The 72,089-nt window shown below is 42.3% G+C and overlaps 2 protein-coding genes and 2 pseudogenes across 7 annotated transcripts; 1 reads left to right on the top strand and 3 right to left on the bottom strand.

The window, feature by feature from the left end:
* The first annotated feature begins 6,164 nt into the window (after positions 1–6,164).
* Positions 6,165–13,409, top strand: LOC116529601 (annotated as a pseudogene).
* Positions 13,410–39,156: 25,747 nt separating this feature from the next.
* Positions 39,157–45,523, bottom strand: ZNF691 (zinc finger protein 691). Its single transcript, XM_032247203.1, has 2 exons — positions 45,437–45,523; positions 39,157–40,691 (listed from the first exon to the last, which is right to left on the bottom strand). Exon 2 carries the CDS (start codon positions 40,680–40,682, stop codon positions 39,828–39,830), a length of 855 nt encoding a protein of 284 aa, XP_032103094.1. The 5' UTR covers positions 40,683–40,691; positions 45,437–45,523; the 3' UTR covers positions 39,157–39,827.
* An 878-nt stretch (positions 45,524–46,401) lies between these two features.
* On the bottom strand, positions 46,402–48,105 carry LOC116529390 (annotated as a pseudogene).
* Positions 48,106–49,278: 1,173 nt separating this feature from the next.
* Positions 49,279–69,061, bottom strand: ERMAP (erythroblast membrane associated protein (Scianna blood group)). 6 transcript variants are annotated; one of them, XM_032247199.1, is made up of 11 exons: positions 66,720–69,061; positions 63,867–64,241; positions 63,286–63,633; positions 59,367–59,483; positions 58,758–58,790; positions 57,384–57,416; positions 55,648–55,668; positions 54,511–54,531; positions 54,386–54,412; positions 53,969–53,995; positions 49,279–51,713 (listed from the first exon to the last, which is right to left on the bottom strand). In XM_032247199.1, exons 2-11 carry the CDS (start codon positions 63,949–63,951, stop codon positions 50,998–51,000), a joined length of 1,428 nt encoding a protein of 475 aa, XP_032103090.1. In that variant the 5' UTR covers positions 63,952–64,241; positions 66,720–69,061; the 3' UTR covers positions 49,279–50,997. The 6 variants fall into 6 exon arrangements, with proteins under 6 accessions (XP_032103090.1, XP_032103091.1, XP_032103086.1 ...); XM_032247200.1 differs by having other exon boundaries at positions 63,867–63,956; XM_032247195.1 differs by lacking the exon at positions 66,720–69,061 and having other exon boundaries at positions 63,867–63,956; positions 64,099–64,395.
* Positions 69,062–72,089: the final 3,028 nt, after the last annotated feature.

Genomic DNA, 72,089 nt, shown 5'->3' with positions numbered 1-72,089 from the left:
ACAGGCAATGAATAGCATGATAAATGGAATGGTACCTCACATCTCAATACTAATATTGAATGTAAATGGCCTAAATGCCCCACTTAAAAGATACAGAACTACAGAATGGATAAGAATTTACCAATCAACTATCTGCTGCCTTCAAGAGACTCATCTAACACCTAAGTACTCACATAAGTTTAAAGTAAAAGGGTGGAAAAGGGATTTAATGCAAATGGACACCAAAAGTGAATAGGGATAGTTATTCTTATGTCAGAAAAAAACAAACTTTAAAGCAACAGCATTTTAAAAAAGACAAAGAGAGACATTATAAAATAGTAAAAAGCCTTATCCAACAGGAAAATATCACAATCCTAAACATATATGCACCTAACATTGGAGCTCCAAAATTTATGAAACAATTACTAAAATACCTAAGAAATGAGATAGACAGCAATACAATAATAGTGGGAGACTTCAATACACCACTGACAGCACTAGACAGGTTATCAAGACAGAAAGTCAACAAAGAAACAATGGATTTAAACTATACCTTGGGACAAATGGACTTAAAGATACGTAGAGAACATTCCATCCAACAACCACAGAATACACATTTTATTCAATAGTGCATGGAACTTTCTCCAAGATAGACACAAAATGAAATTCAGTAAATTTAAGAAAATTGAAATTATATTAAGTACTCTCTCAGACCACAGTGAAATAAAACTGGAAATCATCTCTTAAGGGAACCTTCAAAACCATGCAAATACATGGAAATTAAATAAACTGTTCCTGAATTATCACTGAGTCAAAAATGAAATCAAGATGGAAAGCAAAAAATTATTTGAACTGAACAACGATAATTATACAACCTATTAAAACCTCTGGGATACAGCAAAGGCAGTGCTAACAGGAAAATTCATAGCCCTAAACACCCACATCAAAAAGACTGAAAGAGCACGAACTGACATTCTAAGGTCACACCTCAAGGAACTAGAGAAACAAGAACAAACCAAGCCCAAATCCAGCAGAAGAAAGGAAATAACCAAGATTAGAGCAGAACTAAATGAAATTGAAACAAAAAAAAATAAAAGATAAATGAAACAAAAAGCTGTTCTTTGAAAAGATAAATAAAACTGATAGACCATTAGCAAGATTAACCAAGATAAGAAGAGAGAAAATCCGAATAACCTCAATAAGAAATAAAACAGGAGATATTACAACTGACACCACAGAAATACAAAAGATCATTCAAGGCTACTCTGAACACCTTTATATACATAAACTAGAAAACCTAGAAGAGATGGATAAATTCCTGGAAAAACACAACCTTCCTAGCTTAAATCAGGAAAAATTTGATACCCCAAACAGACCAATAAGAAGCAGCAAGATTAAAATGGTAATTAGAAAGTTGCCAACAAAAAAATGTCCAGGACCAGATAGACTCACAACAGAAGCCTACTAGATATTCAAAGAAAAATTGGTACCAATCCTTTTGACACTATTCTACAAGATAAAGAGGGATCCTCCCTAATCCATTCTATAAAACCAGCATCACCCTAATGCCAAAACCAGGAAATGACATAACCGACAAGGAAAACAACATCCCTGGTTAACATAGATGCTAAACTCCTTAACAAAATACTAGCTAAATGAATCCAACAATATATCGAAAAGATAATCCACCATGATCAGATGGGTTACATACCAGGAACGCAGGGATGGCTTAACATAGGCAAGTCAATAAATGTGATACACCACATAAACAGAATTAAAACAAAAATCATGTGATCATCTCAATAGATGCAGAAAAAGCATTTGACAAAATCCAGCATCCGTTTATGATGAAAACTCTCAGCAAAATCGGCATAAAAGGGACATACCTCAATGTAGTAAAAATCATCTATGACAAACCCACAGCCAACATAATACTAAATGGGGAAAAGTTGAAAGCATTCCCTCTGAGAACTGGAACAAGACAAGGATGCTCACTCTCACCACTCATCTTCAATATAGTATTGGAAGTCCTATCCAAAACAATCAGACAAGGGAAAGAAATAAAGGGCTTCCAAATTAGTAAGGAGGAAGTCAAACTGTCACTGTTTGCTGATATCGTATGCCTCAAAAACCCTAAAGACCCCTCCAGAAAGCTCCTTGAACTGATCAAAGAATTCATCAAAGTTTCTGGATACAAGATTAATGTACACAAATCAGTAGCTCTTCTATACATCAACAGTGACCAAACAGAGAATCAAATAAAGAACTCAACCCCTTTTAAAATAGTTGCAAAAGTAAGTAAATAAATCAATAAATAAAATACTTAGGAATATACCAAACCAAGGAAGTGAAAAACCTCTACAAGGAAAACTGTAAACACTGCTGAAAGAAATCATAGATGACACAAATAACTGGAAACACATCCCATGCTTATAGATGGGTAGAATCAATATTGTGAAAATGACTATACTGCCAAAAGCAATCTACAAATTCAATGCAATTTCCACCAAAATATCACCATCATTCTGCACAGAATTACGAAAAAAATTCTAAAATTAATATAGCTCTTTTTGAAAAAGAGCCCACATAGCCACAGTAAAACTAAGCAAACAGAACAAATTGGGAGGCATCATGCTACCTGATTTCAAACTATGCTATGAGGCCATAGTCACCAAAACAGCATAGTGGCATAAAAAATAGGCATATAGACCAATGGAACTGAATAGAGAACCCAGAAATGAACCCAAGTACTTACAGCCAACTAATCTTTGACAAAGCAAACAAAAACATAAAGTGGGGAAAGGACACCCCTTCCTTCCTTCCTTCCTTCCTTCCTTCCTTCCTTCCTTCCTTCCTTCCTTCCCTCCTTCCTTCCTTCCTCCCTTCCTTCCCTTCTTTCTCTTTCTTTCTTTCCTTCCTTTCCTTTCCCTTCCTTTCTTCCTTTCTTCCCTTCCTTCCTTCCTTCCTTTCTCCTTCCTTCCTTTCTTTCTTTCTTTCTTTCTTTCTTTCTTTCTTTCTTTCTTTCTTTTCTTTCTTTTCTTTCTTTCTTTCTCTCTCTCTCTCTTTCTTTCTTTCTGAGATGAAGTCTCTCTCACAGGCTGGAGTGCAATGGCACAGTCTCAACTCACTGCAACCTCCGCCTCCTGGGTTACCTCAGCCTCCCCAGTACTTGGGATTATAGGCACCTGCCACCACACCCGGCTAATTTTTGTAGTTTTAGTAGAGACGAGGTTTCACCATGTTGGCCAGGCTAGTCTCGAACTCCTGACCTCGTGATCCACTCACCTTGTCCTCCCAAAGTGCTGGGATTACAAGAATAAGCCACTGCGCCTGGCCAAGACACCCTTTTCAACACATGATTCTGGGATAATTGGCTAGCCACATGTAGGAGAATGAAACTGGATCCTCATCTCTCACGTTATACAAAAATCAACTCAAGATGGATTAAGAACTTAAAAATAAGATCTGAAACTAGAAAAATTCTAGAAGATAACATTGGAAAAATCCTTCTAGATGTTGGCTTAGTCAAGGATTTCATGACCAAGAACCCAAAAGTAAAAGCAATAAAAACAAAGATAAATAGCTGGGACTTAATTAAACTAACAAGCTTTTGCATGGCAAAAGGAACAGTCAGCAAAGTAAACAGACAACCCACAGAGTGGAAGAAAATCTTCACAATATAGGCATCTGACAAAAGACTAATATCCAGAATCTACAACAAACTCAAACAAATCAGCAAGAAAAAGCTAAACAATCCCATCAAAAATTGGGCTAAGGACATGAGTAGACAATACTCAAAAGATATACAAATGGCCAACAAACATATGAAAAATGCTCGACATCACTAATGATCAGGGAAATGCAAATCAAAACCACAATGCGATACCACCTTACTCCTGCAAGAATGACCATAATCAAAAAATCAAAACACAGTAGATGTTGGCATGGGTGAGATGATCAGGGAACACTTCTACACTGCTGGTGGGAATGTAAACTAGTACAACCACTATGGAAAACAGTGTGGAGATTCCTTAAAGAACTAAAAATAGAACTATCATTTGATCCAGCAATCCCGCTACTGGGTATCTACCCAGAGGAAGAGTTCATTATACGAAAAAGATACTTGCACACACGTTTATAGCAGCACAATTCGCAATCGCAAAATTGTGGAATCAACCCAAATGCCCATCAATCAATGAGTAAATAAAGAAACTGTGGCATATATATGCAATGGAATACTACTCACCCATAAAAAGGAATGAATTAACAGCATTTGCAGTGACCTGGATGAGACTGGAGACTATTATTCTAAGTGCTATAACTCAGGAATGGAAAACCAAACATCGTATGTTCTCACTGATATGTGGGAGCTAAGCTATGAGGATGCAAAGGCATAAGAATGACACAATGGACTTTGAGGACTTAGGGAGAAGGGTGGAAGGGGGCAAGGGATAAAATACTACAAATAGGGTGCATGTATACTGCTCAGGTGATGGGTGCACCAAAATCTCCCAAATCACCGCTAAAGAACTTACTCATGTAACCAAACACCACCTGTATCCCAATAACCTATAGGAAATTTTAAAAAATAAATAAATAAATTTTTAAAAAACTCAAAAAGTCCCACCTCCAATAAGCAAATCCTTCCCAAGTACTCAACTAAAAGTTATTATGTATATTAAACACGTAAATCTATTAGGTCTAATTGTCAAATATTCCAATACTACTTATAAGCCTAATTAAACTTTCATACACCTCACAGGTCTAATTGATCAAATTAAGCTAATTATTGGATCCTTCAATATGCCACATTATATTAAAATTACACTTTAAGCACCATACCCCCACACACACATGAACTTATTAAAAACAAAATTAACATAATAGGTTTGATTTATTTAGCATCTCTGTTTTTAATTCTAAGCCTTTTCATGTTCGAAAAGCCACTCACTCACTGAATTCTAGCATCTCCAGGGAGTTTGGATTACTAGGTCGAGAATTTACAACCATGATAGAGTTACCATCTCAGGAGGCCGAGATGAGGTGACTGACTCAACAGCTCATGGCTGTGAGATAGCTATCTTGTCAGGAAGGCAGAGGTTGACATCCTAAACAAGTTGAAGCTATAGAGTTGACCATTTATTAACACAATAAGGTCATCATCAGTCAGGGATTTGACACTGGGGAGCAGGATCTGAGCTTTGCAGGCTTCCAGAATGATTCTACCTGAGCTACATGTGGATATACTGAGTCCTTTTTGTAGTCACCATGACAACAGGGGACTTCTAGTCCATATCCTTCTTCTGGGTTCAAGTTACACCCTTCTGTAATTCATCTGGTCAAAGTTTGCAACCTCACTCAGGTTGCAGGAATAGAAACTTCTACCACAGTTTGAGTAGATACCTGAGCCTCTTAAGATTTTTTTTTTGAGATGAAGTATCACTCTGTCACCAGGCTGGAATGCTGTTGGCTCAGGGCAACCTCCACCTCCTTGGTTCAAGTGACTCTCCTGCCTCATTCCCCCGAGTAGCCGGGATTGCAGGTGCATGTCACCACCCAGCTAATTTTTGTATTTTTAGTAGAGACCGGGTTTCACCATGTTGGCCAGGCTGGTCTTGATCTCCTGACCTCCGGTGATCCACCAGCTATGGTCTCCCAAAGTGCTGGGATTACAGGCGTGAGCCACAGCCCCCAGCCATCTTAAGATATTTTAATGTAGTTGTTTTTAACAACTATGTGGGTGGCCTTTCCACCCATCTTCCAAAATTCTGCTGTAATTGGCCTGGGTACAGTCTAGGTATCAGGATTTTTCAAACCTCCTCTGGTGGTTCTAATATACAGCCAAGGTTGAGAATCACTGATATGGCTTCACCTTCGGCTCTAAAGACATATTAATTTTATTCCATCAGAGCTTGAATACTTTTCATACCTTGTTTTGTCTACCACGAAATTGCGTTGATGACGGTAAGTTATAATATAGGCTAGTGGTTGAAATTTCAGGCCCTAGAAACAAACTGTTTAGGTTTGATCTTGAGTGAATTTCTTGCCTTCTCTGTGCCTTAGCGTCACTAATTGTAAAATAGGAATAATAATTGTCACTATCATAAACAGTAATGGCAGAGGCTGCAGTTCCCAAACAACAGCCACATCAGGAGCAGGAGCAGCAGTGAATACAGTGGCAGTGGCTGGACTAAACAGGTCACCTGCAGGTATTATATTCATGGGGTTTAAGGAAGGAGATAACTGTCACTACTTGCATGACCTCTCTGAGAGTCCGCATGGTGTAGAGTGCATGTATTTTCAGCGAGGGTACTGTATTTATGGAGACCGCTGCAAATATGAACATAGCAAGCCATTGAAACAGGAAGAAGGAACTGCTGCAGAGCTAACTACAAAGTCATCCCTTGCTGCTTCCTCAAGTCTCTCATTGATAGTTGGATCACTTGTTGAAATGAATACAGGCAAACCTGAGTCAAGAAATTCAAACTTTGCAACTGTAGGAGCAGGCTCAGAGGACTGGGTGAATGCTACTGAGTTTGTTCTTGGGGAACCCTATTGCGGCCGTACTGGGCCTTCCTGCACTGAAGCACGCCTGCAGGGCTCAGTGACAAAGGAAGACTCAGAAAAAAAAAAAAAAAAAAAAAAAAAAACTGCCATGGAAACAAAGCAGCAGCTGTGCCCCTATGCTGTAATGGGAGAGTGCTGATATTAGAACTGTGTGTTATCTCCATGGAGATTCATGTGACATGTGTGGGCTGCAGGTCCTGCATCCGATGGATGCTACCGAGAGATCACAGCATGTAAAATTGTGCATTGAGAAGGACACGGAGCTCTCATTCGCTGTGCAGCGCAGCAAGGACATGGTGTGTAGGATCTGCATGGAGGTAGGTGGTCTCCCAGGAAAGCCAACCCCAGAGAGCACTGCTTCAGGATCCTCTCCAACTGCAATCACACCTACTGTCTCAAGTGCATTCGCAAGTGGAGGAGTGCTAAGCAATTTGAGAGCAAAATCATAAAGCCCTGCCCAGAATGCCGTATCACATATAACTTTGTCATTCCAAATGAGTGCTGGGTGGAGGAGAAAGAAGAGAAGCAGAAACTGATTCAGAAATACAAGGAAGCAATGAGAAATAAGGCATGAAGGTATTTTGATGAAGCACATGGTAGCTGTCCATTTGGAGGGAACTGTTTTTACAGGAATGTGTACCCTGATGGCCATAGAGAGGAGCGCAGAGACAGAAAGCGGGAACATCAAGCAGATACTGGGCCCAACGAACAAACCACTTCTGGAAACTCATTGAGGAAAGGGGTGTGGGTGTATGATAAGTTTCTCAACCCTGCATAGATGTAGTATTCTTAGCCTTAGTAGAAAAACTTGGTTTCGTGGTTTAAGCCTTGTGCGGCAGGTAGATCTTAAAGGACAAAGCAGTATTATGGGTAGTTGTCAATATAGCAGTTCTAGCTCTGTTTATATAAACAGTGAAACGAGGTTAGCCATAGAGGTTAAAACTACCTGGTTATCCCATATGTTAACACAAACTGAGTCTTGGATGCACAGTTGTATTTAATGTTTTACGGTCTAGCCTTTCCAGTACAGGCACTGTCTGAGAATTCTTTGTCCTCATTTGGGGCACTTTGTTGTTGGGTTTTTGTGCTTGTTTTTGTGGGTATTTGTGTCATTTCATCCCTGAGCTTTCACATAGACAGATATGATTCAAAACTCTGCTCTAAGGTGTTTATTGTAGTGGAGTAATGGATTTGCAGTAATAAGTCATACTTTTGGGAATCCCTAAGACTAGCTAAAATTAGGTTGTTTGAAGAATTCCTTGATTGGAAATTTTACCTTTGTATTTTGTCGCTCTGTTTCCTGAAAATAACTCGGGGTTGCCCCTGGTTTTTCCACCTACTGCTTGGATTCCTTGGATCCCACCCATTCTTTCACTTTTTGAAAATACAAATAATTGTTGCAGAGCTCTCTATATTTTGCAGCTGCCCTTTTGTAAGAAGCACTTTTCCCAAATAAAGCAATTCAAATAATAATAATAATTGTCACTATCTGTAAGATGTGAGCAATACTTGCTCCTATCTTCTAGATTTTTTTTGAAGTAGGACTAAATGGCATTATTTAATTATACATTAAAGGCATTATACATGTAATGCTTACTGCACAGAATTTGCACATATTAGGTGCTCAATAAATTTTAGCTATTCTTGGCTGGGTGTGAGTGGCTCAGGCTTGTAGTCTCAGCACTTTGAGAGGCCAAGGCTGGTGGATTGCTTGAGTCTGGGAGTTCCAGACCAACCTGGGCAACATGGCAAAACTCCATCTCTATAAAAAATACAAAACAGGCCGGGCACAGTGGCTCACACCTGTAGTCCTAGCACTTTGGGAGGCTGGGGCAGGTGAATCACAAGGTCAGGAGTTCAAGGCCACCCTGGCCAAGATGGCGAAACCCCAACTCTACTTAAAATACAAAAATTAGCTGGGCGTGGTGGCACTTGCCTAGAGTCCCAGCTACTCAGGAGGCTGAGTCAGGGAAATCGCTTGAACCCAGGAGGCAGGAGGCAGAGGTTGCAGTGAGCCGAGATCATGCCACTGCACTCCAACCTGGGCAACAGAGCAAGACTCCATCTCAAAAAAAAAAAAAAAATTAGCTGGGGGTGGTGGCACATGCCTGTGATCCCAGCTTCTCGGGAAGGTGAGGTGGGAGGATCACTTGAGCCTGTGGGAGGGCAGGGGCAGAGGTTGCAGTGAGCTGAGATTGTGCCACTGCACTCCAGCCTGGGCAACAGAGCAAGATCCTATCTCAAAAAAAAAAATTTAGCTATTCTTATCATTATTTTCTATGTGAATTATCATGAATAAATCTGCGAATAAATCTCTTCCTCTCCAATCTTTATACTCCTTCTTTCTTTTTCTGGTCTTATTGTATTGATCAAGACCTGTAATATCATGGTGAGCATTGACAGTGACAGAGTACCCCCATTTTACTGGCCTATTTAGTTACCAGTGTTAAAAAAAAAAGCTTCCAAAGTTTAGAAGAATTCCTCATACATTAAACCATGAGATTTGGTGGAAGTTTTATTATAGGTACCCTCTTTCATATTAAGGAGGTTCTCTTCTTATTTCTAAAGAGGAAGTGAATTTTATTGCTTGATTTTCTAGCATTAAGAGAGATGATCATACAATGTTCCTCCTTTGATTTATTTTTTTATTTTATTTATTTATTTATTTATATTTTTTATTGCACTTTAGGTTCTAGGGTACATGTGAAGAACATGCAGGATTGTTGCATAGGTACATACGTGGCAATGTGGTTTGCTGCCTCCATCCCCATCATCTATATCTGGCATTTCTCCCATTATCCCTCCCCAGCTCCCCCCCCCCCACTGTCCCTACCCTATTTCCCCCCCAACAGGCCCCAGTGTGTGATGCTTCCCTCCCTGTGTCCATGTGTTCTCATTGTTCAACATCGACCTATGAGTGAGAACATGCAGTGTTTGATTTTCCGTTCTTGTGTCAGTTTGCTGAGAATGATGGTTTCCAGGTTCATCCATGTCCCTACAAAGGACAAAAACTCATCATTTTTTATGACTGCATAGTATTCCACAGTGTATATGTGCTACATTTTCCCTGTCCAGTCTATCATTGATGGGCATTTGGGTTGGTTCTAGGTCTTTGCTATTGCAAACAGTGCCTCAATGAACATACGTGTGCATGTGTCTTTATAATAGAACAATTTATAATCCTTTGGATATATACCTAGTAATGGGATTCCTGGGTCAAATGGAATTTCTATTTCTAGGTCCTTGAGGAATCACCACAGTCTTCCACAATGGTTAAACTAATTTACATTCCATGAGCATGGAATGTTTTCCCGTCTGTTTGTGTCCTCTCTTATTTCCTTGAGCAGTGGTTTGTAGTTCTCATTGAAGACGTCATTTATATCCTTTGTTAGTTGTATTCCTAGGTATTTTATTCTCTTTGTAGCAATTGCAAATGACAGCTTGTTCTTGATTTGGCTCCCTTTAAGTCTGTTATTGGTGTATAGGAATGCTTGTGATTTCTGCACATTGATTTTGTATCCTAAGACTTTGCTGAAGTTGCTTATCAGTTTAAGGAGATTTTGGGCTGAGACGATGGGGTCTTCTAAATATACAATCATGTCATCTGCAAATAGAGACAGTTTGACTTCCTCCCTTCCTAATTGAATACGCTTTATTTCTTTTCTTCCCTGATTGCTCTGGCTAGAACTTCCAATACTATATTGAATAGGAGTGGTGAGAGAGGGCATCCTGGTATAGTGCCAGATTTCAAAGGGAATGCTTCCTCCATTCAGTACGATATTGGCTGTGGGTTTGTCATAAATATCTTTTATTATTTTGAGATATGTTCCGTTGATACATAGTTTATTGAGAGTTTTTAGCGTAAAGGGCTGTTGAATTTTGTCAAAGGCCTTCTCTGCATCTATTGAGATAATCGTGGTTTTTGTCTTTGGTTCTGTTTATGTGGTGAATTACGTTTATAGACTTGTGTATGTTGAACCAGCCTTGCATCCCCGGGATGAAGCCTACTTGATTGTGATGGATAAGCTTTTTGATGTGCTGTTGCAATCAGTTTGCCAGTATTTTATTGAAGATTTTCGCATCTATGTTCATCATGTATACTGGCCTGAAGTTTTCTTTTCTTGTTGAGTCTCTGCCGCGTTTTGGTATCAGGACGATGTCGGTCTCATAAAATCATTTGGGAAGGATTCCCTCCCTCCTTTGATTTATTAATGTGAATTCCACTTGTTGAAAAGACTTTGGCCAGGCGTGGTGGCTCATGTTTGTAATCCCAGCACTTTGGGAGGCTGAGACAGGTGGATCACGAGGTGAAGAGATCGAGATTATCCTGGCCAATATCAGAAACCTTGTCTCTACTAAAAATATAAAAATTAGCTGGGCGTGGTGGTGCATGCCGGTAGTCCCAGCCACTCGGGAGGCTGAGGCAGGATAATGGCTTGAACCCTTGGAGGCAGAGGTTACAGTGAGCCAATATCGTGCCCCTGTACTCCAGCCTGGCAACAGAGTGAGACTCCGTCAAAAAAAGAAAGAAAAGACATCATTCCCTCCTCCCTGGCGCCTCCAAGTCAGGAGCCCAGCCCCTACGATGAGAGGATGACAGTGACATGCACAGCGACTCCTTCCACCAGCTCATCCAAGAGCAGAACTGCTGGGAGGCCCAGGAGGGGCTGGAGCTGCAGCAGAGGGAGAGGGGGACCACAGCGAGTGGCCAGCAGACACTCTTGGGGCCCGAGGGTACCCACAGCACAGCCACACTCTGCATCCTGGCCAGCACGCCCAACCGCACCATTGCCCGGCCCTGCTGGGGGACTTGGTGTGCTCCGCCCGGCCCAGCCTCCACCTGTACAACCTGGAGCTGGACTCCACAGCCGGGAGGAGGAGACGGAGGAGGAGCGGAGCCTCCCGGTGAAGGAGCTCTAGGGCCTGGCGGTGGCGCAGTGGGACCACGTGCTTTGAGGGTTGCCCTTAAGCCTGGCTGAGAAACGCGGGCTGCGAGAGAAGAGCCGGAACACTAGGGGGAAGTGGAAGGGCCAGAGGGGCCATGGCGAGATCTGCTCCTGCTGCGGCTGGCTCAGATATGCCTTGCACAGCCTAGCGCTGGCACTGCTCTCGGGCCTTCAGGTCCTGACGCTGTGGCGCTACGCCCTGAAACATATCAGGGGCCAGTTAGGCTCCAGCGTGATCTACTGTCTCTTCCTCAAAACCCTGCTGGCCTTCAACGCCCTCCTGCTGCTGCCACTGGTGGCCTTCATCGTGGGCCCGCAGGCCGCCTTCCGCCCGGGACCTGCTGCCATCTGCACATGCCTGGAGCTCCTCCTCACAGGCATAAGCTGCTTCACCCACACAGTCATGTATTACGGCCACTACAGTAATGCCACACTGGATCAGCCGTGTGGCAGCCCCCTGGGTGGCGGCCGACACACACCCAGGGCGGGTAGCCTGCCCTGCAACATGCCCCTGGCCTATCTTTTCACTGTGGGCGTGGGCTTCTTCATTTCCTGTGTCACCCTGGTGTACAGCATGGCTCACTCTTTTGGAGAGAGCTACCGGGTGGGCAGCACCTCTGACATCCATTCCATCACCACCTTCTGCTCCTGGGACTGCAAGGTGATGCAGAAGCAGGCCTTCCGCCTCCAGCAAGACAACAGACAACATTGGCACCCGGACAAGGAGCTGCCAGCTGAGTGGCCGCTGCGGCAGAGCCCCAGGAGCGTCTGTGGGAGGCTGCGGCAGGCGGCCGTGCTGGGACTCGTGTGGCTGCTGTACCTGGGGACCGCGCTGGGCTGCGCTGTGGCCATCCACATCTCGGAGTTCATGATGCAGAATCTGGAGGCTGCTGGCCAGGAGGCCGCGCTGCTGGTCCTGCCCCTGGTGGTGGGCCTCCTCAACCTGGGGCCCCCTACCTGTGCCGTGGCCTGGCCGCCCTGGAGCCGCATGACTCCCCGGTGCTGGAGTTGTACGCGGCCATCTGCAGGAACCGCATCCTCAGGCTGGCCATCCTGGGGACACTGTGCTGCCCCTGGCTGGGCCGCAGGGTGGGCGGGGAAGGCCAGTGCTGGGAGGACTTCGCGGGCCAGGAGCGGTACCGGTTCCTGGTGATGAACTTTGTTTTCACGCGCTGCTGGACACGCTTTTCGGGAAATTGACGTGGAGGATGATCTCCCAGAAGAAGCTGAAGAGGAGGCGGAAGCCTGAGTATGACATTGCCCGGAACGTTCTGGAGCTGATTTAGGGGCAGACTCTGACCTGGCTGGGGGTGCTCTTCTCTTCCCTCCTCCCCGCTGTGCAGATCATCAAGCTGCTGCTCGTCTTCTACTCAAGGGGACCAGCCTTCTGGCCAACTGCCAGGCGCCGCTCCGGCCCTGGCCGGCCTCGCATGTGAGCACCGCCTTCCTCACGCTGCCCTGCTTCCTCGCTGTCCTGGGCGCCGCCGTCTTCCTCTGCTACGCCGGCCGGCTGGCAGGTGAAGCCCTCAAGCATCCGCAGGCCCTTCCGGACCCTGGACAGCGTGTCCGAGGCCGGCAGGTGTGGGTGCGCCATCTGGAGGCTGCGGGCCCAGGGTCTCCTGGAGACCCTGGGTGCACCGGTACCTGGTGGAAAATACCTTCTTCGTCTTCCTGGTGTTGGCCCTACCGCTGGCGGTGATCTACCTCACCACCCAGGTGGTACGGGACCCGCGGAAGGTCTTCCGCCTGCTCAAGGAGCAGATCAGCAACGAGGGGGAGGACAAAATCTTAATCAACAAGCTTCACTCCGTCTACCAGAGGAAGGACAGGGAAGAAAGAAGCAGGGTTGGGACAACCGAGGAGGCTGCGGCACCCCCTTCCCTGCTCACAGACGAATGGAATGCCTAGGGAGCCGGCGATGGGACTCGCAGGACCACACTAGTCCCTCCCAGTGACCCCGCTGGGACACCAGGACCAGGAAGAGACTGCTGCTTCTCTTGAAAGCTGTAGCCCCGCTTAGGCTGGAGCCGAAAGGGTGGGTGAATCCGGCTTGGGCACCCCCAGTGAACTCTGCCTTGCCTGGGACTCTATTTATTCTGCGGGGGGGGGGGGAGCAGGGGGGGAAGGTGGGGAGAAAGAAAAGACATAATTAAGAAGATGAATTTATCATGTAAGAAGAGTGAAAGTTATCAAGATTAGCTAAAAGAAATAAAATTAGTAAAGTCAGCAAATTCAGGAGAAACTATACAGATCAGCTAGGTCTTAGGAAGGGAGAAGAGAGAAACAAGGAAAAGTTATGGAATGTTTCCATTCTTGTGACCATCACTGTGTTTCAAAAGCACAGTGAGTGGTTAACTAGGTAAGATTAACATCTCTGAAATTGCTGCACTGCATATATTCTTTCTACCTTTTACTGCTCTTGCCTTTGTCCAATTACAATAAGATTCCTATTTTATTTTGTTAATTTTTTTCAAATGAATGACGTCAGAAAAGGGGTGCATGTTTTTCTGTTTTCAGTTTTGTTTTTTGCAAATTTTTATTTTGAAAAATAATCTCAGTCGGGCGCAGTGGCTCACACCTGTAATCCTAGCACTTTGGGAAGCCAAGGCGGGTGGATCACCTGGGTCAGGAGTTCAAGACTAGCCTGGCCAACATTGCAAAACCCTGTCTCTATTAAAAATACAAAGATTAGCCAGACATTATGGCAGGTGTCTATAATCCCAGCGACTCAGAAGGCTGAGGCAGGAGAATTGCTTGAAACCCCGGGGGAGCGGGTGGAGGTTGTAGTGAGCCAAGATTGCACCACTTCACTTCAGCCTGGGAGAAAGAGTGAAACTCTGTCTCATAAAATAAATAAATAAATAATAAAAATAAAATAAAAATAAAAAAAGTAGCCAGACATAGTGGCTGGTGCCTGTAATCCAGCAACTAGGGAGGCTGAGGCAGGGGAATTGCGTGAACCTGGGAGGTAGAGGTTGCAGTGAGCCAAGATTGAGTCATTGCACTCCAGCCTGGGTGACAGAGCAAGACTGTCTCAAAATAAAATCTCCACAAAAGGTGAAATTATAGTATAGTGAATTAATAGTTTCTCCACCACCTAAATTCACTGATTGTTAACATTTTGCCACATTTTATTTATCTATCATCTATATAATTTTTTCTTTTTTGTTGAACCATTTGAAAGTTGCAGACATCATGGCATTTTAAACTGAAATGCTTCAGCATGCCTCTCTTTAAGAACAAAAACATTCTCCTATATATCCACGATACCATTATCACATCCAATAAATTTAACATTAATATAATTATATCTAAATATAATACATATTAAAATTTCATCAATTCTCCCCATAATTTCCTTTCTAACTTTTTTCTTATTTAATCTAGGATCTAATTAGGAATGCCACATTGCATATGGTTATCAGGCCTTATAAAGATATTTAGTATCCTTTAATTTTTTTTTTTTCCATATTGGAAAAATAAAGACAAGTTCTCACTAGCCCAGGCTGGTCAAGAACTCCTGAGCTCCAGTAATCCTCCTGTCCTGGCCTTCCAAAGTACTGGGATTATAGGCATGAACCACCATGCCTCACCCTTCAATCTTAATCTTTAATCTGGAATAACACACACACACAAATGCATGTATGCAGATAACACACACACACATACACACATAGTTTTTCATAACACTAATATTTTTTAAGAGTCCAAAGAAGTTGCCATGTTGAATGTTCTGCAAACTGGATTTATCTCACTCTTCTCCCACAATTAGATTCATGTTAATCATTTTGGCAAAAATACCACATATGTGATGCTGCATACTTCCAATTACTTCACATCAAGAGGCACCTAATGTCGGTTTATCTCATTATGACACTGATGGTAAGTTTGACCACCTGGTTAAGGTAATGTCCATCAGATCTCTGTTACAAACGTATGTTTTCCTGTTTATAATTAATCACATAACCTATAAGGTATACTTTGAAACTGTGTGAACATCATCTTTTGCAACAATCTTTCACCCAATGATTTTAGCATCCATTGACGATTCTTGCTTGAATCTGTTTATTACATTCATAATCAAAATAGTGATTTTCTAAGGAAATAACACCACATGCAAATGCTATTAGAGAAGTTAGCTTACCTTAGGAGAAGGACTGGGGAGGCATTTACAGGAGATTCAAGCAGAAGACAAAGAGATAATGTCATAAAAGAAAAGATCACCTTGAGTTTCTACAGTCAAGAAAGTTTCTAGGTTTTAGACCCATAATTGTTTCTTCTGTCAATTTTAGCCAAGTCAGTTTAGGTTAATAAATCATTCAGTTGGGCTGGGCATGGTGGCTCACACCTGTACTCCCAGCACTTTGGGAGGCTGAGGCAGGTGGATCACCTAAGGTCAGGAGTTCAATACCAGCCTGGCCAACATGGCGAAGCCCCATCGCTACTAAAAATACAAAACCATTAGCCAGGCATGGTGGCTTGTGTTTGTAATCCCAGCTACTCAGGAGGCTGTGGCAGGAGAATTGCTTGAACCCAGGAGGCAGAGGTTGCAGTGAGCTGAGATCACGCCACTGCATTTCAGCCCATGTGACAGAGTGGGACTCTGTCTCAAAAATAAATAAATAAATAAATAAATAAATAAAATTGTGCAGTTACACATCTATTTTATCTCTGTGTTGAAATCATTAGCCTTGTTGTCTGGAATGAACCAAAATATTCATCCCCCTAGTCCTCTGTATAATTTGGCCTGGATCAGAGTAATTGTAGTGGCTGATTGCTTACATTGTTCTTGTTGCCTTTGCTATTGCCTCAGATGAAGTAGTGAGACTAGGCTGGGAAGCCAAAACACTGATGGAGTTTCTAATTTTGGAAAATCCTTACATTCCTGGAATAAGCTATACTTTGATTGTGAATGCATTATTTTTAAATTTAATACTGGACTTAAAAATTAATATTTTATTTAGATTTTTTGCATCCATGTTCATAAATAAGACTGCCCTTTCTATTGCCCTCAAATGTTTTTTGTTATCAAGATTATTTCAACCTCTTGATATAAGTTGAAATTTTTTTCTGCTTGGAGCAACATGTATAAGAATCATCAGTTCCTTTGAAAGTTTAGTAAAAGCTCACTAGTAAAATGGTCTGGCTTTACTGCCTTTAATGAGAATAAATAATTTGCAGCATTCCATTAAAAAGAATACAGTAAAGTTCATACTCTATAAAATTATAGAGCAGTAAAAATCAAAGAATACATGTGATAACATAGAAAAATCTTAAAACTATAATATTAGACATTTCCATTTTTTCCAGTTACTTTTGTTATTTTTGTTTGTTTTGCTATTATGGACAATGCCACTATACATAGTCTTCTCCATGTTTCTTGGTACCCATATGTAAGAGTTTCTTTAGGGAATATACCTTATAGTAGAATTGCTAGATTGTAGGGTACATGCATGTTCAACTTTTTAAGGTAATGCTACACAATTTTCCTATGGGAATTTTCTGATTTATATCAATATTAGAAACATACGAAAGTTCGTATTATGCCATATTCTAGTTAAAATTTGATATTATCTAACTTGTGAAATTGGATTTTACTGTGGTCTCAACATATATTTCCCTGTGTATTTGACTTTGAATGAACCTGAACATTTAAAAATATGCCTGCATATTATTTATACTTTTTCTTGAGTGGAAATACTATTTATTTCTTTGTCCATTTTGCTAATTAAATTGTCTCTTCTTATTGACTTAGAGAAATTATTTACATATTCTACAGATCAAATCTTACTCAGCTTTCTGTGCTGCAATTATTCTCTCATTTTGTAGCTTATCTTTTCACTTTTTTTTTTTTTTTAAGACAGAGTCTTACTCTGTTGCCCAGGCTGAAATGCAATGGTGTGATCTCACTGCAACCTCCACCTCCCAGGTTCAAGTGATTCTCCTGCCTCAGCCTCCCAAGTAGCTGGGATTACAGGCGTGTGCCACCATGCCTAATTTTTGTATTTTTAGTAGAGCTGGCGTTTCACCATGTTGGCCAGGCTGGTCTCGAACTCCTGACCTCAGGTGATCCACCCGCCTTGGCCTCCCAAACTGCTAGGATTACAGGCATGAGCCACTGCACCTGGCCCTTTTCCCTCTTTTTATGTAAAATGTTTAATGTTAATGTAGTCAAATTTATTGATTTTCCTTCTTTTAGTTTGTCCATTTTTGACCAAATTAAGAAATATTTGCCTATCCAGCAGTCAAAAAGATAATCTTCTAATATTGCCTTGTATAATAATTTTTCTGTTTATATATAGGTCTCAAATACTCTAGGTATTGACTTTTGTGTATATAGTAAGATAGGGATCTATTTTATTTTTCCCCTTATAGATAATCAATCATCCAAACACCATTTTCTTTAGAAGGTCTGTGAATTGTCTCCTTTAAAATCTTTAATTTTGAAATAATTTTAGATTCACAGGTAGCTGCAAAGATAGTACAAAAAGTCCCTGTGTACCCTTCACCCAGTTTTCCCCAATGATTGTATCTGACATAATTAAGGTACACTATCAAAAACCAGGAATAACACATAAATACAATGTATGTGTATAGTTCTTTTTTTTTTTTTTTTTTTTTTTTGAGACGGAGTTTCGCTCTTGTTACCCAGGCTGGAGCGCAATGGCGCGATCTCGGCTCACCGCAACCTCCGCCTCCTGGGTTCAGGCAATTCTCCTGCCTCAGCCTCCTGAGTAGCTGGGATTACAGGCACGCGCCACCATGCCCAGCTAATTTTTTGTATTTTTAGTAGAGACGGGGTTTCACCATGTTGACCAGGATGGTCTCGATCTCTTGACCTCATGATCCACCCACCTCGGCCTCCCAAAGTGCTGGGATTACAGGCGTGAGCCACCGCGCCCAGCCTTGTGTATAGTTCTATATCATTTTATCACATGTGTATATTTGTGCAACTACCACAACAATCAAGATACGGAATGATCACATTATCACAAAGATCTTCCTGTAGTACTCTTTATATTCACACATACACCATTGTCTTTTTATTCTGTTAAAAGTGACTTTCAAAGACCAGAAGTTTTGAATTGAAAAAGAAAACAACCAATCCAATAAAAAAACAGAAAAAATATGTAAACAGACACGTCACCAAATAAGATATATGGATGCAAATAAGCACGTAAAAATATTTTCAATTGGCCACTAGGGAAACAAACATGAAAACCACAATGGTATACTTTTGAAAACAGTTTGGCAGTTTCTTAAAAAGGTAAGCATATACCTACCGCTTGAGCCAGCCATTTCTAGTTATTTATTTACCCAAGAGAAGTGAAAGCATATTGATGACAGCTGCAGCCCATCTAGAGTGGCTGCTGCAAAGTCACTGGCTTTGCATCGAAGGAGGCCCAGCTGGAACTGCATGCCACATAGAGCTGGGAGCTGGAAACAGGCAAGAGTCCCACCTTTTCCTGAGTTGGGAGGGTGGGAGCCCTGCCATCCCAGGCACAGCTGCAGCCAGCCAGCTGTGGCTGTGGAGCCAGGCATCCTTGCACTCTCAGGGGCCCAGGAAGGTCCCCTGCCCCTGCAGGCTTGGAAGTACCTGCTCCCCCTGCCTGGCCTTTCCCTGCACCCAGCACCTGCTCTGATTATGGAACAAAGTTGAGGCCAAGCCTGGGCACTGTCACAACCCAGCAGGGTGTGCGAGCACACTCAGGGTAGGGTTGACACACCAGCCCTCTGCTGCCTTGGCCCCCTCCAGACTTCGGGAGCCAGTTAACACAGGAGGGAGGTTGAGGGGTTTCTGAGGGGGTCTAGCCAAGGGCCTGCAGGCACACCTCAGCACAAACAGCCTGGTCACTGTGGATGACATGATTGATGGTGACGGGAGGCTGACAGGCTCTAGGCAGGTTCCCAGTAAGGCCCCAACTTCATGCCAGAAATGCCCTAAAACATGGGAACTGAGCTGTCAGTTCTGGGTGGAGTCTGCAGCCTGGAGTGAGAACTTATGGTGCTTTTTCTGGGTCCACCCATGGACTAATAAGCACACATTTCCTCCCTTCTGAAGCCCATAAAAAACCAGACTCAGCCAGACTCAGACTCGCGGAGCTGTCAGGACAACCTGCCTATAGATAGGAGCTACCCATTCTGGGTTTCCTCTCCTCTGAAGGCTGCAGACTTGACAGGATGACCTGCCTGCAGATAGGAGCTACCCACTTTGGGTCTCCTGAGAGCTGTGCTGTTGCTCAGTAAAGCATCTTTTCATCTTGCACACCCTCCAGTTGTCCGCACACCTCATTCTTTCTGGATGCAGGACAAGAATTTGGGACCTCCAAATGATGGGGCTGAAAGACCTGTAACACAATCAGGGCTGAAACATGCTGCCTCTTGCCCCCTTGCACCCTACCTCCAGCTTGCCACGTTGCAAGTGATGAGAAGGAGAGAAGAGCTATGGTCCTTCAGGGAGCCCAGACCTAAGGGCTCCAAGCCAGAGCTGTGACACCCTCTTTAGGGATCTGTGGTTCCTGACACCTCCAAGCTTCCTGGTGCCACTGCATTCCCTGGAACCCATAGTGGAAGCCCTTTCAGTATGCCTGGTCCAGCCACAGCCTTACATGGAACCAGCACCTATGCCAGCGCCTGGATCTGCCCACCCACAGCAGCTGGCATGTCTGCTCCATTGGAATGTTGTGTGGCCAGCAGTCTGGGAATACCTCAGCCTCTCCAATGTAACAGTTCCTAACCTTGAGGGACCAGAAAACAAAGCCAGGGGCTCAGTACCATCTCCCCAGAGTTAGAGTACAAAGCCCAGGAGTGTTGAGCTGAGCACTGGCCTCCTGAAATCTTCTAAAAACAAAGCCAGTCAACTAACAACCTTTACCATGATCAGACCCCCAAGGGCACCAAAGAATATAAAAGCAAAACACCTCATCAAAAGGACAACAAATTCAAAGATTAAAGGAACAGCAGCTCACATATGAGAAAGAATCAGCACACAAACCCTGGCAAGAGTGTCTTCTTACTTCCAGATGACCACATTAGTTCCTCAGCAATGGTTCTTAAACAGGCTGAAATGGGTGAAATGACAAACATAGAATTTAGAATATAAATAGGAACAAAGATCAGGATTCAAGAGAAAGTTAAACCCAATCCAAAGAATCTAAAGAATACAATAAAATGATACAAGAGCTGAAAGATGAAATGGACATTTAAAGAAAAAAGCAAACTTATCTCATAAAGCTTAAAAACACTACAAAAATTTCATAATACAACTGCAAGTGTTAACAGCAAAATTGACCAAGCAGAGGAAAGAATCTCAGAGCTTAAAAACTGGTTCTCTGAATTAACTCAGGCAACAACAGAAAAAAGAATAAAACAGAATAAATAAAACTTCTCAGAAATATAGAATTATATAGAGAGCAAATCTATGACTTTTTGGTATCCCTGAAAGAGAGGGAGAGAAAGTAGGGAACTTGGAACACACGTTTGATGATCTTGTCCATGGAAATTTCTCCAACCTCACAAAAGAGGCCAACATTCAAATTCAGAAAATGCATAGAACCTGAGCAAGATACTATACAAGATGACCATCCTCAATACACATAGTCATCAGATAATCCAAGGTCAGTATGAGAGAAAAAATATTAAAGGCAGCTAAAGAGAAGGGGTAGGTCACTTATAAAGGGAACCCCATCAAACAGTGGACCAGTCAGCAGAAACTCTATAAACCAAAACAGATTGGGGACCTACATTCAGCATTCTTAAAGAAAAGAAACTCCATCCAAGAATTTCATATCCAGCTAAAACTAAGCTTCGTAAGTGAAGGAGAAATAAGATCCTTTTTAGGCAAGCAAATGCTGAGTGAGTTCATTACCACCAGACGTGCCTTACAAGAGGTCTTTAAGAGAGTGCTAAATATGGAAAGAAAAAGCCATTACCAGCCACCACAAAAAAACACATACTATTGACACTATAATTACACAATCAAGTCTCATAATGACCAGCTATAAGCATGATGACAGAAAAAAAAAAAGCATGATGACAAGATCAAATCCACACAAATCAAATATTAACCTTGAATGTAAATGGGCTAAATGCCCCCAATTAAAAGGTACAGAGTGGTTATTTGGATAAAGAAGCAACACCTAATTCTATATTGTCTTCAAGAGATCTATTTCACATGCAGTGATACACATGGGCTCAAAGTAAAGGGATAGAGAAACATATATGAGGCAAATGGAGAGGAAAAAAACAATGGTTGCTATTCTAATTTCAGACAAAACAGACTTTAACAATGATCAAAAAAGACAGGAGCATTACAGATTGGTAAAGGGTTCGGTTCAACAAGGAATACTTAACTATGCTAAATAAATATGCATCCATTACAGGAGCACCCAGATTCATAAAACAAGTTCTTAGAGACCTACAGAGAGACTTAGGTAACCACACAATGAGAGTGAGAGACTTCAACATCCCATTAACAGTATCAGACAGTTCATTGAGGCAGGAAACTAACAAAGATATTCAGGACCTAAACTTGACACTTGACCAAATGGACCTAACAGACATCTACAGAACTCTCTACCCCCAAAGAGCAGAATGTACATTTTTCTCATATGCACATGTCATATGGCCTAGAATTGACTACAAAATTTTAAACAACCTGCTCCTGAATGACTTCTGCATAAACAATGAAAGAAAGGCAGAAATCAAGAAATTATTTGAAACTAATGAGAACAAAGATATAAAATACTGGAATTTCTAGGACACAGCTAAATCAGTGTTAAGAGGGAAGCTTATAGCATTAAGCGCCCACATCAAAAAGTTAGAAAGACATCAAGTTAACAACCTAACACTATACCTAGAGGAACTAAAAAAAATAAGAGCAAACCAACTCCAAATCTAACAGAAGATAAGAAATAGCCAAAATTAGAGCTGAACAAAACGAAATACACACACACACACACACACACACACACACACACACACACACACACAATCAAAAACCAGAAGTTGGTTCTTTGAAAGAATAAATAAGATTGATAGACTGCTAGACAGACAAAGAAAAAGAGAGAGGATCCACATAAACACAAACAGAAATGACAAAGGGGACATTAACAGTAACACTAGATAATTACAAAAGACCCTCAGAGACCATTACAAACACCTTTGCATACACAAACTAGAAAGCCTACAAGAAAGGGATAAATTCCTGGAAACATGTAACCTTCCAAGATTGAAACAAGAGGAAATTGAAACCCTGAAAAGACCAATAATGAATTCCAAAATTAAGTAAGTAATAAAATGCCTACCAACCAGAAAAAGCCCAGGACCAGATGGATTTACAGCCAAGTTATACCAGACATATAAAGAAGAGCTAGTACCATTACTACTAAACCTATTTCAAAAAATTGAAGAAGAGGGACTCCTTTCTAACTCAGCCTATGAGGCCAGCATCATTCTGATACCAAAACCTGGCAGAGAAATAACAAAAAAAGACATCTCCAGGCTATATTTTTGATGAGCATTGATGCAAAAATCCTCAGTAAAATAGTAGCAAAGTACAGAAATATCTCTTTCCTATATTTAGTAATATGCATTCAAATTTCCTCCATGTGTTTTTATGGCTTGAAAGTTCATTTTTTCAGCACTAAATAATATTCCATTGTGTAGATGTGCCACAATCTATTTAGCCATTCACCCACTAAAGGACATCTTGGTTGCTCTGAATTTGGGCAATTAAGAATAAATCTGCAGCCAGGCAGTGTGGTCCATGCCTATAATTCCAGCACTTCAGAAGGCCGAGGCAAAAGGATCACTTGAGCCCAGGAGTTCAAGACCAGCCCAGGAAACACAGTAACACCCCATCTCTTTTCATTAAAAAAAATAATAAATTTAAAGAATAAAACTGCTATAAATATCGGTGTACAGATTTCTGTATGGTCACAAGTCTTCAACTCCTTTGAGTAAATACCAAGGAATGCAATTGCTAAGTTGTATACTGAAAGTATGTTTAGTGTTCTAAGAAACTAACAAACTGTTTTCCAATGTGGCTGTACCATATTGCAAGGAGATGAGAGTTCCTGTTGCTCCACATCTTTGCCAACATTTGGTGTCATCAGTGTTCTAAACTTTAAGCATTTTTTTTTTTTAAGACGGAGTCTTGCTCTGTCACCCAGGGTGGAGTCAATAGCATGATCTTGGTTCACTACAACCTCTGCCTCCCAGGTTCAAGCAATTCTCTTGCCTCAGTGTCCTGAGTAGCTGGGATTACAGGCACACACCCCCATGTCTGGCCAATTTTTGTATTTTTAGTGGAGAGAGTGTTTCACCATGTTGGCCAGGCTGGTCTCGAACTCCTGACCTCAAGTGATCCACCTGTCTTGGCCTCCCAAAGTGCTGGGATTACAGGCATGAGCCACCATGCCCAGCCAACTTTAAGCATCTTAATAGGTGTGTAGTAGTATTGCACTGTCATTTTAATTTGCAATTCCCTAAGGACATATGAGGTGGAATATTTTTTCATGTGCTTACATGCCATCTGTATATCTTTGGTGAAGTGTTTGTTCAGGTATTTTGCCTGTTTTTTAATCAGGTTGCTCATTTTCTTATTTTTTAGTTGTTTTGCAAAGATGTTATTTTTGGATTTTGGATAAAGTCCCTTATCAGATGTATCTTTTAAAAATAGTTTCTCCCAGTCTGTGGGTGGTCTTCTGATTCCCTTGGCTTTGTTTTTTTGTAGAGCACAAGTTTTTAATGTTAAAGAAGTCCAGCTTATCAATAATTTCTTTTATGGATTGTGCTTTCAGTATTGTATCTAAAATGTCATCATCATTCCAAAGATCAAATAAATTTATTTCTATATTATCTTCTAGAAATTTTATAGTTTTGCATTTTACCTTTATGTCTATGATTGATCTTATGTTAATTTTTGTGAAGAGCTTAAGGTCTACATATATATATATATATGTCCAGCTGTTTCAGCACCATTTGTTGAAAAGATTTTCTTTGCTTCATTGTATTGCCTTTCTTCTTTTGACAAAGATCAGTCAACTATATTTATGTGGGTATATTTTGGGGCTCTCTATTCTGTTTCTTTGAACTATTTGTCTATTCTTTTACCAAATATACTGTCTTGATTATGTAGCTTTATAGTAAGTCTCAAATTTGGGTAGTGTCAGTCCTCTAACCTTATTTTTCTCCATCAATATTATGATGACAATATAGAGTCCTTAACCTCCTCAAATAAAATTTAGAATCAATTTGTCAATATCTACAAAATAACTTGCTGGGATTTGGACTGGGATTTCATTCAACCTATAGATCAAGTTGGGAAGCAGAACTGGCATCTTGACAATATTGAGTTTTCCTATCCATGAGCATGGAATATCCCTCTATTTGTTTAATTCTTCTTTAATTTATTTCAACAGAGCTTTGTAGCTTTCCTCATGTAGATCTTATATATACTTTGTTAGAGGTATACCAAAGTGTTTTAATATAGGGGAATGTTAAGCAAATTGTATTGTGTTTTAAATTTCAAATTCCACTCATTCATTGCTAGTATATAGAAGAGTGATTAACTTTTGTATATTAACTTTATATTACACAATCTTGTTACAATTGTTTATTAGTTGTAGAAGTTTTTTCCCAATTCTTTTAGACTTTCTCTACAGAAAGTCATGTTATCTGCAAACAAAGACAGTTTAATTTATTCCTTCCCAATCAGCATAGCTTTCATTTTCTTGTCTTGTTGCATTAGCTAGGACTTCCAGTATGATTTTGAAGTGTTGTGAGAGGGGGAAATCCTTGCATAGATGCTGATCTCAGTAGGAAAGGTTCTAGTTTTTCACCATTAAGTCTTGAGCGGCTGGAGTTAGGTATTTCTCTTTTCTCATTTGGAAGACTAGAGCTGGCTGGAGTTGGATATTTCCCTTCCTTCTTATTAGTTAAACTCTGATAAAATGGCATAGTTTCAGCTCTCCTTATCTGGTTTCTCCTGAGAACAGACTTCATTAGGAAGAAAAGTTAGGAACACACTGTGAGGACAGGAAAAAGAAAGAAAAGAAAGAAAAGAAAAGAAAGAAAAAGTAGGAGAAGAACAGAGTGCTCTGGTGTATTTTTAAATTGTTCCTTTCCCCTCTGCCCCTGCTAAAGGCACAAGATTTTTTCCCAAAATTTAATGTAAAAACCTGTCACCTCCTGTAAGTTAAACTCACAAATGTATGCCTCCTATACAACCAGGTCCCATTGGAGTTTTTTTTCCTTTTATTATTAACTGGTACATAATAATTGTACATATTCATAGGATAAAAAGTGATATTTTGAACATATATACAATGTGTAATGATCAGGTCAAGGTAATTAGCATTTTCATCACCTCAAACATTTATCATCTTTTTTGTTGTAAACATTCAAAATCCTTTCTTCTAGCTTTTTGAAAATATACAATAAATAACTGGTAACTATATTTATCCTACAGTACTATAGAACACTACAACTTATTCCTTTTATCTAGCTATAATTATGTATCTGTTAACCAACCGCTCCCTATCCTCCCTTCCTTCCTACACTTCCTACCCTCTAATAACCAGAACTCTACTTTCTACTTTAATTAGCTTATTTTTTTTTTAGCTGCTACATATGAGTGAGAACACATGATATTTATCTTTCTATGCCTGACTTAATTCACTTAGCCTAATGTCCTTCAGGCTGATTCATGTTGCTACAAATGACAGAATTTCCTTCTTTTTTATGGCCAAATACTGTTCCATATACATTTTCTTTACCCATTTTCTTCTGTTGATGGATATTTAGGTTGACTCTATATTTCAGCTATTGTGAATTATGCTGCAATAAACAGGGGGTACAGGCATCTCTTCAATATACTGATTTCCTTTCCTTTGGATAAATACCCAGTAGCAAGATCACTGGATCATATGGCAGGGTTTCTTATTGATGGGATGGTGTTTTTTGCTTTTTAGTAGAGATGGGGGTCTCCCTATATTGCCCAGGCTGCTCTCAAACTTCTGGGCTCAAGTGACCCTCCCACCTCAGCCTCCCAAAGTGCTGGGATTATAGGCATGAGCTACTGCACCCAGCCTGGTAGTTCTATTTTTAGTTTTTTGAGACTCCTACATACTGTTTTTCAAAATGGCTATCTTAATTTACATTCTCACCAATATTGTACAAGGTCCCTTTTCTTTACAAACTCACCAGCATTTTTTTTTTTTCTTTTCGATAATGGCCATTCTAACTGGGGTGAGATGATATCTTATTTTAATTTTGATTTGCATTCCCCAGATGTTAGTGATGTTGAACATTTTTTTCATACCTGTTGGCCATTTGTATGTCTTCTTTTGGGAAATGTCTATTCAGATCCTTCACCTGTTTTTAATTGGATTATTTGCTGTTGTTTTGTTGTTAAGTTGTTTGAGTTGCCTACATATTTTAGACATTAGTTCCTTGTCAGAGGAAATTTACAAATATTTTCTCCCATTCTACAGGTTATCTGCCTCTCCACTCTTGATTATTTCCTTTGCTGTACAGAAGTTTTTTAGTTTGATGTAGTCCCATTTGCCTATTTTTGGTTTTGTTGTTTTTGTTTTTGAAGTCTTAGTCATAAAATCTTTGCCTGAACTAATGTCCTGAAGCATTTTCCCAGTTTTTCTTCTAGTAATATTGTAATTTGGGGTCTTATGTTTACATCTTTAATCCATTCGGAGTTTATTTTTTATATGGTGAGGGATAGGGGTCTAGTTTCATTCTTCTGCATATAGATATTCAGGTTTCCCGGCACCATTTATTGAACAGATGCTGGCACCATGCTTGTGTAGTCTGCAGAACCATGATCCAATTAAATCTCATTCCTTTACAAATTCTCCAGTCTCAGCTCCTCCTTTATAGCAACAAAAGAACATCCTAATACACTACCCAAAGTAATTTACATATTCAATTCAATCCCTTTCAAAATGCCAATGACCTTCTGGGGAGGCCTCAGGAAGCTTTTACTCATGGCAGAAAGTGAAATGTGAGCAGGCACGTCACATGCCAGAGCAGAAGTAAGAGAGCGGAGAAGCCAGATCTCGTGAGAACTCACTCACTACTCTGAGGACAGCACCAAGAGGATGGTGCTAAACCATTTATGAGAAACCTGCCCCCATGATTCAGTCACCTCCAACGAGGCCCCACCTCCAACACGGGATTATATTTCAATATAGGATTTAGGGGAACAAATATCCAAACTATCTCAGGTAGTATGGTCTTTTTTTTCTTTTCTCTTCTTTTTTTGAGACAGAGTCTCTGTCAGTGGCACAATCTCAGCTCACTACAACCTCTGCCTCCCAGGTTGAAGCGATTCTTGTGCCTCAGCCACCTGAGTAGCTGGGATTACAGACATGCACACACATGCACCAACACACCTGGCTAATTTTTTTTTTTTTTTTTTTTTGGTAGAGACAGGGTTTCACTATGCTGACCAGGCCAGTCAAACTCCTGGCCTCAAGTGATCCAACCAAGTCAGCCTCCCAAAGTGCTGGGATTATAGGCATGAGCCACCACGAACAGTCTAGTATGGTCACTTAAACAATATTAATTCTTCCAATCCATGAGTGTGGAATGTCTTTTCTTTTCTTTTCTTTTTTTAATGGTCTCTTTAATTTCATCAGCATTTTGTAGTTTTCATTGCAGTGTTCTTTCACCTTTTTGGTTAAATTAATTTATTCCTAGGTTTTTTTGTTTTGTTTTGCTGCTGTTGTCGTTGTTGTTTGAGACGGAGTCTCCCTCTGTTGACCAGGCTGGACTGTAGTGGCATGATCTTGGCTCACTGCAACCTCCACCTCCTGGGTTCAAGCTATTCTCCTGCCTTAGCATCCTGAATAGCCAGGACTACAGGTGTGCGCCACCACGCCCAACTAATTATTGTATTTTTAGTAGAGATGGGGTTTCAACATACTGGCCAGGCTGGTCTCAAACTCCTGACCTTGTGATCCACTCACCTCAGCTTCCCAAAGTGCTGGGATTACAGGCATGAGCCACCATGCCTGGCCTATTTCTAGGTATTTTTTTTGTATCTACCGTAAGTGGGGTTGCTTTCTTATTTTCTAGCTAGTTCATTATTAGCATAAAAAACATTATTGATGTATTTTTGTATGTTATTTTGTATTCTTCAACTTTACTGAATTTGTTTATCAGTTCTAAGAGTTTTTAGTGGAGTGTTTAGATTTTTCTCCAAATAAAAGATCATGTAATCTGCAGAGATCATTTGACTTTCCCTTTTCCAATTTGTATGCCCTTTATTTATTCACTTGCCTAATTGCTCTGGCTAGGATTTTCAGTACTATGTTGAATAAGAGTGGTGGAAGTAGGCATCCTTGTCTCGTTCCAGATCTTAGAAAAAAGGCTTTCAGCTTTCTCCCATTCAGTATGATGTTAGCTGTGGGTTTGCCATATATAGGCTTTATTGTGTTGAGATATGCTTTTTTTTTTTTTTATTCCTAATTTGTTGGAGAGTTTTTTTATCATGAAGGAATGTTGAATTTTATGAAATACTCTTTGTGAATCGAGATGGTCATATGTTTTTTGTCCTTTATCCTGTTGACATGATGTGTCATGTTTATTTATTTGCATATGTTGACCCATCCCTGCATCCCTGGAATAAATCCAATTGATCATGGTGTATTTTTAAATGTGTAGTCAGATTTCTTTTGCTAGCATTTTGTTGATGATTTTTGCATCTATGTTCATCAGTTATACAGGCCTGTAGTTTTCTTTTTTTTGTAATGTTCTTGTCTGGTTTGGCATCAGGATAATGCTGACCTCACAGAATGAGTTAGGAAGAATTATTCCCTCCTGATATGGTTTGGCTGTGTCCCCCACAAATCTCACTTGACTTGTATCTCTCACAATTCCCACATGTTGTGGGAGGGACCCAGGGGGAGGTAATTCAATCATGGGGGCTTGTCTTTCTCATGCTATTCTCATGATAGTGACTAAGTCTCATGAGATCTCATGGGTTTGTCAAGAATTTCTGCTTTTGCTTCTTCCTCATTTTCTCTTGCCACCGCTACTTAAGAAGTGCCTTTAGCCCTCTGCCATGATTCTGAGACCTCCCCAGCCATATGGAACTGTAAGTCCAATTAAACCTCCTTTTCTTCCAGGTCTCGGGTATGTCTTTGTCAGCAGCATGAAAATGGACTAATACAGTAAATTGGTAGCAGTAGAGTGGGGCATTGCTGAAAAGATAGCTGAAAATGTGGAAGCAACTTTGGAATTGGGTAAAAGGCAGAGACTGGAACAGTTTGGAAGTCCCAGAAGAAGACAAGAAAATGTGGGAAAGTTTGGAACTTCCTAGAGACTTGTTGAATGACTTTGCCCAAAATGCCAATAGTGATATAGACAATAAGGTCCAGGCTGATGTGGTCTCCGATGGAGATGAGGAACTTGTTGGGAACTGGAGTGAAGGTGACTCTTGTTATGTTTTAGCAAAGAGAGTGGTGGCATTTTGCTCTTGCCCTAGAGATTTGTGGAACTTTGAACTTGAGAAAGATGATTTAGGGTATCTGGTGGAAGAAATTTCTTGACAGTAAAGCAGTCAAGAGGTGATTTGGGTACTGTTAAAGGCATTCAGTTTTATAAGGAAAGCAGAGCATAAAAGTTTGGAAAATTTGCAGCCTATATGACAGAAAACAAAAACCCATTTTGTGGGGAGAAATTCAAGCTGGCTGCAGAAATTTGCATAAGTTGCAAGGAGCCTAACGTTAATCCCCAAGACCAGGGGGAAAATGTCTCCAGGTCATGCCAGCGACCTTCACAGCAGTCACTCCCATCACAGGTCCAGAGGCCAAGGAGAAAAAAGTGGTTTCATGGGATGGGCCGAGGATCCCCAAGCTGTGTCCAGCCGAGGGACTTGATGCCTTGTGTCCCGGCCACTCCAGCCATGGCTGAACAGGACCAATGTACAGCTTGAGCTATGGCTTCAGAGGGTAGAAGCCCCAAGCCTTGGCAACTTCCACATGATGTTGAGCCTGCAGGTGCACGGAAGTCAAGAATTGAGGTTTGAAAACCTCCACCTAGATTTCATACCCAGTCTTGGGTATGTCTTTATCAGCAGTGTCAAAATGAACTAATACACCTCCTCTTCAGTTTTTTGGAATAGCTTCAAAAGAAATGGTGTTAGCTCTTCTTTAAAAGTTTGTAAACTTTGGAAGAAGTTTTTAAAAACTCAGCTCTAAGGCCATCCAGTTCTGGACTTTTCTTCACTGGCAGACTTTTTATTACTGATTCAATCCTATAACTCATTATTAGTCTGTTCAGGTTTTCTATTCTTCCTGATTCAATCTTGGTATGTTATATTTGTTCAAAAATTTATCCATTTTCTCTACTCTAGGTTTTCCAATTTGTTGGTGTACAGTTATTCATAACAGTCTCTAATGATCCTTTATATTTCTGTGGTCTCAGTTGTTATATCACCTTTTTTCATTTCTGATTTTATTTATTTGGGTCTTCTTTTTTTCTTAGTCTAGCTAATGATTTGCTGATTTTGGCTATCTTTTCAAAGAACCAACTTTTCATTTCATTGATCATTTGTGTTTTTAGTCCCTATTTTGTTTAGTTCTCTTCTGATCTTTATTATTTCTTTCCTTCTACTAATGCTGGATTTGGTTTATTCTTGCTTTTCTAATTCCTTCAGGTCCATCTTTATGTTGTTTATTTGAAATATTTTAATTATTTCATGTAGGCATTTATTGCTATACACTTCTCTCTTAGCATAGCTTTTGCTGTATCCCAGAAGTTTTGTTATGCTATGTTTCTATTTTCATTTGTTTCAATAATTTTTTTCTTCTTAATTTCTTCACTAACCCAGTGGTCATTCAGAAGCATATTGTTAAATTTTCACATATCTGCATCGTTTCCAACATTCCTCTTGGTGTTGATTTCTGCTTTTATTCCATTGTGGTCTGAGAAGATACCTGATACAATTTTGATTTAAAAAATTTGTTGAGACTAGTTTTGTGGCCTAACATATGGTCTATACTGGAGAATGGTCCATGTACTGATGAGAAGAATGTGAATCTGCAGCCATTTGATTAAATGTACTGTAAATGTCTATTAGGTCCATTTGTTCTATATTGCAGTTTAACTCTGATATTACCTTGTTGATTTTCTGTCCAGATGATCTGTCCAATGTTGAAAGTGGGGTGTTGAAGTCCCCATCTATTGTATTGTGGTCTCTCGTTAGCTCTAATAAATTTTATGTATCTGGGTGTTCTGGTGTTGGGTGCATATATATATTCACAATCCTCTTCTTGAATTGATCCCTTTATCATTATATAATAACCTTTGTCTCTATGTTTTTCGACTTAAAGTGTATTTTGTCTGATAAAAGTATAGCTATTCTTGCATGCTTTGGTTTCCGTTTGTGTAGAATATCTTTTCCCATCTCTTCACTTTCAGTGTATTGTATGTTTAAAGGTGAAGTGACTTTCTTGTAAGCAGCATATAGTTCAGTCTTTTTTAAAAAAATCCATTCGGTCATTTTATATCTCTTAATTGAGGAATTTAAACCACTTGTATTCAGGATTACTACTGATAGGTGAGGATTTACTCTTGTCATTTTGTAATTGTTTTCTGATTGTTTTGTATATCATTTCCTCCTTTCTGTTTATCCTTGCAATTTGGTGGTTTTCTGTAGTGATAATGTTTGATTCTTTTTTTTTTTTTAATTTTATATCAACTCTACCAGTGAGTTTTATGCCTTTCTATGTTTTTCATAATTGTAGATATCATCCTTTTGCTTGCAGATGCAGGAATCCCTTAAGCATTTCTTTTAGGACAAATCTAGAGGTGATGAAGTCCCTCAGTTTTTGCTTATCTGAGAAAAACTTTCTCCTTCATTACTGAAGGATACCTTTGGTGTGTATTCTTGGCTAGTAGTTTTGTTTTTTTGTTTTGTTGTTTTTTCCTTTAGCACTTTGAATGTATGAGCCCATTCTCTCCTGGCATGTAAGGTTTATGCTGTTTTGTGATAGGAATTCCCATATATATATAAGTTGATGCTTTTCTCTTGCTGTTTTTAGAATTCTCTTTGTCTTTGACTTTTGACAGTTTTGTAAAGTGTCTCAGAAAGGACCTTTTGGGGTTGAATCTATTTGGAGACTTTTGAGCTTTCCATATCTAGATATCTATATTTCTCTCTCAAGACTAGAGACATTTCCAGTGATTATTTCATTAAGTGGGTTTTCTATGCCTTTGCCATCTCTTCTTCCTGGAATACCATAAATACAAATGCAAATGTTTATTTTCTTGATGGTGTCCTATATGTCACATAGGCTTTTTTTTTTTTTTTAACTGAGTCTCACTCTGTTGCCCAGGCTGGAGTGCAGTGGCAGGACCTTAACTCACTGCCACCTCTGCCTCCCTGGCTCAAACAATTCTCATGCCTCAGCCTCCCAAGTAGCTGGGATTACAGGCATGCACCATCATGCCCAACTAATTTTTTTGTATTTTTAGTAGAGACAAGGTTTCACCATGTTGGCCAGGCAGGTCTTGAACTTTTGGCCTCAAGTGATCCACCCACCTTGGCCTCCCAAAGTGCAGGGATTACAGGTGGGAGCCACTGTGCTCAGCTTCCTGAGTTTCCTTAACATCATTATTTTGAATTCTTTTTAAGTCACTTCCTTTTCTTTGGGGTCTATTACTGAATAATTATTGTGTCCTTTGGAGGTGTCATGTTTCCTTGCTTTTTCTTGTTTCTTGTGTCTCTACGTTGGTATCTATGCATCCAATATAATAGTCCCTTCTTCCAATTTTATGAAGTAGCTTTCATAGGGAAAGACTTTTTCCTGTAGATGTATCTATAGTATCAGTTGGGTAGGGTGGTTTAGCTTTGGTTCTGGGTGGGCATTACAGTGTACTGTTTGTATGATTCTGACAGCTGTAATCAGTGTCACCAGTATCCACAAGTTCCTCATTGGCTTAGGCTGCAGTTGTTTGCGAAGGCTGTGGTGAGGCTTTGCCGTAGATATGGATGCTGTGTGGGTCAGTCCTCAGATACCCAGGCAGTGCATGCAAGTATCAGCAATGGCAGCAGTGACCCTAAATGGGTTGTCCTCCAGTCCCTGGACAGCACACACAGGTGCTGGTGGTAGAGATGATTGCCTTTGGTGGGCCAGTCCTTGGCCCCCAGATGGCATGTGTAATAGCAGCAATGGTGGCAGTGGTAGCAGCTGCTCCAAGCAGTTCAGTCCTTGGGCTCCCAGGCAGTGTGTGGCCCCACTGCTAAAGGGGGCAGAGTTGCTGTCAGTGATGGTGGCCCTGGGCAGGAAGATCTCAGGCTCTGAGGAGCATGAACTTTGGCTCCCTATGTCCTGGGGCAACCTTGCTGATATGCTGGGCTGTCTGTTCCCGGGGGTGTTGGGTACTGAGTGGTCTCAGGTGCCAGGAACATGGCTACATAGCTGGTTCTAGCTGGTGTCAGGGCACTGCAGTCCTCTGACATTTTTAACTCCGAGACTTATTCCAGAGGAAAGTCTCGGCTGGTTGGAATTCAAGAAGGACTAAAATGAAACTGGCTTAGATTAATAGAAAACCAGGAAGGACAGACTAGTTCCTTCTACTGCTAAGGAAAAGAAACATCGTTCTAAGAAGAGGAATGGAGTGAAAGTCCTAAATGAAACGAGGAGCTCTACAGATTTTCAAGTACCAGTTCCTTGGGAGCTCTCCAAATGTTCCAGAAGTTCATCAGTTACAGTTCAGGTTTTCCTAACTAAACTGTTACTGATGAACTTGTTTCCACATAGGTTTCTGCTCTGGCATGTTGTGGTTCTCTGTATCTACCTGTCTTTCCAATTTGGGGGCAGTGATTTGCCCTGTGACCTCACTTTTTTTATGGATCTAAGAAGAGTTGTTGATCTTTCAGTTTGATGAGTTTTTACTTATTGCTAGAACAGAGTGCTCAGCTTCCTGAGTTTCCTTATCATTATTCTGAATTCTTTTTAAGTCACTTCCTTTTCTTTGGGGTCTATTACTGAATAATTATTGTGCTCGTAATTTCCCAACTACAGACATTTGCCAGTTTGTTGTTACTTTCAGAAGGGCATAATTTCCTGTTCTCTCTAGTGTCTGTCTGAGGTATTGCAGGTTCTCTGGTACTACTGCAGCTAGTCTCCCTGCTCTCCTTTGTGCTCAGTGGCCCCCAGGCATTCAAATTTTGTTGGCTCCCCATTAGCACCTCAAATTAGGTGACAAATAGCAGTCCCTTAGGCAGCTCTCCCAAAAGGCAGAGATACTAACACATGTTCTGCTCTTTTTCTTCTTTCCCAAAAGAGAAGCTACACATTGGGGGCCTTTTCTCAATTGTGCTGAGTGTGCTGGCCTCTGTCTCTGGCACTACAGGCACTCCACTGTTGCAGCAAGATGTACTTCCCAACCTTGTTGCAGCAAGATGTACATCCTTGCTTTCAGTAGCCCCAGGCATCCACAGTATTCCAGTTCCATTAGTATATCAAGTTAGGCAAGAGAGGAAACCAATTTATGGGCAGCCCTCCAAAAAGCCAGAACATTAGATGTATACTCTGCTCTTCTCTTTCCCCCAAGGAAGAACCTGTGACCCAAGCTGAGCTGTGCTGGTTTTGGAAGGGACAATCACAGATAAAGTGAAATGGCTCCTTACCTGTTTCAGTGTGGTTCTTCTTGACTTCATGCTTGCCTGGGGTACTAAAACCTAATTAGTTTTTAGAATTCTACCAAAATAAAGGTATTTTGGTCTGTATATTAAGTCAGTGTCTCTGTGGAGGAAATGAAGGCTGACACCTCCTAGTCCACCATCTTGATCACATCACTATCTCATCTCTTTCTTATGTGATATTTCATTTAATCCAAATCATTAATTGTAAGACACACTGCAATTCTGGAGTAATTGTTGTGGAAAAAAAAAAAAAAGACCTATGGTGATGGTAAGACACCATCTATACAGTAAGATGCAGGCTGGGCACAGTGGCTCATACCTGTAATCCCAGCACTTTGGAAGGCTGAGGAAGGAGGATCTCTTGAACTCAGGAGTTCAACACAAGCCTGGGCAAACATAGTGAGACTCCCACCTCTAACAAAAATAAATAATTAGCCAGAGGCAGTGGTGTACATCTGTGGTCCCAGCTACTGGGTGGCTGAGGTAGGAGGATTGCTTGGACCCAGGAGGTAGAGCTGCAGTGAGCTGTGAACACACCACTGCACTTCAGCCCAGGCAAGAGGGAGACCCTACCACAGAAAAACAAACAAAAAATAATGATGCACCATAGTTTTGTTGTGGCAATCCAGAGAAAGGGAGGGGAAGTGGGCAGAGATGAGAGGATAGGAAGCTACTGACATGCCTTAATGCAACTCCTCACTAAGATTCCCTATCTCCAGAAAGGATTCTGAACTTGTAAAAAGCGCTGAGTTCTGTGACAGGAATAATGGGGACAAAATAGAAAAGGTATGTATAGATCACAGGAATCTCAGGCAAGAGATTATGAGGTCATAAACCTCAGGAATGTGCAGAAATTGTGCGGAAGGTTTGAACTTTCCCAGTTTGTGGAATTGGCAATGATCTGAGGCAATCATATAGAACTCTCTGTGAATCAGGAGGGTCCCAGTTGGCACCTGGCTTACACACAGAGCATGTTCCTAAATCATTCATCCCCCTTTAGCTCATCCTCCACACTAGCCCAAGTCCTTTTCCTAAAGGGTGAAGGTTATCATGTCATTCCCCAGCTTTAAAATTTCTTACTGTTCACAGTCCACAATTTCTTATCCTGGCATCCAACATCCTTCATGTTCTGGCCCCTGTCTACCTTACCAGCCTCCTCTCCTCCTCACACAGGGCACACTATCAAACATGCAAACATTTCATTATTTCCTAAAACACTATGCCTTCCCTTCCATCTGAAATAACCTTCTCCTTTGCTCTCTTTTCTCTGCTATAAACACCTATTCAATCATCCTTTCAGACTTCCCTCCCCTGTGAAGTTAACCATTCCCACCTGTGTTTCCCCAGCACCTTGTTCAGTGGTTTCACTTCCTCTGTGTTCCTTGCAGGAAGGACTATGTCTTACTTGCTTCTGGGCCCCACTGTCCAGTACAGGCCAGGTTAAGGCACTCCCCTGGGCTTCTACAGCATCCTGGGTACAACTGTAATGATACTTATCATCCTGCATTGCAACTCTGGATTTATGTGGCATTCTCCTGCACTAAAAAACAGGGGTCATATTGTCTTCATTGTCAGTATTATAAGTTATGAGGTAAAGAGAGAAGGAAAGTGGGGAAGGAGGAAAAGAGGGAGAGGAAGAGAAGAAGGGGTGCATGGAGTCATGGAGAAAGGGAAAAAAATATGGGGAATAAAGGAGAAAATAAAGAAAGTTAAAAGGAAGCCAGCGAGTGGATAAATGGACTAGTCAAGACTAACACAAAATTCTTAGCATATAACCTAGGGTCAAAAAAGGGCAAGTAAGCCAGGTGCAGTGGCTCAAGCCTGTAATCCTAGCACTTTGGGAGGCCGAGGCGGGTGGATCACCTGAGGTCAGGAGTTCAAGACCAGCCTGACCAACATGGCAAAGCCCCATCTCTACTAAAAATACAAAAATTCATCCAGTGTTGCGGCACATGCCTGTAATCCCAGCTACTCGGGAGGCTGAGGCAGGAGAATTGCTTGAACCCAGGAGGCAGAAGTTGCAGTGAGCCGAGATTGCATTCCAGCCTAGGCAAAAGAGCGAGACTCCATCTCAGGAAAAAAAAAAAGCAAGTGAGATTGGCTGAGGAGTTATGTTTCAAGATCAAAGCAGGGGCCTGGTACATTGCTCGTAGGCTGAACTGGCAGCAGACACTCATAAAAGTCACAGCAGTTGTCACAAAGGCTCCAAGTCAGGAAGGAGTCATACCAACTTCCCAGACTGAGAGGGGATCTGTTGACCTAGCTTGGCAGTGGGTATAAATGAAGAGCTTGGCCTTGAGATCAGACATACCTGAATTAAGTTGCAACTATGCCAACAGGTCCGGTCACTTAACCTTACAGAATTTTCTTGCCTTGAAAATGGGGACATTACTACCTTACAGGATAGTATGATCAGAGATAAGAGGGGTACAATAACTGGCACTTAGTAGGTATTTAAAAGATGGTGATCTTTATTATTAGGGTGTGTGCCACACACATTTGGGTGACTATATGTTTAAAATATAGTGCGTGGAGATTTTCAAGGAATCGGAAATTGTATATGAAATAAAAGTGCTTGGTAAACAGTAAAGTACCTTATAAATGTAAAGGAATCATTTGGGAAGTCTTTTATAGTTCCCTGTAATTATAGTTATAGTTCCCTAACTACAGGACTTGAATTTGAGTAGTAGTTCAGGTCCTACTCCCTACATTTACTTGCTCTGTAACCTTGGCTAAGTCACTTTCCCTGTCAGTCTGTTTCTACATATGACAAAAGCAGGTCATTCTTAGTTGCCGTGAGAATTCAATAATAAGCATAAAGTTCCTAGCACCTCTCTTCCTAGTGAGTGGCAGGGTCCTCATGTTAGGTAAGGTCATGGGTGATGTCAGTTCCAAGCCCAGTGCCAGAATCACACTCTGCCAACTGGCTACAAATGAAGAGCGCCCCTCATTCTGGAAGAGTAGGGCCCCAGATTCACAAGAAAGGTAGATAGGGGTCTTCTGTATTTGTTAGAGGAAGGGTTCTTTTGTATTTGTTAGAGGGAAGCTGGGTGAACACTAAACTTCCATGTAGAAACACTGAAATCTGCCATGTGGAGCCAGGCCTAACAGGAAACCAGACATAATCCCTGTTAAGCTGTTCCAGCCTTGGGGACTAAACTATTGCTACTAAAAGCAAAGACTCTCATTATGGATTTTAAGATTTCTCTCACCTTATCCCACCCTTCAGCCCCTACTCCCTGCAGCTGCCATTTTTCCTAGGCACAGAGTAAGTGCTCAATCAGTAGCACTGAAGGCCAGGTGTGGTTATGTACACATGCAGTCCAGCTACTCAGGAGACTGAAGTGGGCCCAGGAGATCACGGCTGCAGTGAGCTGTGGGTGCACCACTGCACTCCAGCCTTGGTGACAGAGCAAAACCCTGTCTCAAAATAAAATAAAGTTGACCTCAAAATAAAATAATGATGAAAAGGTTCTCAAGCTTAGTACTGACTTGCCATAGAACAAATGGTCCAAGGCCATATTAGGAAGCCACATTGGCTCCTACCTCCAGGCAAACCTCTTAATTGACTCCTTCTTCAGAAGCTAAAAGGTAAATGTAGTGAAAAGAGCATCAGCTGGCAGTCAGGGAGGCCCAAGTTTGAACTCTGGCTCCATAACATACTTGCTATACAACTTCCTAGCAAGTGACTTCCATCTTTCCTCACTTCCATTTCCTCTTATTCTCTTGGGGGTTGCTGTGACAACTATATGAGATTAAAAATGTAAATGTGACTGATAGAATCAATCACATGTAGTGGATGCTCAATTAATGTTAGTTCCTTTCCTTTCCCCCTTCTCCACAAAGGCCCCAGAAACTCAGTCTGCTTTCCTTTGCTTTTCAGAGCAGCTACCCATTTGTCTTTCTTAGAATTCAATTCCCATCCAGACTAGGTTCAGTGGGACAATCTCCCCAGCTCCCCACTTCCCCAAATAAGTACACGGGTCCTTTTCATTGAAGGGTTTTACTGCTAATCACTCTAGGGAAAACAGAGGCAGGTTAGGGGAGGGATAACAAGTAACAAACATGGGAGATTGTGAAGGTCCCTGGGTCATGGCTCCCTGAGGGTTTCCCTTTTATTTCTAAGGCAGGATCTCAGATCTTTTCTCCAGACCAAGGAAGCCCCTTCCATTAAGAAGGCCACACCTCCCAGCCCAGAGATCTAGAAGCAAAGTTGGGGCACAGCAGGTGGGAACTAGCAGGACACTGCAGTGCACTCCTACCTAAGCAGTTCACCGACAATATAGAGAACTTTCAGACAGTGACACCCATCTCATAGGTACTTCCTCAAAGGCCAGGGGACTGCTGCCTTAATGACTTGAGCATGTTCTGAGCCTGCCCTATTTCTCTTTCACCCCAAGGAAGTGAGACCAAGACTGGGTCCTTTGACTTTCCAATAAGAGAAACTGCCTCATCCACTTAGAAAGAGGCAAGGGTTTTTACTCCAGAGTCCCTTCTCAGGATTTCCTGAGATCCTGGCTTCAGAAGCAATATAAAACCATTCTCCAAAGTGGGATGAAGGGCTTGAGGTCAAGGTAGCAGCAGCAAATGCTAAAGATCTTCCTTCACTAGGTTGGGGTCTCTTGCTCTCTCTCCCTCACTCTAAATGGGGCTTTCCTTCAGCTGGAATCTTTCCCAGCCTGCTCACCCAAGTGAGTTTTCTGGTGGCGGATGAGATTCGAGCTCCGGGAGAAGTGTTTCCCACACACAGTGCACCGGTAGGGCTTCTCCCCTCTGTGGGTCCTCTGGTGTGCTCCAAAGTTGGAGATATCGCTGAAGGTCCGCCCACACTCAGCGCACTCATAAGGTCTCTCACCTGTGTGGGTGCGGTGATGCACACCAAAGCTGGAGCTGTTGCTGAAGCTCTTCCCACACTCACAACAGATGTAGGGCGCTGGCTCCAGGTGGGTCCGGTGATGCACAGCTAGCGTGGCACTCTGGCTGAAGCTCTTGCCACAGATGTCACAGCGGTATGGCCGTTTGCCTAGGTGATCTTGCTGGTGCGTGGTGAGGTCTGAGCGCCGCCGAAAGCTCTCCTGACACTTGGGGCATTTGTAGTGTTTCTCTTCCAGGTGGATCCGCTCGTGACGGATGCGGTTCGAGCTTCTTGAGAAGCTCTTGCCACATTCAGAACACTTGTAAGGCTTCTCACCGGTGTGGATCCGTTGGTGTGTTCTCAGGTTGGAGGTATTATTGAAGGTTTTGCCACACTGGGCACATATAAAGGGCTTCTCATCTGCCTCATGCCTTGGATGAACAAGGGTGTCCCCTGGCTCTCGAGCCAGGACACTGACTTTCTGCCATGGCTTTTTTGGATGAGTTTCTTGCAGTTCATCCAATAGGCTCTCTTGTCCATGCACCTTCTCCCCAGGTGGGATCCAAGAACCCTCTGAGTCATCCACTCTCCAAAACTTACCCCCTTCCCCTTCCTCAGGCAGGTGTGGTTCTGGACTCTGCTCCTTCTCACTGCCCATCTCTGAACCCTGAGAATGAACACAAATGGCCAACACCTTTATTCCTTGGGTTAGGCCAGACCACAAGAAATCATTTGTTCTGTTTGAAGGGGTATACACCTTCCCCTGGGACCATCCATTAGAAATAACTTCAATCAACTGGAATACGTGAACAGAACACCTTTACTTGCTACCTTTTTTTTTTTTTTGAGACAGAGTCTCCTTCTGTCACCAGGCTGGAGTGCAGTGGCATGATCTCAGCTCACTCACTTGCTACCTTTTAAGTGACAAACTTTCATAGATATTTAAAGCTACCCAGCAGAGAAAAAACAAGGCACCATCTTTGTCCACCACCGCCAGATGATATTTGTGACATTTGAATAATGTCACTCTTCTCGATACCACTAAGCAACGACAATCCAGACTATAATTCAGGGGCAAGCAAAGGAGCTTGCATTTTGGAGTAAGTTCAATTTTTCTGTCTAACTGCAAGTTAACTGTAACTCTTTTTTTTTTTTTTTTTTTTGAGACGGAGTTTTGCTCTTGTTACCCAGGCTAGAGTGCAATGGCGCGATCTCGGCTCACCGCAACCTCCGTCTCCTGGGTTCAGGCAATTCTCCTGCCTCAGCCTCCTGAGTAGCTGGGATTACAGGCACGCGCCACCATGCCCAGCTAATTTTTTGTATTTTTAGTAGAGACGGGGTTTCACCATGTTGACCAGGATGGTCTCGATCTCTTGACCTCGTGATCCACCCGCCTCGGCCTCCCAAAGTGCTGGGATTACAGGCTTGAGCCACCGCGCCCGGCCCAACTGTAACTTTTTATATGTTCAATTATATTCTTTATATGTTCAACTGAAAAACCTTTCTTAGAAGTATCCATCTATTTGCCTGCTTTCAAAGTGAACAAAACAAAACCTCTAAATCTTGAGGCTCTCCTAGGTGACAAGGCCCAGCTTTGGCTTTTCTTGAGACTTCTGCCACCCCATCCCTCTCCAGACCACACCAGAATCTAGCAAGTAAACATCTGGGTTAACACCTGAGACCTCCAGGACCTATAGCGGGGCCTGGGTTGCATTTCTTATGATCAGTTAGTGCCCTCCACCACATTCTTAAACACCACACAAAGCCCCCACTGCATGCACACACGCACACACACACACACAAGCAAGCAGAATCACACATACACACTCACACAATACACAAAGCCACATTCTCACGGGATACACAGTCATACTCACATACCACACTCAGTCACATTCTCATACCACACACACAGCAGCCACACACCTACACACCACACACAGCCATACATTATCACACCACACACATACACACTACATAGACACTCACACCATATAGCCACATACACACAGCCACACACATATTTATAGCCACATACACGTCTACACACTTATATCCATACTCTCATACCATACACAACCATACACTCACATACCAAGTATACACAAAGATAAACACAGGCACAGATACACAAACCACACTCCCTACACCCCACCCCAAAACTAAACACATAAGAGTGCCCAGAACAAGTCCCGCTTTGTGCAAACATCAGTAAACGTTTGCTAAGCTGCACAGACTCCTTTGGGTTTCTACAGCCAACGACAGGGAAAGAGCTGGGGAAAAATACCTCTGATAAGAGTGGTAGTATTTCCTCCAGGCCCTGAAGAAATAACAACATTTCAGCAGAGTGGCCTGGTAAACAGAGAGACATGAACAAAGGGATGAGGGGAGTGCAGGAGGGAAGCACAAACTATCACAGGACACTGATGATAGAAAATGAAAGACTGATAATTCCTTCAAATCTGAAGGTATTTCTGGAAAAAGAAACACTGAATAAAGGAAGGAATACTGACTACGTTTAGGGTTGGATTACAACTGTGACACATACTATCTTTATCATTCTCTGCAAATTATTCAATCACTCTGAGTCTAAACTCCCTCATCACTTGTGATAAATCATAAAACTGTGATACCTACCCACATTACAAGACTTTGTATTAAAAGAAATGCCAACAATACTAAGCAGAGTGTGTGACACAAGCTGTCATTCAGCAAATGACAGCTGCTGTTACAACTGTTAAAGACTCTACATCCTAACCCTACGAAGAATACAAGATCTTTTAAATGATCTTAAGAAAAAAATTTTAATTTAAAAATAGCATAAAACTATATAATCTTCTAAAATGTGAAATACAGACAGAACCTCAACAGAACCAGAGGTTGACAAGCTTTTTCTGTAAAGGGCCAGATAATATATAGTAAATATTTATGGCCGTGGGATATCTGCTGTAACTATTCAACTCTGCCACTGTATCATAAATCCTGAAAGCAGCTGTAAACAAGACAAAAAGGAGTAAGTGTGGCTGTGTTCCAATAAAACTTTATTTAAAACAACAGGAGATGAGCTGTAGTTTACCAGTCCCTGTTACTGTTCCTTGAAGAATTCAGATAAGCAATATGAAAAATAATTGGCTTGTTTTACTTCCAAAAATGCAAGTAAACATCAGAAACTATTCCTTGATACTTAAACTCACTGTTTCCTGACCATCCTTCCAAAATTAAAATGACTCCTACACTCCCAGTCCCACTGCCCCATAGCACATCTTACCTTCTGACATTCTATTTATGTCTATTATTTATTGTCTGCTTCCCTAAAACACAAGTTCCATGAGAACTGGTATCTCTGTTTTCTTTTTTTTTTTTCTTTTTGATTCACTAATGTAACCAAAACTCCTAGAGTCGTGGCAGCCATACACAGATCCTTAATAAGTATTTGTTGAATGAGCTGAATAAAAGACCAGCTCTGTCTTCAGAACCCAGTTCATGCTTACTTGTGTCTATTCTCACCCACTTTTCCTCAGCAATCTTTTGATTTCTGCCTACTTTCTCCTTTATGCACTCACAGAATCTTGTGCTTGCCTTATAGTGGTTTGCAATTACCTATTTACGTGTCTGTTTCTACTAGCAGTTTATCAGCAACTTGAAGAAAGGGACTGGGTCATATTAGGAGCACATATTTTGTGCTCCTTCTGCAGTACAAAGCTTCAAATGTCTTTTAAATGTATAAGTGACAGGACGTGATATTAATTCACGCCACCATCCCATCCTGCACCCCAGCCCTGCTCCCATCTAACCTACCGCTACAGTATCTCTATGCAATGAGCTATTTGGCCTCCACTCACTTCCAAAACTGCTATTCTGAGAACCTATAATAAATCAAGCTCCAGCTCTATCCAGGGATGGATGCTAGGTCAACGTAAGAGCAAAAAGATTTAGGATTATGATTACCAGTCACAGTTTGTGATACAATGTAGTGAAACAGATCATCAATTCCAGAAATTGTCACATGATGCAGAAGGTTAAGTTCAGGGGACAGGGGCAGGAACTGTGCCTTAGCCACCTTTGTACCCACTCCTCAATGTCTAACACAGCACCTAGCACATTATACAGAAACCAATGATAGTTAATGTTTTTTTAAGCTCATATCAAGTGCTAAGCTGTGGACTAAGCACCATATATGAATCATGTAATTTCACTTCACATCATCCTTATTTTAGAGATGAGAAATCTGAGGCTCAGAGAAATTAAGTACCTTGCCCAAGGGCACAGAGCAAATATAAGTGGTAGAACTGAGGCCTATGTCCATCACTTCAAAGCCAGTGCTTTTAACCACGATACTAGTACTGAAGGAAAAAAGGAGAGAAGGGGGGAAAGAATAAATAAAAACAGTGCCACTGAAGTTCACATGACACAGGCATATCTCCCTGACGAGATAAGGGCTGACCAGTTTCATGGAAGAGTAAGTATTTGACCTAAGACATGCAGGATGGGTAAGACTGGGACTTGCAGAGCTAGAAAGCCAACCACCTACTGAGAAGACAGTGTAGCTGAGGTACAGAGGCACTTTCAAACCACATTGCAGAGATTTCAGGGGAAAAGGGGTCTATTGGGCTTTGTTTTCCTGGATGCTCTGTTGCACGGGGAGAAGCAAGGGTGGAAGGGACTGAGAAGTGGAGAAGGGGCCAGGTCTAAGAAGCAAGAGCCAAGAAGATGGGGCTAGTGATCACAGATGATGAAGGTGAAGGGCCTAGGTTAAATGGAAGGGGCCAAGCCAGAGTGTGGTGTGGCGCGCCAAAGTTGCAGGTCTTTGGGGCCAAGTCAAGGGCTGCGGGGAGGAAGGAGAGAGAGGAGCTATGGAAGACCAAGGGCAAGGTGTTGACGATCAGTCATTGTACAGTGGAGCTAGATAACGGGTCAGAGATAGAGGAGGACCAAGGAAGTCACAGGGTCGCAGAAGATGGTCAGGGAAAAGGGAGCAAAAGCTGCCAGAAGTGTCACAGGGCCAGGGCCCAAGAGGCTGGGTTGCGTGTTGCTGGGCGGGGAGAAGCCAATGGCGGAGGCCCAAGGAGACAAGAGGTGGGTTCAGAGATTGCGGCGGGCTTGGGGCCGGAGGGGTGGGAGAGGAGGAGGGGCTGACCCTAAACCTATGGCTAGTGGCAGGAGGGCTGTATACTCAAGGCCTACGGAAGGGCCCGGGAATGGGGTGGGGACAGCAACCTGGCTGCGCGGGCCGGGGGCCAGGGCCGAGGGTCGAGGAGGAGGGACCACAAGGCCCCTTGGCATCACACTCGGTCCAGGGTGCAAGGCAGCAGCCTCCAAACTCCTCGGTGAGAGGGAAGAGGCCTTATACAGAGTTTCCCGCGAAGTCGTATCCGCCTCCCCCCACAGACCTCAGGCCCAACCCTGACCCACCTCGCTCCCGCCGCTCGGTCAGGGACAGCGCCGCCTCTGTAGGCGGGGGAAGGAGCCGGAGCCGGAGCCGGAACCCAGGAAGATCCGTCCTACTTCTCTAGGATTGGTTTTTTAGGATAATACTTTATTTTTATTGGCTATAATAACTGTCACAATGCAAACGACCAGGCAAAACCGCCAATAAGCTTTGACCTCTGGCGTGGCTTGCTGGGAGTTGTAGTCCTAAGGGAGCGCATAGCCTGGGAGAAAACTTGGGAACTTTAGAATGGAGCTGAAGAGACTGGGTTCCGTCCTAAGGTGGAATTTCCTTCTGTGCTCCTGCTTTCAACCCCAAGTCTCACGGCCACTGGTCTCGGAAGTTGTAGAATCTATATAGCTAACCTACACAACCTCCAAAGGGGGTACATACTCAAAGTGCCTTTTTTTTTTTTTAAGAGAATTAAATCATTTATTGATTACACATGTTGATGATACACGAGCTTCATTCCCATCTCTAATTTTATCTGGTACTATTATTCAATTTAGATGTATTGCATAGGATGTGCCAACAATCATTTTTATAACCAATAATTCCATGATTTTGCTTGGGTAATCCCTTTTAATGGTGAACTTCAGGTCACAACAGTAACTACCAGTTCAACTACACCAAGGTTCCTGAAGACAATGGCTTCTCCACCCAAGCAGGTTGTACATAAATTCCAAATAGAAGCTGGCATCACCCTGAAGGAATTCTAACTTCACACTGTCGGGGAAATTTATCAAGATGGCTTCAAAATAGACTAACTTTACACAGCACATTAAAAAAATATATTTATTCAGCGTCACAATCAGACTATTACATTTAGCAATCAACAGCATGGATGCAAAAAAAAAAAAAATCTACATTAAAACCCTTTGTTGGAATGCTTTACACTTTCCGCTGAACAGAAACTAAAATAACCTGTTATACAATTAGTTACAACAGTCCTCGAGTTTTTTGCCCATACACATGAGTATTTGTCTAACTCATGTCTTCTTTGTAGCAGCAAGGCCCTGCCACCACTGTGCTTGGCTGAGTTCACAAATCTGTTGTAACCTGTAGCTTCCCTGTCACTTCTCTGGCTCTCCTCTCCTGCTAAGCTTTGTTTCCTAATTAAAATCTTCTGCTACTGCCATAGCTACTGCTGCTACTGGAACCACCATAGCCACCCTGGTTTCGTGGTTTGGCAAAGTATTGGCCACCACCACCACAGGGGCCAGAGCTTCTGCCTCCAAAGTTTCCTCCCTTCATGGGTCCAAAATTTGAAGACTGATTGTTGTAATTGCCAAAATGATTGTAGCTTCCACCACCTCCAAAATGGCTTCTGTCATTACCAAATCCATTATAGCCATCCCCACTGCCACAGTATCCACCACCACCACAGCTGCCACCAAAGCCACCACGACTGCTGAAGTTTCCTCCACGACCAAAGTTGTCATTCCACCGAAACCACCTCCATGACCACCACCAAAGTTTCCAGAACCACTTCGACCTCTTTGGCTGGATGAAGCACTAGCCATCTCTTGCTTTGGCAGGGCTTTCCTAACTTCACAGTTGTGGCCATTCACAGTATGGTATTTCTGAATGACAATCTTATCCACAGAGTCATGGCTGTCAAAGGCTACAAAGGCAAAGGCCCTTTTCTTGCCAATGCCTTGGTCAGTCACGATTTCAATCACTTCAATTTTTCCATACTGTTCAAAATAATCTCTTAGGTGATGTTCTTCAGTGTCTTCTTTAATGCCACCAACAAATATTTTTTTCACAGTTAAGTGGGCACCTGGTCTTTAAGAATCTTCTCTTGAGACAGCTCTCTTTGGTTCCACAACTCTTCCATCCACTTTGTGTGGCCTTGCATTCATGGCTGCATCCACCTCCTCCACAGTGGCATACGTGACAAACCCAAAGTCCCTGGAGTGCTTGGTCTTTGGCTCTCTCATTCCCACATAGTCCATGAGCATCTTCATTGCTCAAAATGGCTCCTCAGGCTCTCATCAGTTGTTTCGAAGCTCAACCCTCCGATGAAGAGTTTCCTCAGCTGTTCGGGCTCTTTAGGAGACTCTGACTTAGACATGATTGCAGGGAGAAGAGAGAATTAATGATGCTTCTTCAGCGCCGTCCATGGGCAGAAAGGAGCAAACTGACGAACGTATCTCCAAAGTGCCTTCTTTACTTTGAGTTGGTAACCCTTGACCATCCTGTAGACATCCAACGAAGCCTAGAGTCTGGCACCTCACTTAAGGTTTGTAACTTAAAATCAAAGGAGCGTAGAGCTGGAAGGGAGTTTAAAGATAAAATAACCCAATCTCCTTATCAGAGAAGTTAAAAGTACCCTGTCCAAAGAGCAACCTCCAGGTCTCCCAGCACCACTGAGCAGGGATTTTCCCGGCTTCTGCATGCATCCCTAGTTAAGCCTGGCAGTTGTTCATCAGTCCAGAAGCAACAAGATCACCAAAGTATCCATGACTAGGTCAGTTTTTTTTCAGATTTTATTTTTTAAAATAATAAAAGGCTAATGGGATATGTAGACTAACTACAGGCTTCTCATATCTGCACATTGTTTCAGTGTGAAGAACAAGGAGCATTGGTTTCAGAGCTAGATAAACCAAGAATAATTCTTGGCTCTACCACCTAGTCATTTGGAGTACCAACTTCCTCTCCCATAAAATCCCTGACAGAATTACTGTAAGGATATTATATATACATATATACGCATGCATGTGTACGTGTATACGTGTGTGCATACACGTATACATACATATCTATGTATGTATGTTTTATATACTTGTAAGGTTATATGTATGTATAATACATACATATATTGAGGTTATTTCTTTTTTTTTTTTTTTCTTTTTTGAGACGGAGTTTCGCTCTTGTTACCCAGGCTGGAGTGCAATGGCGCGATCTCGGCTCACCGCAACCTCCGTCTCCCGGGTTCAGGCCATTCTCCTGCCTCAGCCTCCTGAGTAGCTGGGATTACAGGCACGCGCCACCATGCCCAGCTAATTTTTTGTGTTTTTAGTAGAGACGGGGTTTCACCATGTTGACCAGGATGGTCTCGATCTCTTGACCTCGTGATCCACCCGCCTTGGCCTCCCAAAGTGCTGGGATTACAGGCGTGAGCCACCGCGCCCGGCCTTGAGGTTATTTCTTGACATTAACATTCAACTCAGTAGACTGAAACGTATATACATATACATGTATAATGCACATACATATATGTATATACATATACACATATATATACATGTGTATATGTATATACATATATAAAATAACCTTACACTATATATAACATATCTACATAGATATGTATGTATACATGTATGTGTATATATACACGTATATACATATGCATACACAAGTATGTGTATAGGTATATAATATGTATATGTGCATGTATATATACATGTTATATACATATACACCTATATAATGCATATGTGTATATATACACATACATGTATACATACATATATGTGCGTATGTGCAAACGTGTGTGTATTATATGTATGTCATATATGTTTGTATGTGTATATTATGTATGTTTTCTGCCTCCGCAAGCTGACAATGTGAGTTAGTTTTAAGACTGGGATATTCAGAAATGTATGTTTGGAACTGAATATGGGTAAATGAAATATGTATACCTGATGAACACTATTAGTTTATAAATTGATAAAATACTAGAGAGCAGACTCAGGAATAAAACTATGGCTTTACTATGAACATGGCTAAACCTTGCCTTCAGGGACTCAAAGCTCTTTGGAAACCAATCTCTTACTTTCCCCACAACTCCTCATTCACAATGAAAATAACAACATACCAAACAACAAATACCAAACTTTTATTTTAAAACTGTACAAAAGCAAACAAAAAATTCCACTAGTCACTGTGACAGTTAATCTTATGTATCAGTGTGACTGGGACACAAGATGCCCAGCTATTTGGTCAAACATTATTCTGGGTGTTCCTGTGAGGGTGTTTCTCAATGACATTAACATTCAAATCATTAGACTGAGTAACGCAGACTGTTCTCCCAAATGTGGGCCTGAATAGAACAAAAGAGCTAACTCTGCTCTAAGAGAATTCTTCCCTCCTGATAGCCTTTGGACAGGGTCATCAGCTTTTTCCCTGCCTTCGGACTTGAATTGAAACATGAGCTCTTCCTTGATGTCAAGCCTGCTGCCAGCAGACTGGAACTAAGCCATCAGCTCTCACGGCACTCCAGCTTGCTGACTTACTCTGCAGATCTTGGGGTTTAACAGCCTCCATAATCATATGAGTCAATTTCTTATAATAACCACTGTCCTCCCCACCCTTTCTGTTTATCTGGAAAACCTTGACTAATACAAGAAGGAACAGAGAACTTCTGACAAACAGAAAGATACAGTTTCTGTTGCACAGAACTGTGTATTCATCTGCAAATTGATAACCAATATCTCCACGATTAGGCCAGATCACGTATATGGTGTGACTTGAAAGTGACTAGGCTTCCGCAATACACACCCAAAAATCAAGGTCATTATTTCATCCTCACACCTAGTCTACCAACTTCTTATTTGAAATCAATACTCTCCAACCTAAGAGGCTGTTTGATACACAAATAGTCAAGTATTCCAGTACAATTGTCTTGTGGGGAAAAAGAGTTTCTAAGTTGGTGGTTAAAACTGCCACTTTTTCTAGCTGGGCCTCTCTGAATCTTAGAAAGGGCTGGTACAACAGATTGACTCATAAGACAGTCACAACAAACTGAGCCTCTGAAGGGCTGGGCCAAGGTCAGAGGGCAATACATGGCTGAGCTCTCTGCAGCTGTGCTTCCCAGCTCCCTGATGTGCTCCTGAGGCTCTTCAGGGTTATAGCAACTGTGTTTAAAGTCCCTGTACCTAGTTATCATCAACAGGCAGATTAGTTTTTGAAAGCATGTACATTAGCTCTGGGTATCACCAAACTACGTTGTAAACAGCAACAAGAAAATAGAAAAGGATGGTATATTTTACTCCTCAGCTTCCCCCAACTCATTCCTGAAGAAATAGGGAAAGAGTGAGTGGACTAAAACATGCTTACTTATAGAAAGCTGACTTTGGGGGCCAGAGGCCAGAACTGAGAGAGAGAAGGAGAGAAAAGCAGCCCTTGATGGGGTAAGGAAGCAGTCAGGCACTGGGAGCCATAACTTCTTGACTAACACTTGATGACAGGATGAGACAGAGAAAATGTCTTCTAAACAACCCCTGGAGTAGAAGACTCTTTCCCCTGAACCTGTGCTGTATCTTGGTAACACATATTCAGCATCTCCACCTACACCTAAACTGATTGTTTCATTTCCAGGAATCCTCCCTCCACGTCACTGGGAACTTCAGTTCCTTAGAAGAAAGGCAAGCTTCAGAACTGAGTCCTGGGAGAAAAGTGGTACAAATAGAAACCACAAAAGGATCTGGATTTGGTTAGGAAGAAGAGACATTCCAGAATCATGGGGTTGGGCCAGGAGCCTGAAGTCCAGGGTGCTGGGCTGGATGGTGATGGGAGTAGGTAATATGACATACCCCTAAAAAGAAGGAACCTTGAGCCCCTGAAGGGCTGGGCCGAGGTCAGAGGGCAAGGACAGGATAATATCCTTCAGCTCTGGAGCCTTACGAGGTAGTAAGGAAGAGTTCACCTTCAGGGACATATCTCCATTAGCATAGCCTTTCCCTTCTGGCTTGAGGACAGTTCGTTCCTCTGATTTGTGTAGTTCTGAACAAATGACTAGAGGTGCTGTGTTTTTTCCTCCATCATGAAGGCAAGGTTCAAAGAAAGGGCGAAGGGGGCCAGAGAAACTGTGGGTGAAAGTAAAGATGTGAGACTTGTCGGTCACATTGTAGAAAGAGATGACTCCTGCATCATAGTCCAAAAAAATCCCCACACACCGTGGAGGCTCTTTAAGGCGGAAGGAGGTCTGCGGGGATGTGAGAGCTTCATACTCATTCTCACGACTCTGTCGCAGAAGCCAGTGTCCGTTGGCAGGTGAGGCAGTAACCTTCCCCTTCCTGCTCACTGACTCACTACACACCCCCAGAATCCATTTGGTCTTGTCTCCCACATACACCTCCCAGTAGTGGCAGCCAGACGTGAAGTACTCAGAGCCCAGGATGCTGACGACGAAATCAAACCTCTGGGGGTTGTCAGGTACAGACTGCCTTCTGTCTCCAAGCCTCACACATCTTTGGTCCTCAGAAAGGATGAGTTTGGGATGTGCTGTGTCTGGGTCCAGGGTCACTGCCACTGCAAAGAGTCACAGACAGGTGAGGTTTGGAAGGCTAGGTCTTAAGAGATTTGGGGATAGCTTTGCAGGGAACAAGAATCTTTGGGTCTGCAATCACTGTCGTTAGCCCATTTTAGTTCATGGATTCCCACCCCCACCATGTGTACTGAAACCAAAGAATATTGTCTTTCAAAGACTAGGTCTCCTGGTTGAGTGTTAAGTAAAAGAGGAAAAAGTTCTTCTTCATCTGCCTGTGAAGCTGCCTTAATCCTTTGGAAGTAATTACCTCCTATGATTTAAGTGTGTCCTTCAAAAGTTCATGTGTTGGAACCTTAATCACTCATTGCTGCAGTGTTCAGAGTTAGAGCCTAGTGGGAGGTGTTTGGGTCATGGGAGCTCTTCCCTCACAAAGGGATTCATGCAGTTTTCACCAGACTGGGCGAGTTCTCTGAAGAGTGGGTTGTGATAAGGCAGGTCAGGGCACTTTGTCTCCTCTCTGCTTTCACAGGCACTCACTTGCCCTTTTGTTTTTCCAGAAGCAACTATGGCCATGCTATGAAGCAGCACAAGGCCTTCACCAGATACAGTTGCCCCATCTTAGACCATCCAGCCCCCATGAGCTAAATAAACTTCTTTGCTTGATAAATTACCCAGTCTTGGGTATTCTGTTACAGCAACAGAAAACAGACTAAGACACTACCTTTGTCCTTGATGTTCCAAAAGAATCAAATGTGTGATGATAGATATAGGGTTTGATGTGAGATCCTGCAGCTACATAGCATGTTTGAATCCCAGCTCTGCCGCATGCTAGTTATGTGACCTTGGACTTGTTATTTATCTCTGAACCTTAGTTTCCTCACCTGTAAAATTGAAATAGTAATAGAGCCTGTGTTGTAGAGCTATTGTGCAGACTTGGTGAACTAATGAGATAGTGTGGCATGCCTACAGTGAGTGCACGATGTTCATTTAGTCACCTAAAATTACTACTTATAATTATCTATTTGCTTTATTTTATTTGAGACAGGGTCTCACTATGCTGCCCAGAATGGAGTACAGTACGTAATTATTCATTGGCATGCAATCATAACACATGACAGCCTTGGCATCCTGGCCTCAGGTGAACCTTCCACTGCAGCATCCCAAGTAGCTGGGACTAAATTATTATTTTTAAATGTTAATATAGAGAGAAGGATTCTTTCTTAAAATTGTGGATTTTGAGTGTCACAGTGAGTCTCCTTCCTCCCCCAAATACAAGAAACAGGATCTTCTTGGAGAGCTAGTGCATAAACCATACTCAGTTGAGGTGGTGGCAGTAAGCCAGACTGAATGTGAGATGGAAGGGTTTGTGAGTTCCCAGAACGCCAGCCAAGGTGACCTGGAGTTCTCTCGAGTGGCCAGTTCGTCAATTTGTTTTACTCTGCCTGAAGGAAGATGGTGTGAACTGGAGGAGGATAAAAGCCTAGAAAATCGATAAGGTTCCCAAAGCAGTGAAAAAAACAGATCCCATTTGAACAGCAGCAAAAAAAATGCAAACTATTTAGAAATAAACTGAAAGAGAGGTACAAATCTTTTAGAATAAAACTATGAAAACTTTTCATAGTATATATCATTGGGGCATCTGCTCAACGCATTCCCTTCTTCTCTGAGAATCTCAGTCACCACCCGTAAGCAAATCGGTCTGCAGAGAAAGAAGAAAACAGCATATGTGTAGAAAGAGGCGGAAGCAGTGGCTATTCATCTGGTTGTGGGATAGGAAGGACTTCCCAAACCTAAAAGCATGGAAGAGACTACACAGGAAAAGATGAATGAAGTTGACTACATAAAAATAAAACACTTGTGCATCAGAAAAATACTACAAGGACATGCAAATGAAAACTAATTGGTGACAAATATGACAAAGAGCTAATATATCTTATCTAGAAAGAGTCCTCACAAATCAAAAAATAGCCCAAATAGAACAGGAACAGACAAATCACACAAAAAAGAAATACAAATAACCGATAAACTTAAGAAAAATCTCAAAAATTACAGAAAACACTTCAGAAGACCAAACAATATTTATCAGTGCTCTAAAAGAGGGGATACTTTCTAAACCTTAATATGACCTCAAGATAGACCACAAAGATTTTCTTCAATTTGATAAGCAGATATACAGATTTGATTTAAATTTTTTTTAATCACATACATTCCAGAGGAATGGAACAAAACCTCAGGTTACAAAGCCATAAGGAGGATGTGCTCTGAAATGGAGATCTATTTGATTGGTATAACTTACCAAAATGCAGCCGGGCTCTTCTCCAGCCTGAAAAACAAGAAAGAGGGATCACTAAAGCACTAGAGACGACCAGGCGCAGTGGCTCACGCCTATAATCCCAGCACTTTGGGAGGTTGAGGTGAGGGGATCACTTGAGGTCGGGAGTTCAAAACCAGCCTGACCAACATGGAGAAACCCCATCTCTAGTAAAAATACAAAATTAGCTGGGTATGGTGGCACATGCCTGTAATCCCAGCTGCTTGGGAGGCTGAGGCAGGTGAATTGCTTGAACCCAGGAGGTGGAGGTTGCAGTGAGCCGAGATCAGGCCATTGCACTCCAGGCTGGGCAACAACAGCGAAACTCCGTTTCAAAAAAAAAAAAAAATGCATTGAGTACTCCCTAGGGTGGTGGTCAAACATGGAGAAAGTGCATCTCACCTGAGTTTGCTGCAGCTCTTTTCAGCTCTATGAAAAAAGAAACAAGTGGGATGAACCATCACTGGAAACATTAGGGCAACAGGAGATAAGTTGGTACAGAAGTTATAAGAGCATGGGAAACTTACTCAGTTCACTCCGGAGTTTCTCTAAAGAATGAAAACAATTTGGCAAATCAGAAGGAGGGTCTCTATGTAGAGGCCTCCTCCCATAATGCTACAGTCCCATCCCAACCACGAGCAGATAGATACTCAATAGCCATACCCTGGAGCTTCCCCAGAAGAGTTTGCAAGAGCAATTGATCTCAGCTGTGGACCATGGGAGTATCCCCAGAAGATACTGCAGAGGATCAGCAAATTCCTATGTGAGCTAAACCTTATCTGCAAGCTAAATAATAACACATCTCACACCTACAGGTAACGACAACATAAATTCTATAGATGTTGTGGGAGAAGAATAAAATATTACTTCATTTAAAACTATCACTGAGTATTGGACTTTGTGATCATGACATTTCTCAGTGTAACAATAATGCATAGATATGTCACCTGTCTGTAGATTTATTTTTATTTTTATTTTGAGATGGAGTTTCGCTCTTGTTGCCCAGGCTGGAGTGCAATGGTGCAATCTCAGCTCACTGCAACCTCCACCTCCCAGGTTCAAGCAATTCTCCTGCCTCAGCCTCCCAAGTAGCTGGGATGACAGGTGTGGACCACCAAATTCGGCTAACTTTGTATTTTTATGATGTTTCACCATATTGGTCAGAGTCAGGCTGGTGTCAAATTCCTGACTTCAAGTGATAGACCCACCTCAGCCTCCCAAAATGCTGGGATTACAGATGTGAGCCACTGCACCCGGCCAGATTTTTTTTGAATGCTAAAAAGAGGTCCTCACACATGAAATGATGGAGAAGTACTGCTCCAGTATATTCAGTGTAATGAGGATCCCTTCCTCTTGGACCCCATCTAAGGAAATGTCATGCCTGGGTGAGAAAAGGGACTTCCAGATTGCTTCACCTATGTGAGATACATCTATTCTTCTTGGCGAAACATTTCCCATTTAAAGACTAAATAACAGTTGTGCAGAAAAGAGGGGCAGAGAATACTTGAGAAAAGAGGACTCTGAAGGCCAAGAAAGCCCCAGTCCCCATGGCTTGAATTACCCTTGCCCCCTCCCTTCTACCCCAGGAAGTGAAACTGAGATGTTCATTCTAAAGCAAAGGTGTCAGCAGAAGGAGTGTGCCATGGATGAAGAGCAGAACTTACTGAGAGCTTTATGGAGTTTTCCTAAAAACCAGAAAGAGAGAGAGGAGTGAGTGATCAGATCCTGCCTCTTTTTCCTTGCAGCTGTGGAAGCCTCATCACTCCACCCCCCATGTCCAGCTCCATGTCCCAGAGTTCAGACCCAGAAATCTGATGGTGCTGGTGCCACTCTCTCAGTGACCCAGCCTGCCCAGGACTATGGTTCCTTCTTCTCCTTTCCCTCCTTTTCGTCTGTCTGGTTTCATTTCTGCTGTCTGCATGGGTGTTTCTATATTGTTTATAACTGCGGTATATGAGTGTATGCATTGCTGTCCTTTTATGGCCCATTGCTGATGATATCTAAGGCATAAAACTTGTTAATGTAATTTTATTATTTTCTATAGTAACTCCCCTGAGGTTACAAATTTTATGAATTGGAGGTCCCAGAAGATTTGGGGAAATATGTGTATAAGACACAGGTTGCCAGGGAGAACTTGTGGCTTCTCTGGAGGGCCATGTGGCCCACATTTCCTCCTACCCAGCATTGGCCCTGATGAACAATTGAAGTTCCAAGTCTGAGTCCACCACCAGGCCCTGTGTGTGCCAAGGGCCGGGCATGTGTTAGGCATTAGGCATTGGAGCAATGCGGCTGAATACAACTCAGCGCCTAAGACGTTTATGGTTTATTGTTACCATCTCCACTACTAACAGCTTCCACTTACTGTCTTCTGTGCTGATACTGCAGTAGGCACTGAATCCCCTCAACAATGTGAGGTGCCTAGAATTGCTATTGCCATTTTATAGGGGGCTGGTCTGAGGCTCAAAGGGACACAAAATTTGCCCAAGGTCTTCCAGCTAGTAAGTGACCAAGGAGGTAGGATTCAATCCAAGCCTGTCTGACTCCTGAGTCAGAGGCCCTCGCCCTTACCCCACACTGTTCCCTCCCGCCTTGAGCAGAACAGCCAGTGTCTGCCAGTTACACCCCACACTTGTACCACTTGGAGGAGAGGTAAGGAGGGAGGAGAGTAGATGCTGAAATCATTGACTCTGGAGTCATCTGAGCCAGTGATGTGTCTTTCCAGATAGACTTCAACAAGGTATCTTTCAACTAATGTTCAATTAATTGAATAATTAATTCAAAAATATTCAATTAATGAAGACAAAATGGCAATAAGGAAAAGGAGTTCCAGGCGCTGTGACAGATGCTTTTTTAAGGTTGCCTGTTTTAACACTGAAAACAATCAGGTAAGGGGGAACTTACCCGAATTTTGCTGATGAGGAAACCAAAGCCCAGAGCAGAAAAGTGACTTATTCAAGGCCAGTAAGTGGCAGACCAATGATCTGATTCAGGTGTCGCTGACTCCAGAGCCTGCGACCCTTCCTTTGTATCACACCACCTCTCTCTATGCAAAGGTTGTATGAATTCTTGAAATTCCTATGCATCCCATATGACCACATTAATATACTTTTCAATACTATGTAGACTTCCTTTTTAAATGATTGGTGGAAAGGCTAATGAAAGAAGTTTATGGTAATCTAGGCCTAGAATTATGACCTGAACACCTCCTCACCCACTGCCACCAGCTCCATAACCCCTTGACATTGCAAACTAAATTCCAGTAATATCAATGGAGGATATACATGTGCATGTGTGTGTATAGTATTATAATAACAGACATAATAATGACTGCCAACATTTACATAGAAAAATGAAGAATGTGTTTTTTATTCTCTACTCCTTTTTATATATCATTCATTACCTTTTTCTTTAGCATGGTCTGAAAGAAGATTGTCTGGAGGAAGAAAGGAAAAGATAATGAGATTTTTTTTTGCCACTGCCTTGAGGGCCCCTGATATTGATTTTACCTGCCCTTGGACCTGTCCACCTCTATCTTCACCTCCACCTGCCTGAGTTGGTCCCTAATCAACTTGCATCTGGACAATAGAAATGGCAGCCCAAACTGTCTCCCACATCCTGTCTTACTCCCTCTGGTTTCTACTAAACACTGCAGCCAGAGAGAATTGTTTAGTCTTGGTTTCTTTTTTTTCTTTCTTTCTTTTTTCTTTTTTGAAACAGAGTCTTGTTCTGCCACCCAGGCTGGAATGCAGTGGCTCAATCTCGCCTCACTGCAAGCTCTGCCTCCGGGGTTCAAATGATTCTCCTGTCTCAGTCTCCTGAGTACCTAGGATTACAGGTATGCACCATCACGCTTTGCTAATTTTTGTATTTTTAGCAGAGATGTGGTTTCACCATGTTAGTCAGGCTGGTCTTGAACTCCCGACCTCAGCTGATCCACCTGCTTCGGCCTCCCAAAGTGCTGGGATTACAGGTGAGCCACTGCGCCTGCCAAGTTTTTCAAAGCACAGTTCCATCTGATATTCCCATTCCTTGTTTTGCCACTGATCTTACAAGAATAACTAAAATCCTGAATGTGACCAACCAGGCCTCAGGAGGCCCAGTCCCTCCTAACTCCCCAGCCTTACCCCTGCCACTATCCCCCTCGCTCCTGCACCTCTTGAGCAACCCAGTGAGTGCCACTCTCCCTGACCATGCTTCTCGTTCTTTCTGCAGGGTGGATGGTTTTCCATTCCCTCTTCACTCGTGACTTCTAGTCCTTCAGGACAAACTTCACACCCTCAACCCTCAAGCTTGGTTGGTTCATCCTGGTCATAGCCTTCACAGAACCGGGAGCTTTCCTGTGTAGCATTTGTATACATTTATTTGTGTAACTATGTAATTCATCTCATCTCCCTGACTACACTGCAAGTTCCAGGAGGGCAAAGACTGTGTCTGCTTTTACTCCCCAGAATCTAGTATTGTCCAGAGCATTTAGTAGATAATTACCAACTATTTGTTGAATGAATAAAAGCTTCCCCCATGTTCAACCTACTCAACTGCCACGGAATAAGATCAAGCAATGAGCTCACAGGCAAAAATAATTACACAAACAGGAAGGCAAGCTATAAGAGGCAGTAAAAACTGGAAGCAATGGATTTAGACATTGCCACCACCACCAAGGATGGCAGATAATGGAATTTTCAGGAACAGAATCCAGGTTAGTAGGTAAGGGGGCACAGAAATTAACAACAAAAAAAAGAAACATGTCCCCTACCCCCCAGCCAAGAACACTTACCCACCTCCGTCACATGCTCATAGAGAAGCTTCTCTAAAAGAGAGAGAAAAATGTCAGCTTAGCTTAGGAAGGGCTTTTTCTCTAACAGGCACAATTGTCCCAAGATGGCCCAAGCTGCCTGAGTAGGACTGACTCCTTGTTACTATAGGTAAGTGGGCATTTGAAAGGATTAGAGAGTCTTCAAACCGTCAGATAAGGGGAGGAATGTTGAATTATGTGACTGTGACTTTCAAAGTCCTTTGCAGTCCTGAGATCCTGTGAAATGTGACCATTTTTATGAGAGTCTTATCCGATAGATATAACTAAATTTCTTTATTAAAAGGCTGTAATTGATTTATTAGTTAATTAGAAGGCTGGCATAGTTGGTTCTTTTCTAATTTTTCAAAGGATGAGAATTTACAGGTCTGCCCAGGGGCCTCTCTGCAGTTTATTGAGTTCCCTTTGCAATGTGTGTCCCCAGGTCACAGCTCTACTGGTTTTCTCCCGGCCAATGTGCAGGGTCCCCAACCTAAGGACAAGCGTCATGTCTGCCTCTACTTCTGCCTGGCCCTTTCCCAGAGCAGTCATAGTCCACTTCCCGTCAGCCTGGGCTCTCTTACACATAATTACCTTTTGCTCTTCTTTGCTTCCAGATAAGGCAAAGGCACACCATGATGAGAAGTACCAGGACAGGCAGGATCACAGCCAGAGCCACTGCTGAGGGGGAGACATTCCCCACAGATGGGGCTGAAACAGAAACCACCAACAACTACCCTCATGGAGATGGCCAAGAGCTTCTGACATGCCTCAGATGGCAGGTGGCTCAGGTACACCCCTACCGTCTCCATCACCTCTACGGAGAAATCTCTGGCCAAGAGCTCTTTGCTTATCTTGGTAACTCAAGCCCTGGATGACATTAAAGATAACTAAGGCCGGGAATGGTGACTCCTGCCTGTAATCCCAGTGCTTTGGGAGGTGGAGGCGGGCAGGGGTTCAGGAGTTCAAGACCAGCTTGAGGTCAGGATTTTAAGACCAGCCTGGCCAACATGGGGAAACCATGTGTCATGAGGAAACCATGACAAAATACAAACATTAGCCACGTGTGGTGGCAGGCACCTGTAATCCCAGCTACTCCTGAGGCTGAGGCAGGAGAATCACTTGAACCCGGAGGCGGAGTTTGCAGTGAGCTGAGGTTGCGCCATTGTACTCCAGCCTGAGTGATAAGAGTGAAACTCTGTCTCAAAAAAAAACAAAAAACCAAAAACCTGAGATGTTCCTCTCTCAGGAATGGTTTAGATGGTCCTGCCTCAAGATGATGGCTTAAACAAATTTCTGGACCACAGTCTCATCCTGCCCTATAACTCAATGGAAAAATAAGACAGGGACTTCAGAGATCTGAAGGCACTCTCCTCACTAAGCACCTCCAATCTTCCCAGGAGCACCTGCCTGTTTACCCCCCGTCATCCCCACTGTGCTCTAGGAGAGCAAGCAGCAACCTTTTTGCTCTGAGCACTGTCCACGGGGGCAGAGCAATTTCTATGGGGCTACAGCAGCAGGCCTGAAGCCTAGGCAGGAGAGAAAGCGGAAAACAAAGAGGAAATAGACGAGAAGAAACAAGTAAAAGGGGGCTATAAGTGGAAGTGGTTAAGAGCCTAAGCCGGGGGTGTGTCCTTGCTCAGTGCTGTGTGACCTGAAGCAGGAGACTGAGCCCATTCAAACCCAGTTTCCCTCATCTGTAAAATGTGTGCATGACAGGACTCCTTATTTCCTTGAGGCTTGGAGAGATTTAAAGAGGTCAGTCATATAAAGCACTCAGCCTCCTGAGTAGCTAGGTTTACAGGCACGCACCACCACGCCTGGCTAATTTTTGTATTTTTTTGGTAGACAGGTTTCTCCACGTTGGCCAGGCTGGTCTCCAATTTGTTTCAAGGATCTTTAAAAGGTTTAGGCCAGGTATGGTGGCTCACACTTGTAATCCTAGCATTTTGGGAGGCTGAAGCAGGAGGATCACTGCAGCTCAGGAGTTTGAGACCAGCCTGGACAACATAGTGAGACCTCATCTATATTATAAATAAAAAAGAAAAAATAAGTAAAAGGTTCGAACACTTTGACCCATTAATTCTACTTCCAGAAGCATGGAAGTAGATTTTTTTTTTCTAAAAAAAAAAAAAATCAAAATTGCTTTTCAAAATATGTTCAGAGATGTTCACTGCACCCTTCATTATAATATAAGAAAAACTGGAAAGCATCCAGATGCCCAGAAACAAGGCTTTGATTAATTTTATTATTCTATAGCCACATGGTGAAATACTATGCAGCCCTTAAAATCATATTACTTAGGGACATGGGCAAAAAAAAAAAAGTGCTCATGACATCCTAAGTGGAAAAAAATCCTGGGCACAAGAATACACGTATGTAAACACATACATGCTCAGAGATCCATATATACAAAAAAGTCTTGCAAGAAAGACACAAAAATGTTCGCAGCAGTTCTCTCCAATTTAAGCTATTATAGGCCATTGTTCAGTTTCCTTTAAATATTTTAGATTTTTTTTCAAATTTTATATACTATACATGCTTTATCCTTAGAATTTTAAAAAATCGAAAATTCCTCTTAAAGTTCCTACTAGGGTAGGAGTTTCCTCTGGAAGGACCAGCGGCTTCAAACCTGTTTCCACCCCAGCTTTTACCTGCTATGACCACGGCCGTGGTCTTCTCTTGGCCAAGGGCCATGTTGTGGACAGTTCAGGACACATTCCCCAGTGCGCTGTCCCTGACTCTGCTAGACACTGCTGTTTGAAAGAGCCCAGCTTTTTTCAGAGAGTGGGCCTCTGACAGGGATGGAAGTACCCTGCCTGGAGGGTCTCTCCACTTGGCCCAGGGCTCTGGGACCCATCCCACCAATCTGCACACCAGCAGGTCCTCCGCTAGGGTGTGGTCCAGCTAGAGCCCTCTTCCCCCATAGCCTCCTGTGATGAACAGAGGCAGCTGTTAATGGAACTTGAATGTCTGCCTTCTCTCCACCCTCTCCCCACACTCCTCCCAATAGGATAAGCCAGTCTCTAGCTTTATTCTCAAACATTTAAAAATTTACCCATAGCAATAACTGTATCACATGATTCAGATTCCTTTGGGCACCTTGGTCCCCTTTTAAAAATTACTTTTTAGCTGGGTGTGGTGGCTCACGCCTGCAATCCCAGCACTTTGGGAGGCAGAGGTGAGCAGATCATCTGAGGTCAGGAGTTCAAGACCAACCTGGCCAATGTGGGGAAATCCTGTCTCTACTAAAGAATACAAAAATTAGCTGGGTGTGGTGGTGTGCGCCTGTAATCCCAGCTAACTCGGGAGGCTGAGGCAGAAGAATCGCTTGAACCCAGGAGGTGGAAGTTGCAGTGAGCCGAGATTGCGCCATTGCATTCCAGCCTGGACAACAAGAGTGAACTCTGTCTCAACAACAACAAAAAAATTATTTTTCACCCCAAAGGACTCCATATTTGGAAAGTCTGTCTTTCATGTTGCATACCATGAAGTGAGGATGAATCAATTACTTCAAAACACTTACTAGTTTTGAAGCAATTGATTCATCCTCACTTCATGGTATGCAATTCCAGTTATGACCAAAAGATAATCAGCATGTGACCATGTGAAGCCAGTGTCATTCAAGCAAATGCAAAGACATGGTTTGGGTTGGGTTGATTTGGGTTTGGTTTGATAGACTGATTTTTTTAAATATTAGTAGACTGATTTTTTTGGTGGACTGATTTTGGGTAGACTAATTTTTTAAAAATATTGAAGCTAGTTTGAGAACACTCTCAACTGGGTGCAGTGGCTCACACCTGTAATGCCAACACTTTGGGAGGCCAAGTAGGGAGGACTGCTGGGTTGGAAACCAGTCTGGGTAACATAGGGAGACCCCATCTCTGCTAAAAGTAAAAAAACATTAGGCAGGCATGGCAGTGTATCTGTAGTCCTGGCTACTTGAGAGGCTGAGGTCGCAGGATTACTTGAGGTGGTTGAGGCTACAGTGAGCTATGATTGTACCACTGCACTCCAGCCTGGGCAACGGAGTAAGGCCTTGTCTCCAAAAAAAAAAAAAAAAAAAAAAAAAGAAGGCGGGGGGAGTGAGAGAGTAACACTATCTCTACCTTCTTGACCCTTTATGTACTCAGAAATCCCAGGAGAGGTCCCATTAAGTAAACCTTATTACAGCAGGGGATCTGTCCCTTGAAGCCATCATAATGAGTTCCTTGATAATGGAGCATAGAAAGATGACCTAGGGAGGAAAAGCAACTATCTGAGCCTCCAAGCCCTATTTAACCAGGACCTGCATTGTACCGTGTTTTCCAAAGTCTGGGTTCCTTCCTTATCAGAAATGCCTGGGCCAGCTTCATAGCCTCGGCTGAGATCGATGGACGTGTCTGGGTAAGGCTGAGCTGTCCTGGCAAGTAAAAACTACACTGCAGATAAAATAAAAGCCTAGACATGGAGGTCCTGATTGAGCTTGTCCAATTGCCACAGATGACCCTGGGCACCTCAAACCCATCCTAACCTGCAACCTGCAGAATCACGGTGTCCTCTTTACTCAGATTTCCAACCTGGATCAGACATCGGTAAGACCCTCCGTCCTCCAGGCGCACGTCGAGGATCTGCAGAGTGACGCTTCCCTCTTGGGCGTCTCTGACCAGCGCCGTCCTCCCCATATATTCCGGCATCACATCTTCATCCCGGTCCTTCCCATCCTGGAACACGTGAACAGCCTGGGAGCGCTGCGGGTACGGGGACCGCAGCCACCTCACCTCCTGGGGCACCATCCCGGGCCAGAGGGAGAGAGGACAGAGCAGCTCGGCTGTGCCCCCTAGCGGGGCCACGTGGAACTTGCCGGCATCCCCTGCGAGGCCTGGACCAAAAAAAGACAAGGCTGACTGGGAGGGAGCGCAGGAGAAAGCTTGCGAAGGGACGAGGAAGGGGATATCCCAGGGACGGACAGAGCCCGGGAAGGGCTCTAGAAAGGATTGCTGTGGCGGAGGGAACAGAACCCCAAAAGCAATAATGTTTCCAACCAAGCTTCCTTATTCTATGATGCCAGCATCCCATGTACCAAGGCAAGGAAAGAGGATCAGAAACTCCTACCTGACACGTGTGCAGGCAGCCGGAGGAAGACGAGAGGGATGAGGCAGCCAGAGAGCCAGGAGGCAGCGGAACTCGCCATCTCCATCCGAACTAGGACAGACAGGGAGACAGCACGAGCGGGCTGATGGGCTTGGCGTGACAGAGGGTATGACCCAGGAGCCGGGCTGACACGGCTTTGCTGGTGCTCTGGGATCACAAAGGCCTGGGCTCCAGTCCCAGCTCTGCTACTTACCTCCTCGGGATATTACGACCAAACTTCTCTGAGACTGTTTCTGCACCTTCAAAACGGGTATTTTGTGAACTGTGCCTCCTTGAGGGATTATGGTGAGGGTTGAAAGCGGTAAATGTTCACAAGGAGGCTGGCGTGTTAAGTCTCTAAATGCAGTGAGTGAGGGTGACAGTGCAGATGAGATGAGTGAGGATCCAAAACTTATACCCAGAACTAACCGAGGAAACACCATTAATGGCCTTTTTTTTTTTTTTTTTTTTAAGTGGAGTTTCACTTTTGTCGCCCAGGCTGGAGTACAATGTTGCGATCTCAGGCTCACCACAACCTTCACCTCCCAGGTTCAAGCGATTCTCCTGCCTCAGCCTCCTGAGTAGCTGGGATTACAGGCACCTGCCACCATGCCCAGCTAATTTCCTATTTTTAGTAGAGATGGGGTTTCTCCTTGCTGGTCTCACCTGGGCCTCCCTAAGAGCTGGGATTACAGGCATGAGCCACTGCGCCCAGCCATGGCCTCTTTTTATAGATGGTGTCCAAGGTCAGGCTTGGGAAGTGCCTGTTTCAAGCCAGTCTTTGCCCATGATGCAGCCTGGAGGTCTTCCCTGACAGCCTTCCAATTGACTCTTGACAAATAACAGATCAAGGCAGTGAGATCCCTCCATGTCACCCTGAAGGCACTACTCCTACAAATTCAGTGTCTGGAGCTAGAAAGACATGGGTTCAAGTCTAAGCTCTACCTATTAATAGCTCTGTGTCCCTAGGAAGGTTGCATAACATCTCTGGGCCTCGGGTTCTTAATCTATAAAGGGGAATTGTCCTCACAGGTGAGTGTGAGGGTTCGAAGAGATAGTCCCTGCAAAGCACTGGCCACAAATGCCTGGCAGAACAAGTGCTCAATAAGCATGTAGTCGTTGTTATTATTACTAACTAAATGAGGAAAATTATCCCTGGCAGGTACAGATGACTGTGTGCATTAACCACAGGGAGACCCTAAAGGATTTCCTCCTGTAAAGCTACTCAAAAACTACACAAGAGAAATTAAGTAAATGAGAAAAGCTCTCTATTTTATCAATTATGGTTGAAGGTAGAAGTAGGCAGGGCCCACGATTTTCTAGAGTTATCCCCAAGCCCAAAATCCCTCAACTTTCTAGTGACTATGAAGCACCCCTGCACTCCAGTCTGGATGACAGAGCAAGACCCTGTCTCAAATAAAAAAATAAATACTTTATATGCTGTTTTGATACCTGATATGTTCACCAAGTGCTATATTATGTGCATTTCCCAAGGTGATTGAATATTCTTTACATGACCTTAGGATTCCATTATGGACATAGAATTTTAGAAATTAGGTTATAAAATGTAAACGTTTTAAAATAATTCTATATTGGAGGATATTTAGGTTGTTTTCCAATATATCACTATTATAAACATTGCTACAGGTGACAGTGAATTGAGGTCTAGAATCAGAGGGCTCAGTCCTAGTCTTGGCTTGGTCCCTTACTCCTGCATGACTTTGTAACTTTTTTCGTTTTTTTTTTTTTTTTGAGACTGAGTCTCGCTCTGTCGCCATGCTGGCATGCAGTAGCGCGATCTCGGCTCACTGCAACCTCCTCCTGAGTAGCTGGGACTATCTATAGGTGTGCACCACCATACCCAGCTAATTTTTGTGTTTTTAGTAGAGACAGGGTTTCACCACGTTGGCCAGGATGGTCTCGATCTCCTGATCTTGTGATCCGCCCACCTCGGCCTCCCAAAGTGCTGGGATTACAGGCATGAGCCACCACACCTGGTCCTGACTTTAAGCAGGTCACTTAGATTCTTAAGTCTTGAGTTTCCCATCTTTAAAATGGGAAGACTTTTCATTTGCACTGCCAAATTGCCCTCCGGAAAAGTCGCATTAATTTACCAAAGTATTATGTGAAATTGTTCCCACAACCTTACTATCACTGGATGTTATCATTTTTAAAAAAATATTTGCCAATTTGATGAGTAACAAAATGCTATCTCTTTTTTTTTTAATTTGATGGTGTTCTATTTTGATTTGTATTTCTTTGATTACTCACTTGTTATTTGGATTTTGTCAATTACCTGTCTATGTTCTTTGTTCATTTTTCTATTGGGACATTTATCTCTTAATGGCTTGCAAAATTCTTCATAAACTAACCATTTTTTTTTCCATTACACATGTTGGAAACATTTTCCCCCAGGCAGTTATTTACATTTTAAGTTTGAAACAGTTTAATTTTTAAAACTTCTAAATCAGAAAAAAGATTGTAACAGGTGTTCTCTTGACAATCCCAAGCAGTTTAAGATGACCTTGCAAATCTGCAAATGATCAGTCTGAACGCACACAGCACAGAGTCCAGCAAATAGTGAGAGCTAAATAAGCATTGTCTGTAATTTAATCATGATGACAATATTACTTAAATAAGAGTCCTTTGAAAAATCCCATCCAGCTTTCTTGTCACTTGTCTCCTTTTGAGTTTCTTTAGGGATAGCTAACAGCTGCCCCATTTCATCCTTGAAAATGTTCTTGTGCATAAGGAGAAGAGATTATTTCGCTACTGAACCTGAGGATCCTGAGAAAGTTAAAGGACTAAACAATATGAAGAGAGGGGAGAACTCACCACCTTCTGGATCATGGACCCTTGTTCCTCTCACAGGCAAAGCTGGAGTTTGCAAGCTGGAAATACTCCTTACCCATGAAGAGAGATCAGGGGGCAGCAGGCAGAAGCATCAGGAAGGTCGAGGGATGTGGGCCAGGGGAAAGTTCAAATTTTATAAAATGAGAGGCCAGGGCTGTCTCTGCCTCACAGTACTCCTTTCTAACTGTCCCTCTAAACCAGCAAGCCACACCCTGTCTGTCGGCCTTTGATAAAAGAACAGAGCAAAGAGGAGGCTCCCAAAAATCGAGGGAACCACTGAATACGACTGACCAGGTAGAAGAGACCTTTGCCCCTCCGCTGCCTTTTCCTCCAATGCTGCCAATAGTAATTCTCTTTGATGCGTTTTGATCCTATCACATTCTTTCTAAAAACCTTCTTCCCTCCCTTTACTTTTCAAATCAGAGTAAATTGGAAGATTGGTTTCAAAGACATCCACCAATTAGCCACCTTCTTTAACTCACTATCTTTATCTCCAGCTACACCCTGACATGTGCCTTCTGACAAGCAAGCTTGCTGACTGTTCAACATGTGATAAACGCTTCCCTCCTGTCTTGCTTTCATAATATCCTTAAGCGTATATTCATAATCTCCATAATTATATCCTTAATAATACATTATACATTTTTATGTCTTTTTAAAGATGGAGCCCATTGTACATAATTTCCAATGATTCCCTTTTTTTTATCCAACATTAATTTCTGAGTCTAGCAGACATCTGTGGTGACCCACACCATGTCCCCTCAGCCCACTCAATTTTGGTGTAGCTGAGCCTTGTAGGCAAGCTGCCAGCATGCCCCCTCACAGGACACAGCATCCTTCGGCTTACCTGTCTCAGGACTCTCTACAAAGCCTTGGAAGGCTGTGCAGCCCAGGATTTCACCAAAGCCAAAGTCTTGGAGACAGAAACAGCAGTGAGGGGAGTCAAGGGAAAATGCTCCAGCCTTACACCTTCAGCTCTGCGCTGTACTCTACATGATTCCTCCAAATGTTCCCAATGTGACTGAGCACGCTACTCCGTAGTGACAGGTGCTCCATACTGCACCTTTTATTGACTTTTTTCCTTCTTTGCTTACTCCCATTTCTGCTTCCTGGGATTACCTCCTAAACACACTCCTGCACCGAAAGACTTGTCTCACATCTCATACTCTGTTTTGGGGGAGTATAAATTAAGACATTGAAATTAATCTAGTTTGTTTCACAGAGCGCTAGGATACTCAGTCACTGCTATATAGGATAGTAGACCACTATGTAAATCTACCAACAGTTTCTCTCCTCCCTTACTGATAGAAATGTGGGTTGTTTCCAGGCATTTGCTTTCATAAACAGTACTGCCCTGAACATTCTTGATAGATATTTCCTGTTCACAAGTGCAAGAGTTCCTCTAGAGCAGCAGCTCTTAATGTGTGGTCCATGAACCTTGGAAGTCCCTGAGGCCCTATCAGCCAGGCTAAAACTAGGTTCATCATAATAAAGACATTGTTTGCCTTTTTCATGGTATTGACATTTTCAAGGACCCTGCAAAAGCAACAATGGGTAAAACTGCTAGCACAAATCAGCAAATGACACCAAGCTGTAGTAGAAGTTACAAGTTTTATTAAATCTCAACTCTTAGAGACACATCTTTTCAATATTCTGTGTGACAAAATGGGAAGGATGCATAAGCAGTTATGCTGCATATCAAAGTATGATGACTTTCTCGAGGAAAAAACCTTAAGTGATTGAGTTGTGAGCTGAAGTAACCACTTGACTCACAGAGCACCATTCTTACCTGAAAGTACAGCTGAAAGACAAAGTATAATCATTCAGACCTGGGTATCTGGCAGACATTTTCTCCAAAATGAATAAAATGCACCTGTCACTTCCAGAAAAGCAACTGACAGTGTTTGTCGTCAATGAGAAAATTCAACCTTTTGAGCAAAAGTTAGAATTTTGGAAAAATTTTATCTGCTATTATGAGCTTGATAATAGCAAAAGACTTTTTCTGATGAGACGGGTATTGGTATTAATAAATGTGATTTTTTGATGTTGTATAATATGTCAACATTTAGAAGATCTGCATAACTCAGTGCCCCAGCAATTTCCAAATGACCAATGCATGTGTTGACAAAACCCTGCATGGGTAAAACATTCATTCAAAAGGCAAGAAAAACTGTGAGTGTTCCTATAATAGAGTATAAAAAGGTCATTGCTATGGTTTCAGATTTCGTGTTACAATTAAACTTTAAAAAACTACCACTTGCTGAGTTTTGGTGTCTTATCAAAGAACATCCATGATTATCTGAAAAGGCTATTGAAATGTTCCTTTTCCAGGCCGGGCGTGGTGGCTCACGCCTGTAATCCAAGCACTTTGGAGGCCAAGGCGAGCGAATCATCTGAGGTCAGGAGTTCAAGACCAGCCTGACCAACATGGTGAAACCCTGTCTTTAAAAAAAAAAAAGAAAGAAATGTTCCTTTTCCGATTACATACACTTCAAACACAAAATATATTGCAGCAGATTGAAAGATATAGCTGACTTGAGAATACAGCTGTCTTCTATTGAGCCAGACATCTAAAAGATTTACAGCCATTAAAAAGAATAAAATCCTGTCATTCAAAGTGACATGGATGGAACTAGAAGACATTATGTTAAGTGAAATAAGCCAGGCACGGAAAGTTAAACACCACATGTTCTCACTCATAGATGTTAAAAAGAAATTAATCTCATAGAAGTCAAAAACAGAATAGAAGTTACTAGAGGCTGGAGAGGGAAGGGGAGGGTAGGGAGAGATTTGTTCAATGACACAAAATCACAGCCAGGTAGGAGGAACAACTTCTAGTGTTTTGTAGCACTGTAGGATGAGCACAGTTAACAATAACATATTATGTAATTTCAAATAAAGAAGAAAGGATATTGAATGTCCCCAACACATAAAAATGACAAATGTTTGAGATGATGCATACGTTTATTACCCTGATCTAATCACTACACATACCCCATAAATATGTACCATATGTGTCAACTAAAAATTAATTAGGGCCAGGTGTGGTGGCTCACATACGTAATCCCAGGACTTTGGGAGGCTGAGGCAGTCGGATCACCTGAGGTCAGGAGTTAGAGACCATCCTAGCCAACATGGCAAAATCCTGTCTCTACTAAAAATACAAAAATTAGCCAGGCATGGTGGCATGCTCCTATAATCCCAGCTACTCAGGAGGCTGAGGCATGAGAATTGCTTGAACCGGGGAGGTGGAGATTGCAGTGAGCTGAGATCGTACCACTTCACTCCAGCGTGGGTGACACTCCGTCTCAAAAAAAAAAAAAAAAAGTTAATTTAAAAAAAAGATTTATATAAATATAAAACAGTGCCACTCTTCTCAGTAATATTTTTGTTTCAAAATTTGCTTTTCATAAATATATGTTTTGTTGACATGTAATTTGTGTATTATTTTTATTTTTAAAAGAAGTAATACTTATATTTAATTTTTATCAGTTTTCTTTTTTTTTTTTTAGAGATGGGGTCTAGCTCTGTCACCTGTACGAGGGCACAATCATAGCTCACTGCAGCCTTGAACTCCTAGGCTCAAGTGATCCTCTTGCCTCAGCCTCGCTAGTAGCTCGGACTACAGGTGCATGCCACCAAGCCCAGCTATTTTTAAAATTTTTTTTGTAGAAATGGGATCTCACTATGTTGCCCATGCTGGTCTCAAACTCCTGGTCTCAGGTGATCCTTGCACCTTGGCCTCCCAAAGTGCTGAATTACAGGCATGCCACCATACCGAGTCAGTTTTAATTTCTAATATGGAAAAATTCAAAAAATATAACTCATAAACTGAAGCTCTTGAGCTCCTTAATAATTTTAAATGTAAAGCCATCCTGAGAATATACACCTAGGAGTGGTATTGCCAGGTTATAGATGATACTAAATTGCTTTCCAAAGTAATTATACCAATATATAACTTGTCATAATATTTTTACTGCTTCCTCAAGAAGCATTTTATCAGATAGTCTAAATCACATCATAAAATGAATATCTTAACTGAAATGTTCTTTTTTGACTTCTAACTCTATGAGTGAGAAAAATAGATGCAGGTATAGATATAGATATCACTCATAATCATAATCCCAGAATCTAGTAATAATCACTATAATTTTTTTGGTCTGTATGCTTCCTGACTTAAAGAGGGAGACAGAGCTCTGGATTTCCAGTTAAATAAAGATGGCTCATTGAACACAAATGTTTATCTCTGCTACCTCCCAAAATGAACTAAAATGACAATCTTGGAGTACAAAAGGAAAGGAAAAAGAGAACAGGACAGTAACTGTGAAATAGAGATGTCAATACATTTTTTTTAATGAAGGAAAACAGAGAGCTGACTAGTAACAGATCTAGCAAAATCTTAAATCTAACCCAGGTGCCGGCAGAGGGAGGCAGGATTGGGAGAAACATCAGATAAAGGGTTCCTGACATCAATCAGCAGAAGAAATTCTCAGCTAAGAACATTCCAGGCCTGGGATGGGAGGGACCTGTGCCTGGCCCTACCTCATAGGGTTGTTGTAAGGATTAACTTAGCTGAAACATACAAAACACTTAGAACAGGGGCTGGTACTCAATGGTAGCTGTTATTGTCTGAGGAAAAGCTCCAACTTTTGGAAAGCCAGAAACCAAAATACACAACAGAGACAATCTAGGAAGCAGAAGAAAACAGTAGAAAATTACAATTGGCATCTTCAGAAATATGAAATAAGAGAAGATCCTGAATTCACAACATAAGAGCAAGCAGCTATCAAAAAGGAAAGTTGGGGAACAAAAAAACTCTTGGAAATTAACATTTTTGTAGCAGAAATGAAAAAGTTCAACAGAAAAACCAGGGGATACAGCTCAGGAGAATCTTTTGTAGAGCAGAATAAACAAAACCAAGAAATGGAACATGAAGAAAAATGTAAAAACAGGGAAACTGGCTGGGCGTGGCAGCTCACACCTATAATCCCAGCACTTTGGGAGACTGAGGCAGGAAGATCACTTGAAGCCAGGAGTTCAAGACCAACCTGGCCAACATAGGGAGACCTTGTCTCTTTTTGTTAAAAAAAATATATATATATATAGAGAGAGAAACTGATCACAGAGAACATTTCCCAGAATGGAAGACTATGTTTCCCAATTGAAAGGGGGCCACCCAGTGCTTAGCATAATGAATGAAAAATACTTACAGGACAGTTTATTAAGAGCGTTCAGAACATCAAGGATCAAGGAGAAAAATATCCTAAAGACTTCCAAAAACTAATAAACAAACAAAATATACAGGAAGTAACTAACAGAAGTCAGAATAAATCAGTCTCCTCAAAAGTCTAG

This window comes from Sapajus apella, unplaced genomic scaffold (assembly GCF_009761245.1).
Source record: "Sapajus apella isolate SASKATOON/1434 unplaced genomic scaffold, GSC_monkey_1.0 scaffold62, whole genome shotgun sequence".
Classification (NCBI taxonomy): Eukaryota; Metazoa; Chordata; class Mammalia; order Primates; family Cebidae; genus Sapajus; species Sapajus apella.
The sequence above is the reverse complement of the archived record's forward strand: the minus strand, read 5'-3'. Positions and strand labels throughout refer to the sequence as shown.

Bases quoted from the DNA above. Each gene is read 5' to 3' on its own strand.
- ZNF691 (XM_032247203.1), bottom strand. From the start codon at position 40,682: ATGGGCAGTGAGAAGGAGCAGAGTCCAGAACCACACCTGCCTGAGGAA.
- ERMAP (XM_032247195.1), bottom strand. From the start codon at position 64,327: ATGGTGTTTCCTCGGTTAGTTCTGGGTATAAGTTTTGGATCCTCACTC. The intron at 55,669-57,383 runs GTAATGAATGAT...TCTGGTTTTTAG, and splicing joins AGACCATGCTAAAGAAAAAG to GAAAACTCCATAAAGCTCTC. The intron at 53,996-54,385 runs GTGAGATGCACT...CTTGTTTTTCAG, and splicing joins AAGAGCTGCAGCAAACTCAG to GCTGGAGAAGAGCCCGGCTG.